Source organism: Ranitomeya imitator, chromosome 5 (genome assembly GCF_032444005.1).
Source record: "Ranitomeya imitator isolate aRanImi1 chromosome 5, aRanImi1.pri, whole genome shotgun sequence".
In the NCBI taxonomy this organism is placed as follows: domain Eukaryota; kingdom Metazoa; phylum Chordata; class Amphibia; order Anura; family Dendrobatidae; genus Ranitomeya; species Ranitomeya imitator.
This window is the reverse complement of record NC_091286.1, coordinates 69,328,784-69,400,872: the sequence shown is the minus strand read 5'-3', so window position 1 is coordinate 69,400,872 and position 72,089 is coordinate 69,328,784.

The window sequence follows — 72,089 nt, the reverse complement described above, 5'->3', positions numbered from 1 at the left end:
GAATAATTCATTTGCTAGAACATTTTATTGACCCCACATATATTTATAGATGTTAATGAGATCTCATGTAAGAAGCCCAATTCCTCCAACCTCTCGTCATATGAGAGGCCTTCCACCCCGTGTAATAATCTAGTTTCCCACCTTTGAACTGATTCTAATTTCTGAATATCCTTTTTTAAATGCAGACTAAAACTGGATCCTATATTCTAGATGTGGCCAGCGTCATAGAGGGAAAAGAAGTACACCCCCAGTGAAAACTCTCTGGCAATTCCCACTCTGATTTCACAAAACTTTCCTCAGTAATGACAAATATCTTGATTACTAATATCTACTTAACTGAGAGGCAGATATAAAAAAAAGCTTTATTCCACTTTACAGCCAATATTACATCATGTGTCCAGTTCAACATGAAAAATTTGTGGTGAATAGTCTATTTTAAAGAGAACCTGTCACCAAGAAAATACAGCAGAAGCGGAGTAGATTGATATATAGTTTTGTGAGGAAAGATTCAGTAAAAACCCCATTTTTAATCTGTTTAAGATATTGAGGTTTTCTGTTTTTTCTCCCCTTCTACCCAGAGCTGTAATTTTTTTATTTTTTAGTCAATGTGGTCATCTGAGGGCTTTTTTTGTGTGGGACGAATTGTCCTTTTGATCAACAACAAAAGGGCACCATATTGTATACTGTAAAACAGGACAAAAATTAAAAGTGTGGTGAAATTGCAAAAATAGTGCAATTGCACAAAATGTGGTTTGTTTGTTTTTAAACAACTAAATGTTCACTAAATGCTAAAACTGACCTGCCATTATGGCTCTCCAGCTCATTATGAGTTGTCTTACACAAATATGTCTAGGTTTTTTTATTTACGGTAAGTGGTGAAAAAAAAATCTACAGTTTGTAAAAAAAAAAAAAATGGAAAAACCAATGGCACCATTTTCCTAGACCCGTAACGTCTCCAATTTTTAGGATCTTGGGTCGTGTGAGGGCTTATTTTTTGCACACCGAGCTTGACGTTTTTATTGATACCATATTGGTGCAGATACGATCTTTTAATCGCCTGTTATTGCAATGTTGCGGCAACCAAAGAAACTTAATTCTGAAGTTTTGATTTTTTTTCTTGTTACGCCATTTACTGATCAGATTAATTATTTTTATATTTTAATAGATCGGGCGTTTCTGAAAGCGTCAATACCAAATATATGCATATTTTATTTTGTTTTATTACTTTATTTTGAATGGGGCAAAAGAGAGTGATTGGAAGTTTGATTTTTTTAATTCTCTTCATTTTTTTTTTTTAAATTCAACTTTTTACTTGCTTCAATAGTCTATATAGTAGACTTGAAGCTGCAGTCATCTGTTCGCTTCAGCCCTGCTACCTGTAGCAGAATTGATCATTTGCTATGAGCGCTGCCCTTAGGGAGGCACTCATAGCAGATCAGCAATGACAACCACGGGGGTCTCTTGCAGACTACGGGTTGTCATGCTATCCCATTGGCACCTCGTATTGAGGAGACGGGCGCGACGATGGGCGAGATTAGTGACGCGCTTTGCCGTGACCATGATAAATGCCACCGTTGGAGATTGACAGCAGCATTTAACAGGTTAACAGACATGGGTGGATCATGATTACACTCATGGCTGTTAGGGGAACATGACAGCTGATCAGATCAGCTCTCATGTGCCTAAAAACATGAGGGCTAAAAATAGAAGCCTGCATGTAATGCAGGGACACGAACTATGCCTCTCTTTGCTGGTCGTCTCCAGCTGGATCCCATGTTCGTTGTGGGTTCACAGCGAGACGCCGCCCTGCCTCACCTGCAAAATAAATGTCACATGATTACATGTACGTCAAAGGTCATGAAGGATCTAATGCTAAATACATGGCCAGGACTGATACAAGCGTTTAGTCACATAATACAGTTAGGTCCATACATATTTGGACAGAGACAACATTTTTCTAATTTTGGTTATAGACATTACCACACTGAGTTTTAAACAAAACAATTCAGATGCAGTTGAAGTTCAGACTTTCAGCTTTCATTTGAGGGTATCCACATTAACATTGGATGAAGGGTTTAGGAGTTTCAGCTCCTTGTTTTTAAAGGGACAAAAAGTTATTGGAGAAGATTCAATAATTTTAAATAAAATGTTCATTTTTAGTACTTGGGTTGAAAACCCTTTGTTGGCAATGACTGCCTGAAGTGTTGAACTCATGGACATCACCAGACGCTGTGTTTCCTCCTTTTTGATGCTCTGCCAGGCCTTCACTGCGGTGGTTTTCAGTTGCTGTTTGATTGTGGGCCTTTCTGTCTGAAGTTTAGTCTTTAGCAAGTGAAATGCATGCTCAATTGGGTTGAGATCAGGTGACTGACTTGGCCATTCAAGAATATTCTACTTCTTGGCTTTAATAAACTCCTGGGTTGCTGTGGCTTTATGTTTTGGGTCATTGTCCATCTGTAGTATGAAATGACGACCAATCAGTTTGGCTGCATTTGGCTGGATCTGAGCACACAGTATGGCGGCTCTGAATACCTCAGAATTCATTCGGCTGCTTCTGTCCTGTGTCACATCATCAATAAACACTAGAGACCCAGTGCCACTGGCAGCCATGCATGCCCAAGCCATCACACTGCCTCCGCCGTGTTTTAACCCCTTAGTGACAGAGCCAATTTGGTACTTAATGACCAGGCCAATTTTTGCAATTCTGACCACTGTCACTTTATGAGGTTATAACTCTGGAACGCTTCAACGGATCCCGCTGATTCTGAGAATGTTTTTTCGTGACATATTGTACTTCATGTTAGTGGTAACATTTCTTCGATATTACTTGCGATTATTTATGAAAAAAACGGAAATATGGCGAAAATTTTTAACATTTTGCAATTTTCAAACTTTGTATTTTTATGCCCTTAAATCAGAGAGATATGTAATGAAAAATAGTTAATAAATAACATTTCCCACATGTCTACTTTACATCAGCACAATTTTGGAAACAACATTTTTTTTTGTTAGGGAGTTATAAGGGTTAAAAGTTGACCAGCAATTTCTCATTTTTACAACACCATTTTTTTTTAGGGACCACATCACATTTGAAGTCATTTTGAGGGGTATATATGATAGAAAATAATGAAGTGTGACACCATTCTAAAAACTACACCCCTCAAGGTTCTCAAAACCACATTCAAGAAGTTTATTAACCCTTTACGTGCTTCACAGGAACTGAAACAATGTGGAAGGAAAAAATGAACATTTAACTTTTTTTGCAAACCTCTTAATTCAGAACCATTTTTTTTATTTTCACAAGTGTAAAAACAGAAATGTAACCATAAATTTTGTTATGCAATTTCTCCTGAATACGCCAATACCCCATATGTGGGGGTAAACCACTGTTAGGGCGCACCGCAGAACTTAGAAGTGAAGGAGCGCCGTTTGACTTTTTCAATGCAGAATTGGCTGGAATTGAGATCGGACACCATGTCACATTTAGAGAGCCCCTGATGTACCTAAACAGTGGAAACTCCCCACAAGTGACACCATTTTGGAAACTAGACTTCTTAAGGAACTTATCTAGATGTGTGGTGAGCACTTTGAACCCCCAAGTGCTTCACAGAAGTTTATAACGTAGAGCCGTGAAAATAAAAAATCGCTTTTGTTTACACAAAAATGATCTTTTCGCCCACAAATTCTTATTTTCACAAGGGTAACAGGAGAAATTAGACCACAAAAGTTGTTGTGCGATTTCTCCTGAATACGTCGATACCCCATATGTGGGGGTAAACCACTGTTTGGGCGCACCGCAGAGCTTGGAAGAGAAGGAGTGCCGTTTTACTTTTTCAATGTAGAATTGGCTGGAATTGAGATTGGACGCCATGTCGCGTTTGGAGAGCCCCTGATGTGCCTAAACAGTAGAAATCCCCCACAAGTGACCCCATTTTGGAAACTAGACCCCCCATGGAACTTATCTAGATGTGTGGTGAGAACCTTGAATGCCCAAGTGCTTCACAGAAGTTTATAATGCAGAGCCGTGAAAATAAAAAATATTTTTTTTTCCACAAAAAAAATTTTTTAGCCACCAAATTTTTATTTTCACAAGGGTAACAAGAGAAATTGGACCCCAAAAGTTGTTGTCCAATTTGTCCTGAGTATGCTGGTACCCCATATGTGGGGGTAAACCACTGTTTGGGCGCACGGCAGAGCTCGGAAGGAAGGAGCGCCGTTTTGGAATGCAGACTTTGATAGAATGGTCTGCGGGTATTATGTTGCGTTTGCAGAGCCCCTGATGTACCTAACCAGTAGAAACCCTCCACAAGTGACCCCATTTTGGAAACTAGACCCCCCATGAAACTTATCTAGATGTGTGGTGAGAACTTTGAATGCCCAAGTGCTTCACAGAAGTTTAGAATGCAGAATCGTGAAAATAAAAAATATTTTTTTTTCCACAAAAAAGATATTGTAGCCCCCAAGTTTTTATTTTCACAAGGGTAACAGGAGAAATTGGACTGCAATAGTTGTTGTCCAATTTATCCCGCGTACGCTGATGCGCCATATGTGGGGGTAAACCACTGTTTGGGCGCACGGCAGAGCTCGGAAGGGAAGGAGCGCCGTTTTGGAATGCAGACTTTGATAGAATGGTCTGTGGGCATTATGTTGCGATTGCAGAGCCCCTGATGTACCTAAACTGTAGTAACCCCCCACAAGTGACCCCATTTTCAAAACTAGACCCCCCCCAAGGAACTTATCTAGATGTGTGGTGAGAACTTTGAATGCCCAAGTGCTTCACAGAAGTTTAGAATGCAGAGTCGTGAAAATAAAAAATATTTTTTTTTTTCACAAAAAAAGATTTTGTAGCCCCCAAGTTTTTATTTTCACAAGGGTAACAAGAGAAATTGGACCCCAGAAGTTGTTGTCCAATTTATCCCGAGTACGCTGATGCCCCATATGTGGGGGTAACCCACTGTTTGGGCGCACGGCAGAGCTCAGAAGGGAGGGAGCACCATTTGACTTTTTGAGCGCAAAATTGGCTGTCGTGTTTGGAGACCCCCTGATGTACCTAAACAGTGGAAACCCCCCAATTCTAGCTCCAACCCTAACCCCAACACACCCCTAACCCTAATCCCAACCTCATCCATAATCCTAATCACTAACCCTAACCATAATCACAACCCTTACCCCAAAACAACCCTAATGTCAACCCTAACCATAACCCTAATCAAAACCCTAAATCCAACACACCCCTAATCCTAATCTCAACCCTAACCTCAAACCTAACCCTAATCCCAATACACCCCTAATCACACCCATAACCTTAACCCTAATCCCAAACCTAACCCTAATCCCAAGCGTAACCCTAATACCAACCCTAATCCAAACCCTAACCCTAATCCCAGCTCTAACCCTAACTTTAGCCCCAACCCTAACCCTAAGGCTACTTTCACACTTGCGTCGTTTGGCATTCCGTCGCAATCCGTCGTTTTGGACAAGAAACGGATCCTGCAAATGTGCCCGCAGGATGCGTTTTTTGCCCATAGACTTGTATTGCCGACGGATCGTGATGGATGGCCACACGTCGCGTCCGTCGTGCACTGGATCAGTCGTGTTTTGGCGGAGCGTCGGCACAAAAAAACGTTCAATGAAACGTTTTTTTGTACGTCGCATCCGCCATTTCTGACCGCGCATGCGTGGCCGTAACTCCGTCCCCTCTTCCCCAGGACATAGATTGGGCAGCGGATGAGTTGAAAAACTACAGCTGCTGCCCACGTTGTGCACAATTTTCACAACGTGCGTCGGTATGTCGGGCCGACGCATTGCGACGGCCCCGTACCGACGTAAGTGTGAAAGAAGCCTAACCCTAAGTTTAGCCCCAACCCTAACCCTAAATTTAGCCCCAACCCTAGCCCTAACCCTACCCCTAACCCTACTCCTAACCCTTCCCCTAACCCTACCCCTAACCCTAACCCTACCCCTAACCCTAATTTTAGCCCCAACTGCTGTTCTCCTGCCGGCCGGCAGATGGAGACAGATGGCGGGCGCACTGGGCATGCGTCCGCCATGTTCTGCTGCCGGCGGCCAGGAGGAGCAGCAAGAGGATCCAGGGACCTAGGTGAGTATGCTAGGGTCCCCGAATCCCCCTATTTCTCTGTCCTCTGATGTGCGATCACATCAGAGGACAGAGAATTACACTTTACTTTTTTTTTTTTTTTTTTTGCGGTCGCCGGTAAACAGTTAATTACCGGCGATCGCAAAACAGGGGTCGGTAATACCGACCCCGATCGTGCTCTTTGGGGTCTCGGCTACCCCCGGCAGCCGAGACCCCAAAGATTCTCCCGGTGCTGGCCGGCGGGCGCACTGCGCATGCGCCCGCCATTTTGAAGATGGCGGCGCCCACCGGTGAGACACGAGGAGCATCGGGGGAGCTAGGTGAGTATTGGGGGGCCACCTGGGACCCCTTTTCTCTGTCCTCCGATGTGCGATCACATCGGAGGACAGAGAAATTAAAGAGATCGCTTTTTTTTTTGTTTTTTTGTTTTTTTCGATCGCCGGTAAACGGTTAATTACCGGCGATCGCAAATGCGGGGTGGGTTAAAAAACCCCCGAATCATGTTCTCTGGGGTCTCGGCTACCCTCGGCAGCCGAGAACCCGGAGAAAATCGGCCTCTGGGGGGCGCTATGGACTTTTTCCACAGCGCCGTTAATTAACGGCGCTGTGGTTTAAGTACCGGCGGTCGCTAAGGGGTTAAAGATGATGTGGTATGCTTTGGATTATGGGGTGTACCACGCCTTCGCCATATTTTTATCTTTCCATCATTCTGGTAGAGGTTGATCTTGGTTTTGTCTATCCAAAGAATGTTCTTCCAGAACTGTGCTGGCTTTTTTAGATGTTTTTTAGCAAATTGCAGTCTAGCCTTTTTATTCTTGATGCTCTTGAGTGGCTTGCACCGTGCAGTGAACCCTCTGTATTTACTTTCATGCAGTCATCTCTTTATGGTAGATTTGGATATTGATACGCCGACCTCCTGGAGAGTGTTGTTCACTTGGTTGGCTGTTGTGAAGGGGTTTCTCTTCACCATAGAGATTATTCTGCGATCATCCACCATTGTTGTCTTACATGGGCGCCAAGGTCTTTTTGCATTGATGAGTTCACCAGAGCTTTCTTTCCTTCTCAGGATGTACCAAACTGTAGATTATGCCACTCCTAATATTGTAGCAATTTCTCGGATGTTTTTTTTTCGGTTTTCGCAGCTTAAGGAAGGCTTGTTTCACCTGCATGGAGAGCTCCTTTGACCACATGTTTACTTCACAGCAAAACCTTCCAAATGCAAGCACCACACCTCAAATCAACTCCAGGCCTTTTATCTGTTTAATTGAGAATGGCATAACGAAGGGATTGCCCAAACCTGTCCATGAAATAGCCTTGGAGTCAATTGTCCAATAACTTTTGGTCCCTTTAAAAACAGGGTGGCACATGTTAAGGAGCTGAAACTCCTAAACCCTTCATCCAATTTTAATGTGGATACCCTCAAATGAAAGCTGAAAGTCTGAACTTCAACTGCATCTGAATTGTTTTGTTTAAAACAAATTGTGGTAATGTCTATAACCAAAATTAGAAAAATGTTGTCTCTGTCCAAATATATATGGACCTAACTGTATATAGATAAGACATAGAGGTGTAATACTGCAGGCTGGATACAATAACTTCTACATATAACAGAAGGGAGGTATAGGAAATACATGTCACTTCTGATTTTGTCAGCAGATATCTTCGTTAATGTCTACTTTTAAATTCTAGGCAAAGGAGAACAAGTGATCTATTATGGTCCGTGCTCAACAACATGCGGTAAGTAACTCACAATTAAGATATAACCTTCACATACAACATTTCACATCTGGCATCAGAACCTTCTGACAATCACTAATAGGACCCAGTGTAATATGATGGGTGTCAGACTCCACTTCATTAGAGATACCGAATATTTGCTCTTATATAACTTTTATTGAGTGGCTGAAATTGTTAATAAGTCACAAGATACATTTCATGGAGGAGTCTTCATGTGTTACCCCCTCCCATCCTGTATTCCCTATTCTAGGCTCTCGAAATAATTGTAAGAGTAAATGTAGATCTTCCTGTAAGGAATAATGGAGCCACGTGTATCTGTGATCATCAGTCGTGTCATTTCATCATTACCACAGGGGAAAAAATACAGTTTTACGACTAACGGGGACTAATTTGTCCAACATGTTGGGATTTCCTATAATTGTGATCTGTGCAGTCCTAAAGTTACTGATAAGAAATGGTCCTAGGTCTGGATAAGTAAATTAGGTGCAGTGAATAATATATATATTAGTAGCTGTAGACATCTGATGTTCTCCTCCACTAGAAGACTACCGAGAATTACACTGATACATTGAGAAAAGTTCCTACAGTGTTTTCCTAAAAGGAAAAGGACAGGACAAGTGTATTCTACGCATAGAACAGTGCAATCTTGAGGATTGTGGATGTAAGTCACATAGTTACATGAATAGGTTATCTATTATCTGTCAGTGCTAATTTGAAGTAAACCCGATGTTCTTTAGCCAATGTTCCTTCCTAATAAATACTGCAATTAGACTCCACTCCTGGATCAATCCTTTTTCTCCAGTAATCTAGAGCAGATATCTAGTAATATTACCGATTTAGGGAAAAGCCTCCAGATGTCTTTTAACCTTTTTTCCTCTAGACACACAGGCCCTATTGAGATGTTTACATACCTGGATATAGAAAGATAGATCAGGGGCCTAACGATCGAGGTCACAGTGAGTGCGACCAGGCCTGGGTAGGTGGGCCCTGCAGACATACATTGAGCTGAAATTAACTGCGGCACAAATATTCACCGAGTGGCGCATGCTAGCGATGTCATGTGCTTCCCGTCACTTGCGCGCTAAAGTCAGCTGCCGGCTTCAGCTCCGGCTATGGAAGAAGATGTCACAAGCAATAGGAGTGGGGGAATTTGAATAGAATCATTTAATTTTTTTTACTTTTGTTAGTGAAGAGCTGTAGGACAGGGACATTATTACTGGAAAAATATACCAGGATGGGGATAAATATAACTGGAAGGAGCCCAGAATGGGGAATATTATATCAGGAAAGGGTCCAGAATAGAGAATATTATACCAGGAAGAGGCAAAGGATTGAGGACATTATACCAGGAAAGAAACACATCATACCAGGAAAGGGACACATCATACCAGGAAAGGGACACATCATACAGGAAAGGGTCCAGGATAGAGAATATTATACCAGGAAGAGACAAAGGATTGAGGACATTATATCAGGAAAGGGAGACATTATACCAGGAAAGAGCCCAGGATGGAGGACATTACACCAGGAAGAGGCAAAGGATTGAGGACATTATACTGGGAAAGGGAGACATTATACCAGGAGAAGGCCCAGGATGGAGGACATTATACCAGGAGAAGGTCCAGGATGGAGGACATTACACCTGGAAGAGGCCCAGAATGGAGGACATTATACCAGGAAGGGGCCAAGGATAAAGACTTTATATCAAGATGGTGGATATTATTACTGAATGAGGTCCAAGATGGGGAACATTATTACATGAATGGGTTGGGATGGGGACATTATTACAGGAAGGTGCCAGGAAGGGTGATATTATATGAAGGGCCAGAATTGGGGACTTTTTTACAGGATGGGGACATTGTACATGAGGGGGCAAAGACGTATGTCTTCACAGGATCTGGAATGCTACAAGAGACCATACATCTAACAAATATGCAGGTGGGGGCCCAGGTCAAAATTTTTCACCGGGACACATCAGCCTCTACCTAAGCAACTGGATAGATCTCTATATTGTCCATTATATCTATTATACTGTATATTTATATGGCATCATCCCTGCTACATAATTTTGCAAAACTAAAGTCCTATATTTTTAATCGTCTCGCCGGGTCCTACAGTCCAATAGAATACATAATAGAGTCACAGATTTCTCTGCTGCAGATTGAGCAGAGCTCAGTTTTTGAGCTGTGTATAACCCCGCCACAGCTTTGTGTTTACATTGTATATTGACAGGAAGCGGCTAATCAGTGCTGAAGGCCTGGCTGGACTAGGAGACGCAAGACCAGTTGTCCTGTGGTTGATAACCAATTGCTGGTAAAACAGTGATTCTATTGAAACAGTCTAGTAATTTAAACATCGCTATAATAAAGGTCTATGCTTCTACATTATGGATCTCTCAGATAACATGGCAAAAGCCTGGTGACAGATTCCCTTGATAGGACTGCTTCGATAATAATGGCATAGTGTATTACAGACACGTTATTGAATATATATAATTTATATTATTTCTTCTTTTTCAGTGGATGGTATTGTTCCTACAAAGATCCCTTGGAATAAATACATTTATATCGCAGTTTGCATCAGCATACTCCTCTTTGGAACATTCATTGGTGTCTTCTATAACATCATATGTAGGCGAGTATTGTAAAGGATGATTTATATTGTACATGGGAGTCTGTAAAAAAAATTACATCTTTATTACAGATGAGAGGCTCTAAATAAAACCTGCACGATTTGGCAGAATTTTGTCAGGGAACAATCAATTTGTGAAGAATAATTTTGCTGTGAATCGAATCTCTATTATGCTCTGGGGTCTCCCCAGTCCCAGATAATAGCAAATGGAGGATGTAAGAAGAAAATAAAGTTCATACATCACCAAGCTCCTCTCCGGGAGCCCCTACTGCTCTCTGCCCACAACTCCAGCCCAGTGTTGACTCTTGGTTGGGGCTTACATGAGCAAAGACCTTTCGGTGCCCGCTTGTAGCCAAAGTTCTAATCCAAAGGGAACACTTGGCCAGAGGCGCGGTACAATGGTAGTGTGGAAAACTGGCAATCGAGAATAAAGCAGCAGAAGTCGGTCAGAGAGGAGAGCTAAACTTTTTGCCAGCGCTCAACTGTTCCGCAAGCTGGAGTCTGCAGCTAGCTTTCACTTTGCTTATAAGATTCAGAGTTTTGTAAATATGAGCAGAATTCAATTCCACTGAAATAAATCCACTCGTGTCTAATCTTCATATTACCTTACAATCCAGTATAACCCACACATATTGAACTTTCATGTACATGAAAAATGGTTGTTAAATACCAAAATTGTACTTATTGCCAATGTTTCTACAGAATGTAAGAGACAAAATGATGAATGAAGAAACATGAGTCTATATTTCATTCTGCAGAATAAAGAAATGTTACTTTGTAATTCACAATATACCTTATATTTTACTATTTTAAAGATTTATGAAAAAGGATGAATCCAGGAGAAATGATAAACCTCAGCGTTCTACTGATGGAGACAGAGTGGCTACTGCTAAACCTCTCGGTAAGTACAGCCTAACCAATCTGACACTAAAGCAGTTCTCCAGGATAAGAAAAACAGGGCTGCCATAAAAAAAAAAAAAACTCCTGTGCTTTCAAAATCTTCAGCTTGTTCATGGTATTGCAGCTCTGTAGCATTCTCTTCACTGGAGCTGAGCTACAATACCAGGCACAACCTGTAGACAGGGGTGGTCTTATTTTTCAAACAAACCAATTATATTTTTCTAACCCTGGACAAGACTATAAAATCTATATGCAAATAGTTATTGTTTTGCTTTTTTATAACTTGGTAACAGTCCGCTTTATGACGTCGATGACTTACACTGGGGACATTTGTTATGTAATTAATAGAACATCTTTTTAAGAATGGTCTCTTAACCATTTCGCGCCAGAGCCTTTTTTTGCCTTCATGACAAGGCCAATTTTTTTTTCATTTTGACCAGTGTCACTTTATGTGGCAATAACTCTTAAACACTTCAACAAATCCCACCGATTCTGAGACAGTTTTTTCATAACATATTGTTCTCCATTACAGTGGTAAAATTTGCTCAATTTAAACTGCATTCATGGCCCTGGACTAGACCGCGACGCCCATCGGAACGGACTGCAGCGGTACCGCCCCTGGGTGAATATAATCTAACCTCTTTTTCTTATCTTTCAGGATACATCGGGGGCTTATCTACAGCATTCTAGAATGCTGTAGATAAGCCCCTGATGCCGGTGAGCTTAGCTCACCTTTGATTTTGGGGGTGACAGGTTCCCTTCAATGCTTTATTTACATTGCCATCACTGTCCCCATTGTGGCTTACAATCAAGATTCCCCATCAGAATGTCTTTGGAGTGTGGGAAGAAACAAGAGGAAACCCACACAAACTCTTTGCATAAAATAAACATTTTGCTTGTATAGCAATATGTTATTGAGTTGCAGTTTAAAAAGGACTTTTCACCAAAGTTGTCTGGTTGAACTGGTCACATGATGTAATAGTGACTGCAGAGTGAAATAAAATGATTCTGTTATTTTTTTTATTTTTGCATTAGACATCAGAGTGATGACTGGTGCATCTCTGGTCAGACAGTGTGGGGAAGAGGCAGGACAGCAGAGATGGTGACTGTGCTATCAAAGAAGGATGAAAGCTGATAGAAGAGTTTGTAATGTGACACAGATCAACTCAGTTGTGCTGCCTCTGCCTCCACACTGACTCCTGCAGAAGGTTAGACCAGGAAATTAGGGCTGTATCCTCACATCTCACACATTGAAAAACCTGCTCTAAGCTATAATGGGGCTGTGTTCTTTTTCTGATGTGTTGCTTGTTGCTTATGCTTTTATCATAGGTTAAAAACGACTTAGGTCCATCAAGTTCAACTTTTCTCCACCAATTGTTCATTTTGTCACTTTATTAACTATAACCCACAATGTTATGTGTATTGAGGAAATCATCCAGATCTTTTATAAAAGCTGTTATAGTGTCTGCCATTACTAGCTCTTGTGGTCAACATTCCAAAGTCTGACTGCTCTAACTGTAAAGAACCCTTTCCTATTTAGCTGTCAGAATCGCCTTTGTTCCACCTCTAATGAGGGCCCACTGGCCCTAAGTATGGTCCTTGCAAGGAATAATTCATTTGCTAGAACATTTTATTGACCCCACATATATTTATAGATGTTAATGAGATCTCATGTAAGAAGCCCAATTCCTCCAACCTCTCGTCATATGAGAGGCCTTCCACCCCGTGTAATAATCTAGTTTCCCACCTTTGAACTGATTCTAATTTCTGAATATCCTTTTTTAAATGCACAGACTAAAACTGGATCCTATATTCTAGATGTGGCCAGTGTCATAGAGGGAAAAGAAGTACATCCCCTGTGAAAACTCTCTGGCAATTCCCACTCTGATTTCACAAAAGTTTCCTCAGTAATGACAAGTATCTTGATTACTAATATCTACTTAACTAAGAAGCAGATATAAAAAAAAGTTTTATTCCACTTTTCAGCCAATATTACATCATGTGTCCAGTTCAACATGAAAAATTTGTGGTGAATAGTCTTCTTTAAAGAGAACCTGTCACCAAGAAAATACAGCAGAAGCGGAGTAGATTGATATATAGTTTTGTGAGGAAAGATTCAGTAAAAAAACCCATTTTTAATCTGTTTAAGATATTGGGGTTTTCTGTTTTTGCGTTTCTGTTTTTTCTCCCCTTCTACCCAGAGCTGTAATTTTTTTATTTTTTAGTCAATGTGGTCATGATTCATGGTAGCCTCTATTGGTTTTAATGGAGATGTGGGATTCCTTGTGCAGGGCTTTCTCTATTGATGTCTATTGGATTTACGAAAAGAGACAAGCAAATGTATTCCACATCTGTAATAAATTCTATAGGGACAACAATGGCCATAAGTCAACATGGCGATGAATTGTCTGAAACATAGGACCCACACCAATCAAGCATGTGTAAAATAGGATTACCTCTGTAAGGTATCTTTAATTTAACCCCTTAACAGCCATGTACAGCACTCATTAATAGAGAATGAATGGAGAGGGCTCAGGATTTTAGCCCGCCTCTTTCATAGCAGATGATGGCTGTGTCATTCAGCCATCATCTACTATAAAGCCAATAAAAGAAAAGCGGCTAACAAAAGCCGCAGCCAGCTCACCAACCAGACCATCAGATGTGAAGCACGAAAGTAAGTCCTGACCCGGGACTCCAAGCAGCAGCAGATCTAACCATGTATATACTCCAGCCCCAGATAAATGGTAAAAAACTTTTTCTTTATTGATCCAACGTAATAAAAACAGGATAATCCTTACAGATGGCAGACAGAATTAGTGATTGCGCAGAGAACGGCTACGCGTTTCGACCACAGCGGGTCTTACTCATGCCTAGATAATCTCAGAAATGGTAGCTATATATATAGCACCCTAGAACCTATCACAAGCATTTCATCCGTCACATGACTAAATACACAGGTCCTGGAAGTGCATAAAAGACAAATACAGATAGTATGGTAGCTATATATATAGCACCCCAGAACCTATCACAAGCATTTCATCCGCCACATGACTAAATACACAGGTCCTGGAAGTGCATAAAAGACAAATACAGATAGTGCATATAAAAGTAAAATAACGCATACATAAATTTCCCACCTCCTCCTCAAAAATACAACACATAAGATCTTCTGGAGTACAGGGTTCATATATAAGTTTTTTAATAAAGACAGTGAGTTCAAGCAAAACCTGTACATACAAAAATGGGAGAGGGACTTGCAATTTAGGGCCTCTAGGAAAAAGTGGGAGAATGCCATCAACTATACCTATGCATCAACAATCTCAATTCCTCTGCATGAGTCCTATTTCAAGATTCTAACTAAGTGGTATCTTACCCCTTCCAGAGTTGCACATTTCAAGGTGGACGTGTCCCCATTGTGTTGGAGAGGTTGTGGAAGCAAAGGTGACATGATGCATGTCTTTTGGTCGTGCCCGAAACTTGGGGATTTGTGGAGAGAAATTTTGGAATACATCAGCAACCTTATCGGCAGAGACTTTGTTCTCTCACCGCTGAATCTACTGTTCTCATTGAACTTGGAGGACATCCACCCCTCCACAAGACATGTCATTATCCACCTCCTGTTAATAGCAAAAACTCTGATTGCTACATTCTGGAAGAGACTTGAACCCCCAAGGCTCCCTGACGTTGTGGACAGGTTACAAACACATAATGCGCTTGATCTTAAATTTGCCATAATGAATGATTGTATACATAAATATGAAAAGAAGTGGAATACTTGGAACACCATTCACCAAAGTTAGGCTACGTTCACATTTGCGGCTTTGGACGCAGCGGCTTTGGACGCAGCGGCTTTGGACGCAGCGGCGTCGCCGCAAAACAACGCACGCGTCATGCTTCCCTATCTTTAACATTGGGGACGCATGTGCGTTCGTTATCATGCGTTTCGGTGCGCTTCGGTGCGTTTCGCAACGCATGCGTCGTTTCGACGCACCTGGCAGTGCGTTGAAAACGCAACATGTTGCATTTTTTCTGCGTCCAAAATTTTTAAAAAACGCTTGCGTCGCACTTGCGTTGTATTTGCGTCGTCGAAACTTCAAAACATCCATTGAAGTGTATTGGCAACGCAGAAGACGCAAGTACTTGCGTTGTTGTGCGTTGTAGGACGCATGCGTTCTGTACTTTAAAAATAGAGATACTGAAAAGACCCTATATATTAAAAAAGGGTTGAACGCATGGGTCAAAAATGCCTGCGTTCTACTTGCGTCTTTCATGCGTTCCGTCCACGACGCTGCGTCCAAAGCCGCAAATGTGAACGTAGCCTTAGGGACCACTTCACATTTGAAGTTACTTTGAGGAGCATTTAATACAGAAAATACCCAAAACTGGCACGATTCTAAAAACTGCACCCCTCAAAGTGCTCAAAACCAAAGTTTTTGGTATTCCAAAGTCTGACTGCTCTAACTGTAAAGAACCCTTTCCTAATTAGCTGCAGTTATCGTCTTTCTTCCATCGGTAATGTGTTCCCCCTAGTCCTAAGTATGGTCCGTGTAAGGAATTAGTCATGTGCTAAACCTTTGTATTGACCACTCATATATTTATATATGTTAATGAGATCTCATGTAAGAAGCCCAACTTTTCCACCTCTCATCATATGAGAGGCCTTCCATCCCAAGTAATAGTTAATTTTCCACCTTCGAACTGACTCTAATTTCTGAATATCCTTTTTTTAAATGTGCAGCCTAAAACTAGATCCCATATTCTAGATGTGGCCAGTTTCATAGAGGGAAAAGAAGTACACCCCCAGTGAAAACTCTCTGGCAATTCCCACTCTGATTTCACAAAAGTTCCCTTGTAACGACAAGTATTTTAATTATTAAATTCTACTTAACTGAGGCAAATTTTTAAAAATATTTTATTCCAATTTACTGCCAATATTCCATCATGTGTCCAGTTCAACAAGAGACATTTGTGGTGAATAGACTTCTTTACAGAGAACCTGTCATCAAGAAAATACAGAGAACCTGTCATCAAGAAAATAGAGTTTAAAATGCAGGTTCCATATTATAGAGCAGAGGAAGCGGAGTACATTGAGATATAGTTTTGTGAGGAAAGATTCAGTAAAACCCATTTTTTTATCCCATCACGACATTGAGGTTTTCCCTTTTTGCATTTCTGTTTTTTTCTCCCCTTCTGAAAATATATTAGAAACGCAATGAAAAGAAAAACAACCTTGTAAAAATTGTCTCTTAAAGAATCTTGTTGGTAAAAGATCCGTAGACGTAGAGTTAATAATCTATGGGAAACATAGAGAAGTGTTTATTATCAAAATACTGATTTCTGTGATTTTTTTTTTTACAGGAAAACCTGATAATAATCAATATTAGAAAGCATGAAGTTCGACGCGGAACCTTGGCTGAAAAAAAGGGACAAGCTCAAAAACTTCAAAATCCCTCCCGGTCGGGTTAGGAATATGGTCGCCAAATTCAAGGCACATCAGAACGCGATCGTCAACGCTGACTGTAATTGCAAATAAAGGTTTCTGAACCAAATATTAAGTTCTGTTTTTCTATTTTCAATTACCGTATATACTCGAGTATAAGCCGAGACTTTCAGCCCAAATTTTTGGGCTGAAAGTGCCCCTCTCGGCTTATACTCGAGTCACGGTAGCGGTGGGGTCGGCGGGTGAGGGGGAGAGGGCGCTGAGGCATACTTACCTAGTCCCAGCGATCATGGCGCTCCCCCTGCCGTCCCACGGTCTTCTGTACTGCAGCTTCTTCCCCTCTTCAGCGGTCACATGGGACCGCTCATTAGAGAAATGAATAGGCGGCTCCACCTCCCATAGGGGTGGAGCCGCCTATTCATTTCTCTAATCAGCGGTGCCGGTGACCGCTGATAGAGGAAGAGGCTGCGGCACCGAAGACAGCTGTCCGGGAGAAGGAGCCGGACGCCAGGACCAGGTAAGTATGTAATATTCACCTGTCCGCGTTAAAGCCGCCAGGCGCCGCTCCATCTTCCCGGCGTCGCTCCGCTCTGACTGTGCAGGTCAGAGGGCGCGATGACGCATATAGTGTGCGCGGTGCCCTCTGCCTGATCAGTCAGTGCGCCGAGACGCCGGGACCGGACGCTGGGAGCTGCAAGCAAGAGAGGTGAGTATGGCTTTTTTTTTTTTATTGCAGCAGCAGCAGCAGCGGCACAGATTTATGTGAAGCATCTATGGGGAAATATGAACGGTGCAGAGCACTTTATGGGGCACAGCTATGGGACAAAAATGAACGGTGCAGAGCACTGTATGGGGCAGCTATGGGACAAAAATGAACGGTGCAGAGCACTGTATGGGGCACAACTATGGGACAATATGAACGGTGCAGAGCACTATATGGGGCACAACTATGGGACAATATGAACGGTGCAGAGCACTATATGGGGCACAACTATGGGACAATATGAACGGTGCAGAGCACTATATGGGGCACAACTATGGGACAATATGAACGGTGCAGAGCATATATGGGGCACAACTATGGGACAATATGAACGGTGTAGAGCACTATATGGGGCACAGATATGGGGAAATACGAACGGTGCAGAGCACTATATGGCACAGATATAGAGCAATATGAACAGTGCAGAGCACTATATGGCACAGATATGGGGCAATATGAACGGTGCAGAGCACTATATGGCACAGCTATGGGGAAATAATGAACGGTGCAGAGCACTATATGGCACAGCTATGGGGAAATAATGAACGGTGCAGAGTACTATATGGCACAGCTATGGGGAAATAATGAACGGTGCAGAGCACTATATGGCACAGCTATGGGGAAATAATTATCTATTTTTATTTTTGAAATTCACCGGTAGATGCTGCATTTCCACCCTAGGCTTATACTCGAGTCAATAAGTTTTCCCAGTTTTTTGTGGCAAAATTAGGGGGGTCGGCTTATACTCGAGTATATAAGGTACTTATTTCATACAATAAAATGCTAATTAATTATGCAAAAATCATTCAATGTGATTTTCCGATTTTTTTATTTTTTTTTAACCTTCGTCCGGCTGAGTAGGTACAAATTAACTATTCCATTTTAAAATTGCAATAACTTTTTTTTTTTCGAAAAGCCGTAGAGGGCTGAAATTTCGTGACATCTCTGCAGTTTTGGTCCAGAATATATTGGCCAAATTTCAATAAAATATATATGAAGGAACAATTGTACCTCTGCAGCCTGTTAACGTTGTAAAATTATGCAGCCTGACGAAGGTTAAGATTCTATCTCTCACGGTTGAAGTGTACTTACATTAAAAATTACAGACCACTCCATTCTTTGTAGGTGGGTGAACTTGCAAAATTGGCAGTGTGTCAAATATTTATTTTCCCCACTGTATGTAGCGCCATTATTTCCACAACGTTTTACATACATTGTCATCACTGTCCCCATTGGGGCTTACAATCATATTGTACTCCAGTAAAATTTGTTTAGTATAAATTGCGTTTGTCTGAAAATATCGGAAAATTTTGCAATTTTTTAATTTTAAGTCCTTAAACCAGAGTGTTGTCACACAAAATAGTTAATAAATAACATTTCTCACATGTCTAGCTATCATCAGCACAATTTTTGAAACATAATTTTTTTTCTTAAGAAGTTAAAGGGGTTAAAAGTTGATCAGCAATAGCATTTTTCAAATTTTTCCAACTAAACTTGCAAAAACAATTTTGTTAGGGACCACTTCACATTTGAAGTTACTTTGAGGAGCATTTAATACAGAAAATACCCAAAACTGGCACGATTCTAAAAACTGCACCCCTCAAAGTGCTCAAAACCAAAGTTTGACTGCTCTAACTGTAAAGAACCCTTTCCTAATTAGCTGCAGTTATCGTCTTTCTTCCATCGGTAATGTGTTCCCCCTAGTCCTAAGTATGGTCCTTGTAAGGAATTAGTCATGTGCTAAACCTTTGTATTGACCACTCATGTTAATGAGATCTCATGTAAGAAGCCCAACTTTTCCACCTCTCATCATTTGAGAGGCCTTCCATCCCATGTAATAGTCTAATTTCCCACCTTCGAACTGACTCTAATTTCTGAATATCCTTTTTTAAATGTGCAGCCAAAAACTAGATCCCATATTCTAGATGGGGCCAGTTTCATAGAGGGAAAAGAAGTACACCCCCAGTGAAAACTCTCTGACAATTCCCACTCTGATTTCACAAAAGTTCATTCGTAACGACAAGTATTTTAATTATTAAATTCTACTTAACTGAGGCAAATTTTTAAAAATATTTTATTTTAATTTACTGCCAATATTCCATCATGTGTCCAGTTCAACAAGAATCATTTGTGGTGAATAGTCTTCTTTACAGAGAACCTGTCATCAAGAAAATACAGCATAAAATGCAGGTTCCATATTATAGAGCAGAGGAAGCGGAGTACATTGAGATATAGATTTTTGAGGAAAGATTCAGTAAAACCCATTTTTTAATCCCATCACGACATTGAGGTTTTCCCTTTTTGCATTTGTTTTTTTCTCCCCTTCTGAAAATATATTAGAAACGCAATGATAAGAAAAACAACCATGTAAAAATCGTCTCTTAAAGAATCTTGTTCGTAAAAGATCCGTAGACGTAGAGTTAATAATCTATGGGAAACATAGAGAAGTGTTTATTATCAAAATACTGATTTCTGTGATTTTTTTTTTTTTACAGGAAGACCTGATAATAATCAATATTAGCATGAAGTTCAACGCGGAACCTTGGCTGAAAAAAAAGGGACAAGCTCAAAAACTTCAAAATCCCTCCCGGTCGGGTTAGGGATATGGTCGCCAAATTCAAGGCACATCAGAACGCGATCGTCAACTCTGACTGTAATTGCAAATAAAGGTTTCTGTACCAAATATTAAGTTCTGTTTTTCTATTTTCAAATACTTATTTCATACAATAAAATGCTAATTAATTATGCAAAAATCATTCAATGTGATTTTCCGATTTTTTTTTTTTATCCTTCGTCCGGCTAAGTAGGTACAATTGTAACTATTCCATTTTAAAATTGCAATAACTTTTTTTTTTCGAAAAGCCGTAGAGGACTGAAATTTCGTGACATCTCTGCAGTTTTGATCCAGAATATATTGGCCAAATTTCAATAAAATATATATGAAGGAACAATTGTACCTCTGCAGCCTGTTAACGTTGTAAAATTATGCAGCCTGACGAAGGTTAAGATTCTATCTCTCACGGTTTAAGTGTACTTACATTAAAAATTACAGACCACTCCATTCTTTGTAGGTGGGTGAACTTGCAAAATTGGCAGTGTGTCAAATATTTATTTTCCCCACTGTATGTAGCGCCATTATTTCCACAACGTTTTACATACATTGTCATCACTGTCCCCATTGGGGCTTACAATGAAATTGTACTCCAGTAAAATTAGTTTAGTATAAATTGCGTTGTCTGAAAATATCGGAAAATTTTGCAATTTTTTAATTTTAAGTCCTTAAACCAGAGTGTTGTCACACAAAATAGTTAATAAATAACATTTCTCACGTGTCTAGCTATCATCAGCACAATTTTTGAAACATAATTTTTTTTCTTAAGAAGTTAAAGGGGTTAAAAGTTGATCAGCAATAGCATTTTTCAAATTTTTCCATCTAAACTTGCAAAAACAATTTTGTTAGGGACCACTTCACATTTGAAGTTACTTTGAGGAGCATTTAATACAGAAAATACCCAAAACTGGCACGATTCTAAAAACTGCACCCCTCAAAGTGCTCAAAACCAAAGTTTTTGGTATTCCAAAGTCTGACTGCTCTAACTGTAAAGAACCCTTTCCTAATTAGCTGCAGGCGTGTACTATGGAGGACAGAGAATGAACTTCAATTCAATATTGCAGCCAGCATGCAGCCAGCGGGTAAGGAAAGGGTGAATCAAAAACTCCAAAACCCCGCCTCCATGGCTGAAGATTGTTCCCTCCAAATTCAGGTGACAGTGTCCCTTTAAACATATATTTAAGTCTTAAGAACTTACTGTCGGTTTTGGCGGAGACGCTTCATCTTCCGAGAAGCCATTAGGACGTTCAGATACTTTAAGAAAAATAAGCAGAGGAGGTGGAAGATGTTTTTTGTCCTCTTGATGTTCTGTAAAATACACGGTTAGTGAGACTAGTTGATCATGAAAAGAACATTGATTCTACTCTACAGCCATCCTGGGATTGGAGACCCCAAGCATACTAGGAAATGACTTAAGGGGAAACTGTCACCATGAAAACACAGTTCTATCTGCAGACATCATATAATAGATCTGGGGGATGAGTAGATTGATATGTAATGTAGTTGTGTGAGAAAACATTCACTATTACCTGTGTTTTAATCATAGATTTCTTTGCTTTTTCTTGGATTTTCGGACCTGTTGGCGGTACTATCACTAACTGACACATTTCTTTCTACAAGTATGTATACAGAGGTGCTGTCAACCACGGAAAGGACTGCCCACTGGACCACAAATCCAAGAAAGAGCAGAAGTTTAAATAATTAACTCCTACATGACCTATGACATATATACGTCATAGTTTGTACTCTGTATTACATGCAGGCTACTATTCTGAGCCCTCATGTTTTTAGGCACATGAGAGCTGATCTGATCAGCTGTCCTGTGCCCCTAACAGCCGTGACGTGAGTGTAATCACTATCCACCCATAGCTGTTAACCTATTAAATGCTGCTGTCAATCTACAAAACGGTGGCATTTATCATGGTCACGGCAGAAGTGCGTCACTAATCTCGCCCATCGTCGTTCCCGTCACATAAGTGCGAGGTGCCAATGGCATAGCATGACAATCCGGGGTCTGCAAGAGACCCCAGTGGTTGTCATTGCTGATCTGCTATGAGCGCCACCCTAAGGCCAGCGCTTATAACAAATGATCAATTCTGCTACAGGCAGCAGGGCTGAAGCGAACAGATGATAGTCTCCTAAATAGAGTATTGAAACAAGTAAAAATTGGGAAAAAAAGGTTATTACAAATATGAAGAGAATTTAAAAAAAAATTCAAATCACTCGCTTTTGCCCCATTCAAAATAAAGCGATAAAAAAAAAAATAAAATACATATTTGGTATCAACGCATTCAGAAACGCCCGAGCTATCAAAATATAAAAATAATTAATCTGATCAGTAAACGGTGTAACGAGAAAAAAAAATCTAAATTTCAGAATTAAGTTTCTTTGGTCTCCGCAACATTGCAATAACAGGCGATCAAAATATCATATCTGCACCAATATGGCATCAATAAAAACGTCAGCTCAGTGCGCAAAAATTAAGCCTTCACCCGGCCCAAGATCCTAAAAATTGGAGACATTATGTGTTAGGAGTCGAGTTTCCTCTGTTGCACAGGGGGAATCTCGATCCGTGCCTGCTGCGGTCTCCCATTCGGTATCGGCTGCAGTGGGCTCTGCTCAGCGGAGACGTCGCTCCCAGCGTCTCGCTGGGGCTGATTCGGTGCATAGGGTCACTACTGCCTTTTCTGGCTTTCCTATGGTACCCTGCACTGATCTGCGGCGAGCGAGCCTCTCTGGGACTAAGTGCTTGTTTACTCACACTGAGCATGCCCAGGGCAGGGTCTCCCATTGGAGGTCGAGGGCCACATGTTCGGTCACATGCTCAGGTGCTGCAGTACATTCCATTGGTCCTTCTGGAAGGTCCTGAAAGGGCAAAAACTTCAGTAGCAGCTTCCTGTGCTGCAACTATATAAACTGCGCATGACCGCACGGCCATGCACTAGTATTGTCTTATGTTATGTGCTTTGCGCCAGTGTAGTCACATGTAGGTGTGTTCAAGGACCCGGCTGAAATAAGCCCCTAGATTGAGTCTGAGTGTATTCAGGGACCCGGCTGAAATAAGCCCCTAGAATGCTGGCTCCTCCGGCGAGGAGTTTTGTGTGTTTGTGTGACCACTGACTGCTCTCTGTTTGGGCAGTTAGACTGTGCCTCTGTGGAGTCTAACAGGGCACAGTGCTTTCCTTTCACGGCTACTCAGTGAATTAACTGAGTTAGTCTACACCGTCATATAGCTCCGCCGTTTGCTAGCAGCAGGTACTCCTGCACGGTGGACCCCGGGCTGCGAACGCACCAATATCAATAAACATCTCTATTTACTCGGTGCGTTCCGCTAGCCCTAACATTATGTGTCTACGAAAATGGTGCCATTGGTTTCTTTTTTCTTTTTTTTTCTTTACAAACTTTCGATTTTTTTCTCACCACTTACCGTAAATAAGAAGAACCTAGACATATTTGGTGTAAGAGAACTCATAAAGGCAGGTCAGTTTTAGCATTTAGTGAACATGGTAAAAAAAAAATTCAAAAAAGAAAATGCAAAATTGGACCCCAACAGATGTTGTGCAATTTGTCCTGAATAAGCTGATACCCCATATGTGGGGGTAAAGCACAGTTTGGGCAACTGGCAGAGCTCGGAAGGGAAGGCGCGCCGTTTGGAATGCAGACTTAGATGGATTGGTCTGCAGGCGTCACATTTTATTTGCAGAGCCCCTGATGTACCTAAACAGTAGAAACCCCCCACAAGTGACCCCATATTGGAAACTAGACCCTCCAAGGAACTTATCTAGATGTGCTGTGAGAACTTTGAATGCCCAAGTGCTTCACAGAAGTTTAGAATGCAGAGTCGTGAAAATAAAAAAATATTTTTTTTTCCGCAAAAAAGATTTTTTTAGCCCACAAGGGTAACAGGAGAAATTGGACCCCAAAAGTTGTCCAATTTATCCCGAGTACGCTGATGCCCCATATGTGGGGGAAACCCCAAGTGTTTCACTAGTTTATAATGCAGAGCCGTGAAAATAAAAAAAAAATGTTTCCACAAAAATTATATTTTAGCCCCCAGTTTTGTATTTTCCCAAGGGTAACAGGAGAATTTGGACACCAAAAGTTGTTATCCAATTTGTCCTGAGTACACTGATACCCCATATGTTAGGGTAATCCCGTTTGTGCGCACGGGTGAGCTCAGAAGGGAAGGAGCACTGTTTTACTTTTTCAAGGCAGAATTGGCTGGAATTGAGATCGGACGCCATGTTGCGTTTGGAGAGCCCCTGATGTGCCTAAACAGTGGAAACCCCCCCAATTCTAACTGAAACCCTAATTCAAACACACCCCTAACTCTAATCCCAACCATAACCCTAACCACACGTAAATGTAATCCAAACCCTAACTTTAGCCCCAACCCTAACTTTAGCCCCAACCCTAATTTGAACCCTAACTTTAGCCCCAACCCTAACTTTAGCCCTAACCCTAATCCTAACCCCAACCCTAACTTTAGCCCCAACCCTAACTTTAGCCCCAACCCTAACCCTAACGGTAAAATGGAAATAAATACATTTTTTAAAACTTTATTATTTTTCCCTAAGGCGGTGATGAAGGGGGGTTTGATTTACTATTATAGTGGGTTTTTTAGCGGATTTTTATGATTGGCAGCCGTCACACACTAAAAGACGCTTTTTATTGAAAAAATAGTTTTTGCGTCTCCACATTTTGAAAACTATAATTTTTTCATATTTTGGTCCACAGAGTCATGTGAGGTCTTGTTTTTTGTGGGACGAGTTGACGTTTTTATTGGTAACATTTTCGGGCACGTGACATTTTTTGATCGCTTTTTTTTCCGATTTTTGTGAGGTAGAATGAACAAAAACGAGCTATTCATGAATTTCTTTTGGGGGCACTTACACTGTTCCACGTTTGCTAAAATTGATAAAGCAGTTTTATTCTTCAGGTCAGAACGATTACAGCGATACCTCATTTATAGGGTTGAGTGACTTTTACTTTTTTAGGATCGAGTCGGGTTTCGCGAAACCCGACTATTTCAAAAGTGGAGTCGAGTAAAATCGGCAGATTATCGCGAAAAGTCGGGGATCGACCGAAACACAAAATCCAATGCAAGTCAATGGGGAAGCATAGTCGGCAGTGAGAAAACACCTACAGTGCCCATTTTAATGTCAAAAACATCAATTCTTGTTACTTAAGCTTGTCAATCTTAATTTACCTTATAATAATAGTTAGGCATTGAAAATTGGGGGTCATTTGGCTAAAGTTGTGAGAGGGTAGGGCTGGTTCAATTTTTTCGTGGGCCCAGGAAACGCGGACTACATCAAGGCGGTGGAACAGGGAGAGTTAAGTATTAAAACTTTGCAAGTGCTGTGATCCCAAGCAAGCAGGGGGGGGCCACTTGTTCGCATTGCCACTGGCACAGGGCCCCTCAAAGTACGGAGGTGTGTTTGACGGCGGGGGCACCTCCCACCGACAGAGACACTTTTGCATACTATTCGGGTCCCTGTGCCAGTGACGTCGCCAACGAGTATGCGCCCCCCCCCCACATGATGAAGGAACCAGCATTTTCATCTGCACATTTCTCTTCGTCCCCGTGTTAGGTGGTATAGTATGCGGGAAGGGGAACCTGACTTTCAGCAGGGTCAGATTCTGGCTGTGTAGAGTGAAAGGGGAATGTAGTGGTCTGGGTCAATGTACCAGCAGACTCAGTGGCTGGCCAATGGGCAGGATGAGGAGGAAACACAGATATAGTCCCAAAGAATAAAGTAGGCTAAACGCAGTTCAAAATTGGTAACAGGACTAAACGGGCGGCATAGCTTTGTTCAGTGGAGGGAAACTGTAATGAGTGGCAGACACAGTTAGTAGGCCCAAGTAATAAAGTGGGCCAAATGAAGTTCAAAATTGGTAACAGGAGTAAACATGCGGCACTGCTTTGTTCAGTGGACAACACCAAGCTGCGGTAGACACCGTTAGTAGGCCCAACCAAACCAGTAGCCCAAATGCAGTTTAATATCTGATATAGGCCGAAAGTCACAAGATTGAAGCTCAGCTTTGTTCAGTTGAGAAAAGCAAGCAGCCGAAAACATCGTTAGTAGGCCCAACCAAACAAGTAGCCCAAATGCAGTTTAACATCTGATATAGCCCGAAAGCCTGAAGATTGAAGCTCAGATTTTTACTGTGAAGGCAAACAACAAGCAGCGGCAGACACCGTTACTACGCCAAACCAAACCAGTAGCCCAAATGCAGTTTAATATCTGATATAGGCAGAAAGCCTGAAGATTGAAGCTCAGATTTTTTCTGTGAAGGCAAACAACAAGCGGCGGCAGACACCGTTAGTAGGCCCAACCAAACAAGTAGCCCAAATGCAGTTTAATATCTGATATAGCCAGAAAGCCTGAAGATTGAAGCTCGTCTTTGCTCAGTGAACGCAAACAACAAGCAGCGGCAGACACAATTAGTACGCCCAACCAAACCAGTAGCCCAAATGCAGTTTAATATCTGATATAGGCCGAAAGCCAGAAGATTAAAGCTCAGCTTTGTTCAGTTGAGAAAAGCAAGCAGCCGAAGACACCGTTAGTAGACCCAACCAAACAAGTAGCCCAAATGCAGTGTAATATCTGATATAGGCCGAAAGCCTGAAGATTGAAGCTCAGCTTTGTAAAGTGGAGAACACCAAGCAGCAGCAGACACCGTTAGGCTACGTTCACATTAGCGTTTTGCGTGTTTGCGTCGGGCGCCGCAGTGGTGCCCCTATATTTAACATGGGGGGGCGCATGGACATGCGTTGGGGGGCGCATGGACATGCGTTGGGGGGCGCATGGACATGCGTTGGGGGGCGCATGGACATGCGTTGGGGGGCGCATGGACATGCGTTGGGGGGCGCATGGACATGCGTTGGGGGGCGCATGGACATGCGTTGGGGGGCGCATGGACATGCGTTGTGCGACGCATGCGTTTTTTTGGCCGCAAGTGTTGGGCGCAGAAACGCAACAAGTTGCATTTTTTTTTGCATCCAAATTTCGGCGAAAAACGACGCATGCGTCGCAAAACGCAGCGTTTTAGCGTGCGTTTTGGTGCGTTTTTATTTGCGTTGTGCATTGCGTCACCGACGCAGCGGCGCACAACGCAAATGTGAACGTAGCCTTAGTAGGCCCAACCAAACAATTAGCCCAAATGCAGTTTAATATCTGATATAGGCCGAAAGCCTGAAACCTGAAGACTGAAGCTCTTCTTTGATCAGTGAAGGCAAACAACAAGCAGCGGCAGACACCGATAGTAGGCCCAACCAAACCAGTAGGCCAAATGCAGTGTAATATCTGATATAGGCCGAAAGCCTGAAGATAGAAGCTCAGCTTTGTAAAGTGGAGGAGAACACCAAGCAGCAGCAGACACCGTTAGTAGGCCCAACCAAACAAGTAGCCCAAATGCAGTTTAATATCTCATATAGGCCGAAAGCCTGAAGATTGAAGCTCGTCTTTGCTCAGTGAAAGCAAATAAGGCTACGTTCACATTAGCGTCATGCGACGCAGCGTCGCCGACGCACGACAACGCATGCGTCATGCGCCCCTATTTTTATCATTGGGGACGCATGCGTTGTGTTGTCGTGCGTTTTCGGTAAAACGCACAACGCATGCGTCGTTTCACCGCACCTGGGTGGCGTCGGAGACGCTACAAGTAGCATTTTTGTAGCGTCCAAAAAACGTGCGCGTCGCACTTGCGTCGTCAATGCGTTACAATTTCCCATTGAAACCTATTGACAACGCACTTGCGTCGCGGGTGTGCGTCGCGGGTGTGCGTCGCGGGTGTGCGTCGCGGGTGTGCGTCGCGGGTGTGCGTCGTGCGTGCGTTGTGCGACGCATGCGTTGTTAGATAAAATGAAACAAAAAAGTGTCTAGACAGTGTCTAGACAGTGCAAACAGTGAGAAAAACATCCCCCATATATAAAGAAAATGTTGGATTGTTTGTCACTTCTGCTGCAGCATCTTGAGGCAAGACACCAGAGGCACATCTCCAGAACATCTAGAGGCATCACACCAGAACACCAGACGACTTCTACTATTCATCCGCTGTCCAGAGATGTAAGTATAGAATGATTTTGTGCATTTACTCCGTGTTTTTTAAAATTATTTTTGCAAGTTGTGTTTTATATTCTGCACTGTGGTTAAAGATGTTGTGGTATTTTTAGTCTGGTTGTGATGTATGGCGTTGTATAGGATGGCGTTTCATTGTCTGCGGCCTTGATTATTGTTCTTTCCAGGATAGATTTTTCTTTTCCATTTATTGGTTTGGTGGTGTTTTTTGTATTCAGTTGTGATGTTTTATTCTTGCGTTATATGATGGCGTTTAATAGTCTCCGGCCCTGTCGGTTTTATTGTAAATTATGGTAGTATAGAATGATTCTGCGCCCTTTTATTACATTTATTAATTTTTTATTGCAAGTTGTGTATTATGTTCAGCACTGTGGTTGTGTAAAGACATCGTTGTATGTTTATGGTTGTGATGTATGGCGTTGTATGGCCCTTTTATTGTCTCCGTCCCTGTCGGTTTTATTGTAAAGTATGGTGTGTTATTAATGTTTCTGCCCTTAATTTTTGGGGGTTGTTAATTTTTTACTTTCAAAAAACTATTGTGTTTTTTGTGTTGCTCCGTGCATACTGTACTTTTTAAAAAAAAAAAAAAACTTTGGGGATTACTACATTGGGTCTGTTGTAGATTAGTTTTCTTATCTTTAGGCTTTTGTACTCTGGCATTGGGTTGTCTCTGCCATTGTTTCTTTAAATCAATGTGGCAGTGTTGTTTGCTCAGCGTTAGTTCAGTTGGAGTGCAATGTTCATTGTGGTTTAAATGACTTTTTTTTTTTTATTTATTGCTGGATTGTGCATAGGAGCATAGTATCAATGTTATTTTGTTCTTTATTTCAGAATTGCATTAGTCATGGCCAGCGGCAGCGACTCGAGCAACACCCCACCGCTGAGGAGTCCGGTGAGTACATGATCTACTATTGCTTACTATATTCGCTGTCATTTGTAGATGGGTCACTCAACTTTTTGGTAAACTATTTTGCAGGCTTCTTCAAGTGAGGAGGAGAACCAGGAGGAAGAGAGGGAGCAGCAGCAGGGACGACGGGGCCAAGCTGTGGTTGCAGGACGGAGAGTAAGTATTTATTTCAAACCTATTCATTTTTTTTGTTTAATTTTTTTGTTTTTGCGGGTATGGGGGGTGGTGGGAGGTTGTGGTGTTGTGTGTAGTAGGTGGCGGTGGAGGAGGTAGGGACAATTTTTTTTTAATCTTTCAAACATTAATATTTTCCATTTTTTCTAGGTTTCACAACGGGCCCTGGATGAACCACTGGACATTGACATGATGGTGGCATCCATTGAAGCACGGGGCCCGTTGTGGGACAGCCGTGACCCCCAGCACGCGAACCAGGGCATATTGCGGCGTCTGTGGATAGAGGTGGCACAATCGCTGTGGGATGGCTTCGACAGCGCTTCACCCAAGGCCAAAGCTAGTTTCCGTAAGTATTTACAAAATGCTGCTGTGACCCATCATGCCAGGATTACACAACCGTCTGTGATGTCTTCTATTGGGATTGCACACGGTTGCGTAATCGTTTTCAATATATTATCTAAAACCTTTTTTATTTTTTCAATTTATACACAGTTAAACAATTGAAGACCAGATGGCGCTCCATGAAGGACCGCTTCAGGAGGGGCCTGAAAAAGGAGGGACAGACTCGTAGTGGTGCTGCCGCTTCAAGGACCTCGGTGTACAAGTACAACCGTATACTGCAGTTCTTGCGACCAGTCCTTGAAAGCAGAGAGTAAGTATAGTACCTATGCACACACCTAGTTTTTACAACATGCATATTCACATACTACATTCCAGCCACGTAGCTTATTGCCCAGCCATTTATTTTGGCAAGTACCAAGTATAGAAAGGAAGAAAAAAAGGCAAGTTCACCGAGGTGTGAAAAGTAAAAAATACATACTTTTATCCTCTTCAATCATAAGCAGAGGATGAAACATCAGCACAATACAATAGACACTATCTACGCGTTTCAGGTGACAGGGAACATCAGACCTGAAACGCGTAGATAGTGTTTTTATTGTATTGTGCAGATGTTTCATCCTCTGCTTATGATTGAAGTGAATAAAGTATTTTGTTTTTACTTTTCACGCCTCGTTGACCTCGAATTTTTTATTCATTTCTGGTCTTCTCACACTTGACACAGCGGCTCCGTGCTCCGAGCCTTCTGGGATTACTACAATGTTGAGCTTGACTTACTAGCAATTTCACTGAAATCTGAAGTATACAGAACACAGAAAAATAGTAGATTGGCCATGCCCAGCCAATATTTAATAGTGTAGTAGTATAGTGGCTATCCAGGTGTATCCCCGATTTTTTATACACAAAAAAGTAAAATATAATAGATACGGCATACATTCCACTGCAAAGCAGGTTATGTTCCCATGGTTGCTCAGCTTGCAGGACCTGTGATGACGTCTCGGTCACATGACCGTGACGTCAGGGCAGTTCCAACGTAAGCATAATTGTCTGGCGTTGCAAACCACAACCATGGGTGACTATTGTGAATTAAATAAATACCTTTTCTTTTAATATTGATGGTGCATATGCAGTGTCAATATTAAAAATAGGTTAATATTAATGGCGGCAATGGATACCTGGCGGTAAAGTTAATTAATGACACATGTGAAATGTGATATTTAGTATACTAATGGTTTCCTTATGTTTTCACAGAACACACAGCAGCACCCGCGAGACTGTCCGACCCTCTGGAGCGGTCCTTTGTGAAGCGCCATCTGAACAGTCGCAGCCATCCCACAGCGAGAGCAGGTCTGCACCACCACAATCTGGCGAACCGGCAGCCGGTCCATCAGATGTTCCCCTGGCCGAGGCCTCTGTCGCTCCTTCCTTTGGGTCTTCCCGACAGCGTCAGCGGGCCTCGGACAGGGCGCCAATGCCCGAATTTTTACATCTGAGCACCGTATTTCAGAATGGTTTCAAGGCGCTGTGCGATAAAATGTGCAATATCGAACGGCGTCTTGAAAACATCGAAACGGATCTCTCGAGGCCGGCCAAACATTTTTTTACTGCCATTCACAACGGCATGGTTGAACATCTTACGCCGGAACTCCAGATTTCGGTCATGCAGGGCTGCAACAATGTATATGTCAGTGCTCTGCAGCAGGCTCGGGTCATGCAGTCAGCGACAAATATGCCCGCAGTACCATCGCTGGCTGCCATGACTCCGACTCCTGCTGCAGAGCACCACCACAGAGCTCCGCGTGCCGAGGGCCACCGCCACCGCCACCGCCACCACAGAACAGAGCCCCAAAGTTCAGAGCCTGACAGGCCTTCAAGGGGACACAGACGGGAAGCCGACCCACACCCAGAGGGAGAGAGGAGGAAAAAGAAGAAGACGACGACAAGTACTACGACCTTGGCTATGGCTGCTCCCAAAAATACCACCAGAAAACACCACGGGTCGACCCGGAGCACACCAAGTACCCAGGCTGGGTCGACCCGGAGCACACCAAGTACCCAGGCTGGGTCTACACGGAGTACACCCAGTACCCAGCCTGGGTCTACAAGGAGTACACCTACACAGCCTGGGTCTACCCGGAGCCGGAGTAGCCAGCCAAGGACACTGGTCGTCCCTCCTCCTCCCTCACCTCCTGCTTTGCTAGTCTCGCCACCATCCACTGGCTGGATTGATGTCGGCATCCCGTCTAGTGTCATAGAGTATGCTGCTTCCTCCCCCTCGTCCTCCTCCTCGGTCTCAACACCCCCAAAAAGTGTGGGATATCAATCCCCTTTAATTGCGGATGTTGGTACCCCCTAATAACATTTCCCAATTTTTTTTTTTTGTACCCTAAATAAATGTTATTTAAAAAAAAAAAAAAAGTTTTATTGTCTCAAATAAAGTTTGCACCAAATCACACCTTGCGCCGTATACACAAATCTTGTCTTTGTAACACCTGATGTGCAATGTCTGACAATATTTATCAATTTGTTTTTTTCATTGTTTTATAGGGCTGTCGCTCATTGTACTCAGATGTTACAAACACAAACAGCATTGCTCAATATGTCAAGTTTACAATGTACCATCACACAACGATTTCAGTATAGATAAAGTTGGTTTTTGTGTGTAACCAACGTTATCTTTTCTGAAATCGTAAAACGATTGAGCCCCTGCTGTGAGTTTTTTGGTGTCAGCGAATGATTTGGAATTTTTTTGGGGTAACTGATCACACGCTGTCATTGTTGGATCGGCGAGTTTAGACCGATCCAGCGATGTCTTTGTTTTAAACAAGGGAATATTGGGTTACTAGCGCACTGTTTTAAACAAAATAAAAAGTGAACAATACCCCACAAATATAAAAAGGTGTCTACCACGTCCCTCGCCGTCATCTTTCCGCACTGACACTGTGATTCCCGCCCGTAACGCTGAGCACACCGTTGACTTAATAATAAACGCTGTGCTGTGCTTTAGGGCTGGCACAGTACGGGAAGTTGACGGCGATGGACGTTTCACACACCGGAGTGTAAGGGTTTTTTTTATTTTTTAAAATTATATTTACAATGGTAAACATCGTGAGTGTGGCAAAGCGCTTCATAACATTACCAAGATTACACGGGACTTGCTCTTTTTTGGTCGCTGGAGAGCTGTCTGTGTGACAGCTCTCCAGCAACCACGCGACAACTAAACAACGATCTCGGTCCAGTCGTATCACTGGTCGGTATCGTTGGATAATAGTTTTATTAATGTACCTTAAGATTATTGGTCAGGTGAGGTGGAAGCAATGTTCACAGTGTCGCCACTATTTGACTCTGGACGTATTCTAGCATCCTGAGTACAATAGTGTTCACTCTGTAGAGTTTTGCAAACATGATCGTCTCCCTCCTTGTCAAGCCTGGTTCCATATGCAAATAGTCTGCAGGATTAAAAATGGTTGACAAGGTGGGAGCCGATTATGTTATACGTCAAAACTATGGAACACACAAATTTTGTGGGACACACATTACTTTCAATAAAATTGGATTTTACAATTCTATTACTATGGAAAAACGTATGGGAGATTTGTTTTTTGAAAACGGAAAGGCACAAGAACTTTATTTCAAAACACAACGCATTATACAATCAGGGGACATTTTAACAATAACCATACATAGTATGGTTAAATGACATGGACTCCACAGTGTTTACATGACATCATAATAACACGAAGAATTAAACCATTTGATCTTGCCATGAAACACGGCCAACATCAGAAACAAAGTATGCAGCAAATTGGTCCCTCATATGAGCAATCTCCACAGTTGTCCGCAGAGGATGAGCTTGATAATCGGGCAATGGATTTGGTATGGGTTCATCGAGTTCCACGTTGACTCTCTCTTTATCAATAATAAAATTGTGGAGAACCACGCACGCCTTCACCACCTCATCCACTGTCTCAATTTTCAAATTTATAGCGGATCCTAAGATACGCCATTTGGAGACCAGGATGCCAAAGGCGCACTCCACAGTTCTTCTGGCCCTGGACAGTCTATAATTAAATATAGTTTTGGTGCGGTCCAACCCACGACTTGAGTACGGTTTAAGTAGGTTGCCACTCATTTGAAAAGCCTCATCACCAACAACAACAAATGGCAGGGCCGGGCCGTCGGTGTTGGGAAGAGGTCGTGGATGGGGGAAATTAAAATTGTTATTGTACAATCTTCGGCCCATATCAGACTCCTTAAATGTCCGTGAATCATTTGCACGACCAAACGCTCCAAGAAACCTGCAGTCCGCACCTGCAATTGCCATCAGCACGGTGGAAAAGTATTTTTTATAATTAAAAAAAAGAGATCCACTTCTTGAAGGCTTGGTAATCCTAATGTGCTTCCCATCCACGGCTCCAATACAGTTAGGGAAAGAACACACTTGTTCGAATTTTTGGGCGTTGGCATGCCATATTTCTCTTGTAGGGATGGGTAAAAATTCCTCCCGGAGGTTGTCCCACAATGCGCGGCATGTGTCGGCAATAATACCCGACAGTGTTGAGACTCCAATCCGAAACTGGAAATGCAGTGATCTCAATGTCTCTCCGGTAGCCAGGAAACTGACAAGAAGAAAAATAAATAAATATAATTAATAAAATTGTTATGAAAGAATTTTTCATTTTTAATAACAATCCCCCACCCCACAAAACAAAAACACGTTACTTTAAAAAATGGCAAGAACATATAAATCCTTCACATTCCATTACGTACCGTAGAGTCACCAGCAGACGTTCCTCAGGGGAAATCGATTTACGGAGCTGCGTGTCCTGCCTGGAAATGGTTCCTTCCACCAGACGCAGCAGATATCGGAAGCTGTCTTTTGACATCCTGGTGTATTCAAAGTATTTGTCCTGGTTCTCATTTAATTCGCCAAACAGACAATGGTAGGCTCCACGACTCTCTCGGACTTCCACTATAGGGTGTAGCCAAAAACGCCGACGACTCCTTCTCCGTAGTTTGTCTCTTTTCCTCTGTTCATGACAGGCAATAGCATAAGCAATAGCAAGGGCTAATTCCAGCTCAAAATTGAGGTAGATACTCTCCATGGGACGATCCATCTTGATGCTCTATGGTTGGAAATAATCTATGCCGGGGTATTACATTAATACCCACCCCCATCTACCCATTGGTGGCATTATCGATTGTCTAGACACTAGACCCACCCTCTTCTATTCATTGGTGGTGTTATCTAGTGTCTAGACACTAAATTGTGTGTAAAGATCTAATCAGTGTTTGACAACGCATGCGTCGTAAAACGCTGCGTTTTTTGTAAAGACGCAACAAAAACGCACCAAACGCTGCGTTTTATGACGCATCCGTCCGACGCTTGCGTCAAAAAAGGTGCGTTTTTGCGTGCGTTTCCGATGCGTTTCCGATGCGTTTCCGATGCGTCGTGCGTTGCGTCGGCGACGCTGCGTCGCATGACGCTAATGTGAACGTAGCCTAACAAGCAGCGGCAGACACCATTAGTACGCCCAACCAAACCAGTAGCCCAAATGCAGTTTAATATCTGATATAGGCCAAAAGCCGGAAGATTGAAGCTCAGCTTTGTTCAGTTGAGAAAAGCAAGCAGCCGAAGACACTGTTAGTAGCCCCAACCAAACAAGTAGCCCAAATGCAGTGTAATATCTGATATAGGCCGAAAGCCTGAAGATTGAAGCTCAGCTTTGTAAAGTGGAGAACACCAAGCAGCGGCAGACACCGTTAGTAGGCCCAACCAAACAAGTAGCCCAAATGCAGTTTAATATCTGATATAGGCCGAAAGCCTGAAGATTGAAGCTCGTCTTTGCTCAGTGAAGGCAAACAGCAAGCAGCGGCAGACACCGTTAGTAGGCCCAACCAAACCAGTAGCCCAAATGCAGTTTAATATCTGATATAGGCTGAAAGCCTGAAGATTGAAGTTCAGCTTTGTTCAGTTGAGCAAAGCACGCAGCCACAGACACAGTTAGTAGGCCCAAGTAGCCCAAATGCAGTGTAATATCTGATATAGGCCAAAAGCATGAAGATTGAAGCTCAGCTTTGTAAAGTGGAGGAGAACACCAAGCAGCGGCAGACACCGTTAGTAGGCCCAACCAAACCAGTAGCCCAAATGCAGTTTAATATCTGATATAGGCCGAAAGCCTGAAGATTGAAGCTCAGCTTTGTTCAGTTGAAAAAAGAAAGCAGCCGCAGACACCGTTAGTAGCCCCAACCAAACCAGTAGGCCAAATGCAGTTTAATATCTGATATAGGCTGAAAGCCTGAAGATTGAAGCTCAGCTTTGTTCAGTTGAGAAAAGCAAGCAGCCGCAGACAGTTAGTAGGCCCAACCAAACAAGTAGCCCAAATGCAGTGTAATATCTGATATAGGCCGAAAGCCTGAAGATTGAAGCTCAGCTTTGTTCAGTTGAGAAAAGCAAGCAGCCGCAGACACAGTTAGTAGGCCCAACCAAACAAGTAGCCCAAATGCAGTGTAATATCTGATATAGGCCGAAAGCCTGAAGATTGAAACTCAGCTTTGTAAAGTGGAGGAGAACACCAAGCAGCGGCAGACACCGTTAGTAGGCCCAACCAAACCCTTAGCCCAAATGCAGTTTAATATCTGATATAGGCCGAAAGCCTGAAGACTGAAGCTCAGCTTTGTTCAGTTGAGAAAAGAAAGTAGCCACAGACACCGTTAGTAGCCCCAACCAAACAAGTAGCCCAAATGCAGTGTAATATCTGATATAGGCCGAAAGCCTGAAGATTGAAACTCAGCTTTGTAAAGTGGAGAACACCAAGCAGCGGCAGACACCGTTAGTAGGCCCAACCAAACCATTAGCCCAAATGCAGTTTAATATCTGATATAGGCCGAAAGCCTGAAGATTGAAGCTCAGCTTTGTAAAGTGGAGAACACCAAGCAGCGGCAGACACCGTTAGTAGGCCCAACCAAACCAGTAACCCAAATGCAGTTTAATATCTGATATAGGCCAAAAGCCTGAAGATTGAAGCTCAGCTTTGTTCAGTTGAGCAAAGCACGCATTATTACAGGAATGGGTTAGGATGGGGACATTATTACAGGAAGGGGCCAGGATGGGTGATATTATATGAAGGGTCAGAATTGGGGACTTTCTTACAGGATGTGGACATTGTACATGAGGGGGCAAAGCCGTATGTCTTCACAGGATCTGGAATGCTACAAGAGACCATACATCTGAGAAATATGCAGGTGGGGACTCAGGTCAAAAATTTTTACCGGGACACATCAGCCTCTACCTAAGCAACTGGATAGATCTCTATATTGTCCATTATATCTACTATACTGTATATTAATATGGCATCATCCCTGCTACATAATTTTGCCAAAATAAAAGTCCTATATTTTTAATCGTCTTGCCAAGTCCTACAGTCCAATAGAATACATAATACAGTCAGAGATTTCTCTGCTGCAGATTGAGCAGAGCTCAGTTTTTGAGCTGTGTATAACCCCGCCACAGCTTTGTGTTTACATTGTATATTGACAGATAGCTGCTAATCAGTGCTGGAGGCCTGGCTGGACTAGGAGGCGCAAGACCAGTTTTCCTGTAGTGATAATCAATTGCTGGTAAAACAGTGATTCTATTGAAACAGTCCAATAATTAACACATCCGTATTATAAAGGTCAATGCTTCCACATTATGGTTGTCTCAGATAACATGGCAAAAGCCCGGTGACAGATTCCCTTTATAGGACTGCTTCGATAATAATGGCATAGTGTATTACAGACAAGTTACTGAATATATATAATATACATATTCTTTCTTCTTTTTCAGTGGATGGTATTGTTCCTACAAGCATCTCTTGGAATAAATACATAATTTATGGTGTAGGTCCCATCACCAGTTACCTCCTTGGAATATTCATTGGTGTCATCTATAACATCATATGTAGGTGAGTATTGTAAAGGATGGTTTATATTGTACATGGGAGTCTGTAAAAAAAAATTACATCTTTATTACAGATTAGAGGCTCTGACAAAACTCTGCCAAATCATGCAGGTTTTATTTAGAGATTCGATTCACAGCAAAATTATTCTTCACAAACTTATTGTTCCCTATTATGCTCTGGGGTCTCCCCAGTCCCAGATCATAATAAATGGAGGAAAGAAGAAAATAAAGTTCATACATCACCAAGCCCCTCTCCGGTAGCCCCCACTGCTCTCTGCCCGCAACTCCGGCCCATTGTTGGCTCTTGGTTGGGGCTTACATGAGCAAAGACCTTTCAGGGCCCACTTGCAGCAAAAGTTCTAATCCAAAGGGAACACTTGGCCAGAGGCGCGGTACAATGGTAGTGTGGAAAACTGGCCATCGAAAATAAAGCAACAGAAGTCGGTCAGAGAGGAGAGCTAAACTTTTTGCCAGCGCTCTACTGTTCCGCAAGCTGGAGGATGCAGCTAGCTTCCACTTTGTCTTATTTACGTGGAGTGAATTACAAAAAATCTGTGTTCTTTAAAATTCTGAGTTTTGTAAATATGAGCAAAATTCAATTCCACTCAAATAAATCCACTCATGGATAATCTTCACATTACCTTACAATCCAGTATAATCCACACATATTGAACTTTCATGTACATGAAATATGGTTGATAAATACCAAAATGTTACTTATTGCCAATGTCTCTGCAGAATGTAAGAGACAAAATGAATGAAGAAACATAAGAGTCTATATTTCATTCTGCAGAATACAGATATGTTACTCTGTAATTCACAATATACTTTATATTTTACTGTTTTAGACATCTGAAAAAGGATAAATCCAGGAGAGATGATGAATCTCGATGTTCTACTGATGGAGACAGAGTGACTACGGCTAAACCTCTTGGTAAGTACAGCCTAACCAATCTGACACTAAAGCAGTTCTCCAGGATAAGAAAAACAGGGCTGCCATAAAAAGAACAAAAAAAACCCTGTGCTTTCACAATCTTCAGCTTGTTCATGGTATTGCAGCTCTGTAGCATTCCCTTCACTGGAGCTCAGCTACAATACCAGGCACAACTTGTAGACATTACAGGTCTCTTAAAGAATCTTGTCGGTAAAAGATCCGTAGACGTAGAGGTAAAAATCTATAGGAAACACAGAGAAGTGTTTATTATCAAAATACTGATTTCTGTGGTTTCTGTTACAGGAAAACATGAGAATAATCTAAATATTGGAAAGCGTAAAGCTCCTCGCGGACCCTTGGCTGAAAAAAGGGACAAGTTCAAAAACATCAAAATCCGTCCCGGTCGGGTTAGGGATATGGTCGCCAAATTCAAGGCACATCAGAACGCGATCGTAGGCACATCAGAACGCGATCGTCAACTCTGACAGTAAGTACTCAGGGCTTTCATGACAAATTTAATGGAAAAACACCCTTATAAAAAAAGTCTCTTAAAGGAAAATGTCAGTGAATAAACCGTAGACACAGAGGTAGCTCTAGTAGTTTGGTCCATCTTTTTTATACATCACTGTACCAATTAGAGGTTATAACATTTATATGTTTATTTTATACTAGATAGTAGCGCGATTCTAACGCATCGGATATTCTAGAATATGTATGTAGTTTATTTATGAAGCTTTTAGAATAATACATTGAATACACAGGATTCGGACAACCGCGACCAATTAGCGAGGCGTGGTTCAAATCCCGCGCCAATTCGCGGCCGGACTGCGCCTGTCACTGATTGTTCGCGGCCGGCCACATAGTTTATAGCACTGCCACGAAGTATATAACAGTCCACGCAGTAAATAGCACAGCCACATAGTACAGCCACGTAGTATATTGCACAGCCATGTAGTATAAAGCACAGCCACGTAGTATAAAGCACAGCCACGTAGTATATAGCACAGCCCACGGAGTATAAAGCACAGCCACGTAGCATATAACACAGCTCACGTAGTATATAACAACCCACGCACGCAGTATATAACACAGCCTATTAAGGTTTTCTCTTTTTGTGTTTCTGTTTTTCTCCCCTTCTGAAAATATATTATAAACGCAATGAAAAGAAAAACAACCTTGTAAAAATTGTTTCTTAAAGAATCTTGGTCTCTGTTCTTCACCACTGGATATGACATTACTGGACATTCAGCAGCTAGACGCACTCACTGAATAAGTGAGTTTTCTACTGCACAATAAGGCAGATTCCGGGCTCGGTCTCTGTTGTCATCAATGAACACCCAAAGCCTAAGTGAAAGGCAGTCCTTCAGCCATGGTTTGCTAGAGAGATTTCCTCCACTGGGGGTTTTCCTTTCCTGACTGCTGAAGGTTGACTCTTCGTGAGTCAAGGGCCCCTTGTCATCATCATCAGGGCCACATTTTAAACGTTTATTGCCTTGGCTTCTATGAGAACTTTTACATTAAACATCTTGAATAAAGTTAATAAAGAAGTCAGTCAATAATATGTACCAGTGTATCTGAGCCTCTATGGATCTTTATAACACAGATTATAAATTGCATTGTGAAGAGGGATTATTTCATATAGTCAATGAACATCTGGCTGCTTATAAGCATATTTCCTTACAAAGATGTAAATTGGGGTACATTTGTGTTGTTTTAAAAAATGAATTTGATAAAGAAGATTTAAAAGTGACACACAAAATGTGGAATTGTTTTTTTTATCTGTCTAGGTAGCATTATATACTTCAATGTTGCTAGAACATAAATTGCACAGTATTCAAAGAGTAACTGTCATTTTAATTTAAGTTTGTTAATCACTAATACTAATGAAAATGCAATATATAATCAGAGAAATGTGCTTCTTCCCATGGACTGACCTTTCAATCTCAATTCAATCAAAATTCTATCAAATCTGTATTCAGTTGTAAAGGGGTGGCAAATGGAAGATGCATTCAGTCAACATTGCACAGCACCTGCAAGTAAATGCCACCATATGCTGATTGCACTGGATAGGCAGGAACTGAAGGACGGAGAGTGTGTTCCCTAGATGAAATAATTTGAGGGGGACACCGGGTCAAGTGACATCTGTGGCACAGTTGCTAAATATAAAACGCCAGGACCGCGAAGCACAAGTCAGGGCAAAAGGACGGGCTCGTGGAAAATATTGTGCTCATTGTACCTTAGAGCGGTCTGATCCTGGGGACGTCTCGACTATGTAGTTCAAGCACCGAAGATTAACTTTTTAGGTAAAGCATTGAAGACCGACTTCGAGATCAAGCGATAAAAGTCAGATGTTGATCGGCAGCCAAAGAAAAACACCTGTCATTCCTAAAAGAAGACCCTGAGTGAACTGAGATGTTACTTCCAGTTTAGACATATGGTGCAGGTGGTGAGCAGGGGGTTATAACTCGGGAATGCTTCAATGGATCCTGATGATTCTGACATTGTTTTCTCATGACATATTGTACGTCATGATAGTGGTAAAATTTCTTTGTTATTACCTGCGTTTATTTGTGAAAAAAACGGAAATTTGGCGAAAATTTTGCAATTTTCCAAGTTTGAATTTTTATGTCCTTAAATCACAGAGATATGTCACACAAAATACTTAATAAGTAACATTTGCCACATGTCTACTTTACATCAGCACAATTTTGGAACCAAATCTTTTTTTTTTTGTTAGGGAGTTATAAGGGTTAAAAGGTGACCAGCAAATCAAGACCAGGTCGGTTTCATCCCGGGAAGGGAGGCGAGAGACAATACCATAAAAACTATTTCCCTGATTGATAGGGCAAATACAGGTGGGGACCCCATGTGCATACTATCAGTCGATGCCGAGAAGGCATTTGATAGGGTGGGATGGGAATTCATGCAGGGAGCCCTGGAGGGCATTGGGTTAAAAAAGAGGATGCTGAGGAGTATCATGGCGCTCTATGAGGCTTCTTCGGCACAGATCAAAGTGAACGGGTCTCTGTCAAACTCCATACAAATTCGTAATGGCACTACGCAGGGGTGCCCCCTCTCACCCTTATTATATGTTTTAACCATGGAGCATTTAGCCACCGCGATCCGCAATAATCCATCCATAAAAGGTATAGAGATACAGTCAGAAGAACACAAACTAGCCCTGTTTGCTGACGATGTGCTCATGTATATCACCTCTCCTGTAACTACCATTCCCAACATCATCTCAGAGCTCCAAAAACGTGGTCACCTGAGCAATTTCAAAATAAACTCACATAAATCAGAAATTCTAAATGTCTCACTCCTGCCCTCCCTGGTCTCCCAGTTACGCTCTTCTTTCCCGTTCAGATGGCAAACTGATTCCCTTAGATACGTGGGCATTACACTAACCTCAAAAACAACACAGTTATATGAAGCTAATTACAGGCCGGCCCTTCGTAGAGTGGAGATAGATCTGGAAAAGTGGAATAAACTTCATCTATCCTGGTTAGGTAGAATTAATTCCATCAAGATGGATTTGTTGCCACGTCTCCTCTACTTTTTCCAGACTATTCCTATGGCCCTTCCGCCCTCTTTTTTCTCCAGGCTCAAGGCTATGATCATACGGTACGTCTGGTCTGGCAAACGCTCACGGTTATCATACCAGCTTCTAAACAGATCCAAACAAACAGGAGGACTAGGCCTTCCAAACTTCCAATTCTATAATTATGCATCCCTGGGAACATGCGTTATGGATCTTTTCCATCATGCATGTAACAAAAAATGGGTGAACTTGGAATTTAATCTCTCGGCGTCCAATCCTATCGCCAACATTTGGCAAAAGAAAAAAGGACAGGATCTGAGAGAGGATCTTCCCTTCCTCACAAGAAATCTAGTGCTCTTCATCAAAAATGGTAGCCAAAAACTCAGTATTTCCTCGATACCTGGTCACATGACCCCAGTTATCGATAATCTGGACTTCCTGGCGGGACGGGATATAACCTTCTTCTTACACAAACATAAGGATAGTCATCCGGTAATTTATGACTATATAACCCAGTCCACTATACGATACGATACGATACACTTTATTGATCCCGTGGGAAATTATGGTATCACAGCAGCACAACTTAAATCATAAAAATCATAAAGGAATTACATAGTTGACATGAGTTTGTTGACAGAAGAACATTATGCATTAGAATAGGACATACACAACAAGTGAACTGAAATGTAGAGAAATAAGTAGACTATCACCTTGGTGGTTTAACCCTAATGTTATTATTGTACATTCCCATGGCAGTTGGCCCAAACGATTTCCTATATTTTTCCTTCTTACACCTCAGAAGTATTAGCCGGTTACTGAAGGTGCTCTTCTGTCTCATGAATAGCTCATATAATGGATGTGCATTATTGTTCATAATTGGCATACACTTTTTCAGAGTTCTTCTCTCCACTACCTCCCCAAAAGAGTCCAGATTGCAGCCCACAGCAGAACTTGCCTTCTTAATAATCTTATTCAGCTTATTAGCATCAGAGGCCCGCACACTACTACCCCAGCACGTGATTGCAAAAAAGATGGCACTTGCCACTACAGATTGGTAGAACATTTCTAACATTTTGCTGCACACATTAAAAGACCTCAGTTTCCTTAGGAAATAGTCTGCTCATCCCCTTCTTGTCGACAGTCTCTGAGTGGCATCTCCAATCCAGTTTGCTATCCAAATGGACCCCCAAATATTTGTAACTCTCCACCTGCTCGACCTCCTGACCTGCAATAGTTATCGGTAAGCATTCCAACTTAATCCTGCTATAGTTGGCCACCAACTCCTTAGTTTTCTTAACATTTAGTTGTAGATAGTTACCATTGCACCAATCCACGAAATTCGACACCACACTTCTGTATTCCTCATCCCCCTGATCCCCCCTAATGCATCCCACAACCACGGAGTCATCCGAAAATTTTTGAAGGTGGCAAAGTTCAGATTTATACTGAAAGTCTGAAGTATACAGTGTGAATAGAAAGGGTGCAAGCACCGTTCCCTGGGGGGCACCTACACTGCTCAATAATCTGCTTGACACCACTGCTCCCATCTGTACAAACTGTGGCCGATCTGATAGGTAGTCAGTTATCCAATTTCTCATCCCCACCTCAACCTTCATATCAGTCATCTTTTTGTGTAGTAAAAGTGGCTGCAGGGAGTTAAATGCACTCGAGAAATCGAAGAACATCGCTCGCACCGTGGTTCCGTCAATCTCCAGAAATGAATGCACCCTATGTAACAGGGAAAGGATAGCATCATCCACCCCCAATCTATGTCGGTAGGCAAACTGAAGGGGATCGATAAAAGCATTGACCCTTGGTCTTAAGTGAGCAAGCACTAATCTTTCCAAGGCCTTCATAGCGTGAGATGTTAAGGCTACAGGACGATAGTCATTTAGGGTTGCAGGAGAAGAAGTCTTGGGTACCGGCACCAGACAGGAAGTTTTCCATAACACTGGTACCCTCTGTGTTTGTATACTTCCATTAAATAGGCGTGTAAAGACAGTACACAGCTGGTCTGCACAAACTTTAAGGACACGTGAGCTGAGTCCATCTGGTCCTGCAGCTTTACCAATGTTAAGTGACTTAAACTGCCTCCTCACATCATTTTCGGATACTCTAAAATTAGTCTGCTCATCCTCCAATATCGATGTTGCAGAATTTGCACCCAGTTCCCATCCACTATCAGTTGGCACATGTACACATGTACTGCTGAACCTGTTGAAATACTCATTCATCTCATTAGCCTTGTCCATTGTTCCTGGATCATTTTCAGGCCTCAGCTTAAGCCCAGTCAGTAATTTCATTCCTGCCCAAACCTCTCTGGTATTATTGTGGGACAGTTTATTTTCAAGTTTAATTCTGAAGGCTTCCTGGGCCTCCTTTATTTTATGCTTCAATTCATGTACGGTCCCTCTTTACAGATTCAGACCCACCCCCTGGATCATGGTTCCCATATGAACAGATTAAAAGTTTCATTAGTGTGATTTCTAAACAGACCAACATATTTAGACCCCTCACTCCCTTCGAGTCGGCATGCCTGGGTGCGGGCCCTCCCACGCGTTCGGTATCATTCTTATATAGGATGTCCAAAGACCATCAGGTAACTGTATTTGGCTCTCCTGCATTTTTTGCGAAATGGGAGAATGCTCTAAACAAAACCTTTTCACCAGAGGATAGATCCAGGTGTCTCCTTCAGACCTTCGTTGTGCGCCGACCACCAGGAGAGAAGTTATAAGCTATTGTCTCGATGGTACAGATGCCCGGACAATATCCACAATATGTTCCCATCCACTCCAGATGTTTGCTGGAGGTGTTGGACAGATCATACTCACATATTTGGTGGTCGTGTCCTCCCATTCATAAATTCTGGATGGATGTATTTGATCTGCATAATAAATTATCCTTCTATAGGATGCAGCCGACTATGGAGCTGGCCTTGTTATCGATGTGTGACCTCTCCATTGCCAGGTTTAAGAGAGGTCTTCTTAGACATTTCCTCACAGCCGCACGCAATCTAATACCTCGGTATTGGAAACAATCCAAATCACCATCGCGCTCTGATCTTGTTATAGAACTGAATCACATATACAGAATGGAGCAGTTGATCGGGCAGGACACAGGGACCTTAGACAGAGTGCTGAACATTTGGTCTCCATGAATCATGTTCAGAGAGACTCAGGATTTGACATCTTGGATAGGCCATGGTTGATTGCAGACGGGAGACCAGGACCCATTCCCCACCCTCCCTTGTTCCTCCTCTCTCTTCCCCCTCTTCTCTCTTCTCCATCTTCTCTCAAACATAAATAAAGTTTAAGCTATTGTGAAATTATTACATAATGTGATCAGATAGTTGTTCCAACTCTTACAGCTTAACCGACTCCTTATGCTCGCACTAAGGAGGGCAGAAAGAATTTTAATAACTCAAGTTACTTCAATCATAACGCATTTTATTATTTAAAAGTGCTTGTATCGAAACTGTTTAATTCCATTTTTGTCTGATGATTTGATTTGTATTGAAAATTTCCATGCAATTTGTTTCAATAAAAAAGATTTACACAAAAAAGGTGACCAGCAATTTCTCATTTTTCCAACACCATTTTTTTTTTAGGGACCACATCAGATTTGAAGTCACTTTGAGGGGTCTATATCATAGAAAATACCCAAGTGTGACACCATTCTAAAAACTGCACATCTCAAGCTACTCAAAACCACATTCAAGAAATGTATTAACCCTTCAAGTGTTTCACAGGAATTTTTGGAATATTTAAAAAAAATGAACTTTTAACTTTTTTTCACAAAAAACTTACTTCAGCTCCAATTTGTTTTATTTTACCAAGGGTAACAGGAGAAATTGGACCCCAACAGTTGTTGTGCAATTTGTCCTGAATACACTGATGCCCTATATGTGGGGGTAAACCACAGTTCGGGCGAATGGCAGATCTCGGAAGGGAAGGAGCGCCATTTGACTTTTCAATGCAAAATTGACTGGAATTGAGATGGGACGCCATGTCGCGTTTGGAGAGCCCCTGATGTGCCTAAACATTGAAACCCCCTACAAGTGACACCATTTTGGAAAGTAGACCCCCTAAGGAACTTATCTAGATATGTGGTGAGCACTTTGACCCACCAAGTGCTTCACAGAAGTTTATAACGTAGAGCCGTAAAAATAAAAAATCATATTTTTTCACAAAAATCTTTTTGCCCCCAATTTTTTATTTTCCCAAGGGCAACAAAAGAAACAGGACCCTAAACGTTGTTGTGCAATTTGTCCTGAGTACGCTGATAACCCATGTGTGGGGGTAAACTTATCTAGATGTGTCGTTAAAACTTTGAACCTCCAAGTGTTTCACTATAGTTTATAACACAGAACCGTGAAAATAAAAAATCTTTTTTTTCCCACAAAAATTATTTTTTAGCCCCCAGTTTTGTATTTTCCCAAGGGTAACAGGAGAAACTGGACCCCAAAAGTTGTTGTCCAATTTGTCCTGAGTACGTTGATACCCCAATGTGGGGGAAACCACCGTTTGGGCGCATGTCAGAGCTCGGAAGGTAAGGAGCGCCGTTTGGAATGCAGACTTAGATGGATTGGTCTGTAGGCATCACATTGTATTTGCAGAGCCCCTGATGTACCTGAACAGTAGAAACACCCCACAAGTGACCCCATATTGGAAACTAGACCCCTCAAGGAACTTATCTAGATGTGTTGTGAGAACTTTGAACCCCCAAGTGTTTCACTACAGTTTATAATGCAGAGCCGTGAAAATAAAAAAAAAAAATTTTTCCACAAAAAATATTTTTTAGCCCCAGGTTTGTATTTTCCCAAGGGTAACAAGAGAAATTGGACCCCAAAAGTTGTTGTTCAATTTGTCCTGAGTACACTGATACCCCATATGTTGGGTAAAACCCGTTTGGGCACATGGGTGAGCTCGAAAGGGAAGGAGCACTGTTTTACTTTTTCAATGCAGAATTGGCTGAAATTGAGATCGGACGCCAAGTAGCGTTTGGAGAGCCCCTGATGTGCCTAAACAGTGTAAACCCCCAATTCTAACTGAAACCCCAACTCAAACACACTCCTAACCCTAACCACACCCCTAACCCTAATCCCAACCGTAAATGTAATCCAAACCCTAACTTTAGCCCCAACCCTAACCCTAACTTTAGCCCCAACCCTAACTCGAACCCTAACTTTAGCCCCAACCCTAACTTTAACTACAACCCTAACTTTAGCCCCAACCCTAACCACATACCTAACATTAGCCCCAACCCTAACTTTAGCCCCAACCCTAACGGTAAAATGGAAATAAATACATTTTTTAAAATTATTATTTTTCCCTAACTATGGCGGTGATAAAGGGGGTTTTGATTTACTTTTATAGCGGGTTTTTTAGCGGATTTTTATGATTGGCAGCCGTCACACACTAAAAGACGCTTTTTATTGCAAAAAATAGTTTTTGCGTCTCCACATTTTAAGAACTATAATTTTTCCATATTTTGGTCTACAGAGTCATGTGAGGTCTTGTTTTTAGTGGGACGAGTTGACGTTTTTATTGGTAACATTTTCGGGCACGTGACATTTTTTGATCGCTTTTTTTTCCGATTTTTGTGAGGTAGAATGAACAAAAACGAGCTATTCATGAATTTCTTTTGGGGGCGCTTATACTGTTCCACGTTTGCTAAAATTGATAAAGCAGTTTTATTCTTCAGGTCAGAACGATTACAGCGATACCTCATTTATTGGGTTGAGCGACTTTTACTTTTTTAGGATCGAGTCGGATTTCGCGAAACCCGACTATCTCAAAAGTCGAGTCGAGTAAAATCGGCCGATTATCGCGAAAAGTCGGGGCTCGACCGAAACACGAAACCCAATGCAAGTCAATGGGGAAGCATAGTCGGCAGTGAGTGGAGGCCAGGAAAACACCTACAGTGCCCATTTTAATGTCAAAAACATCAATTCTTGTTACTTAAGCTTGTCAATCTTAATTTACCTTATAATAATAGTTAGGCATTGAAAATTGGGGGCTTTTGGCTAAAGTTGTGGGGGGGTAGGGCTGGTTCAATTTTTTCGTGGGCCCAGGAAACGCGGACTACATCAAGGCGGTGGAGCAGGGAGAGGTAAGTATTAAAACTTTGCAAGTGCTGTGATCCCAAGCAAGCAGGGGGGGCCCACTTGTTCGCATTGCCACTGGCACAGGGCCCCTCAAAGTACGGAGGTGTGTTTGACGGCGGGGGCGCCTCCCACCGACAGAGACACTTTTGCGTACTATTCGGGTCCCTGTGCCAGTGACGTCGCCAACGAGTATGCCCCCCCACACACATGATGAAGGAACCAGCATTTTCATCTGCACATTCCTCTTTGTCCCCGTGTTAGGTGGTATAGTATGCGGGAAAGGGGAACCTGACTTTCAGCAGGGTCAGATTCTGGCTGTGTAGAGTGAAAGGGGAATGTAGTGGTCTGGGTCAATGTACCAGCAGACTCAGTGGCTGGCCAATGGGCAGGATGAGGAGGAAACACAGATATAGTCCCAAAGAATAAAGTAGGCTAAACGCAGGTCAAAATTGGTACCAGGACTAAACGGGCGGCATAGCTTTGTTCAGTGGAGGAAAACTGTAAAGAGTGGCAGACACCGTTAGTAGGCCCAAGTAATAAAGTGGGCCAAATGAAGTTCAAAATTGGTAACAGGAGTAAACAGGCGGCATTGCTTTGTTCAGTGGAGAACACCAAGCAGCGGTAGACACCGTTAGTAGGCCCAAACAAACCAGTAGCCCAAATGCAGTTTAATATCTGATATAGGCCGAAAGCCGAAAGATTGAAGCTCAGCTTTGTTCAGTTGAGAAAAGCAAGCTGCCGAAGACATCGTAAGTAGGCCCAACCAAACAAGTAGCCCAAATGCAGTTTAATATCTGATATAGCCTGAAAGCCTGAAGATTGAAGCTCGTCTTTGCTCAGTGAAGGCAAACAACAAGCAGCGGCAGACACCGTTAGTACGCCCAACCAAACCAGTAGCCCAAATGCAGTTTAATATCTGATATAGGCCGAAAGCCTGAAGATTGAAGCTCAGATTTTTTCTGTGAAGGCAAACAACAAGCAGCGGCAGACACCGTTAGTGGGCCCAACCAAACAAGTAGCCCAAATGCAGTTTAATATCTGATATAGCCCGAAAGCATGAAGATTGAAGCTCGTCTTTGCTCAGTGAAGGCAAACAACAAGCAGTGGCAGACACCATTAGTACGCCCAACCAAACCAGTAGCCCAAATGCAGTTTAATATCTGATATAGGCCGAAAGCCGGAAGATTGAAGCTCAGCTTTGTTCAGTTGAGAAAAGCAAGCAGCCGAAGACACCGTTAGTAGACCCAACCAAACAAGTAGCCCAAATGCAGTGTAATATCTGATATAGGCCGAAAGCCTGAAGATTGAAGCTCAGCTTTGTAAAGTGGAGGAGAACACCAAGCAGCAGCAAACACTGTTAGTAGGCCCAACCAAACAATTAGCCCAAATGCAGTTTAATATCTGATATAAGCCGAAAGCCTGAAGATAGCTCAGCTTTGTAAAGTGGAGAACACCAAGCAGCGGCAGACACCGTTAGTAAGCCCAACCAAACCAGTAGCCCAAATGCAGTTTAATATCTGATATAGGCCGAAAGCCTAAAGATTGAAGCTCAGCTTTGTTCAGTTGAGAAAAGCAAGCAGCCGCAGACACAGTTAGTAGGCCCAACCAAACAAGTAGCCCAAATGCAGTGTAATATCTGATATAGGCCGAAAGCCTGAAGATTGAAGCTCAGATTTGTAAAGTGGAGAACACCAAGCAGTGGCAGACACCGTTAGTAGGCCCAACCAAACCAGTAGCCCAAATGCAGTTTAATATCTGATATAGGCCGAAAGCCTGAAGATTGAAGCTCAGCTTTGTAAAGTGGAGAACACCAAGCAGCGGCAGACACCGTTAGTAGGCCCAACCAAACCAGTAACCCAAATGCAGTTTAATATCTGATATAGGCCAAAAGCCTGAAGATTGAAGCTCAGCTTTGTTCAGTTTGAGCAAAGCACGCAGCATTATTACAGGAATGGGTTAGGATGGGGACATTATTACAGGAAGGGGCCAGGATGGGTGATATTATATGAAGGGCCAGAATTGGGGACATTGTTACAGGATGGGGACATTGTACATGAGGGGGCAAAGCCGTATGTCTCCACAGGATCTGGAATGCTACAAGAGAACATACATCTGAGAAATATGCAGGTGGGGACCCAGGTCAAAAATTTTTACCGGGACACATCAGCCTCTACCTAAGCAACTGGATAGATCTCTATATTGTCCATTATATCTACTATACTGTATATTAATATGGCATCATCCCTGCTACATAATTTTGCCAAAATAAAAGTCCTATATTTTTGACCCCTTCACGACATGCGCCGTACATCTACTGCGCATGCCGTGAATCCCCCTTTGATGTGGGCTCCGGCGGTGAGCCCACATCAAAGTCGCGACATGTCAGCTGTTTTGGACAGCTGACATGTGCGCGCAATAGCGGCGGGTGAAATCGCTATTCACCCGCCGCTATTAACCTGTTAAATGCCGCTGTTAAATGCCGCTGTCAAACGCAGACAGCGGCATTTAACCGGCGCTTCCGGCCGGAAATGATGTCATCGCCGACCCCCGTCACATGATCGGGGGTCGGCGATGCATCAGGAAGGTAACCATAGAGGTCCTTGAGACCTCTATGGTTACTGATGCAGGCCTGCTGTGAGCGCCCCCCTGTGGTCGGCGCTCACAGCACACCTGCATTTCTGCTACATAGCAGCGATCTGATGATCGCTGCTATGTAGCAGAGCCGATCAGGCTATGCCAGCTTCTAGCCTCCCATGGAGGCTATTGAAGCATGGCACAAGTAAAAAAAAAATGCTTTTAAAAATATGAAAAAAATATAAAAAATATAAAAGTTTAAATCACCCCCCTTTCGCCCCATCCTAAATAAAACAATTAAAAAAAAAACAAACCTACACGTATTTGGTATCGCCGCGTTCAGAATCGCCCGATCTATCAATAAAAAAAAGCATTAACCTGATAGCTAAACAGCGTAGCAAGAAAAAAATCCGAAACGCCAGAATTACGTTTTTTTGGTCGCCGTGACATTGCATTAAAATGCAATAACGGGCGATCAAAAGAACGTATCTGCACCGAAATGGTATCATTAAAAACGTCAGCTCGGCACGCAAAAAATAAGCCATCACCTGACCCCAGATCACGAAAAATGGAGACGCTTCGGGTATCGGAAAATTGCACTTTTTTTATTTATTTTTTTTTTAAGCAAAGTTTGGAATTTTTTTTCACCACTTGGATAAAAAATAACATAGACATGTTAGGTGTCTATGAACTCGTAATGACCTAGAGAATCACAATGTCAGGTTAGTTTTAGCATTTAGTGAACCTAGCAAAAAAGCCAAACAAAAAAACAAGTGTGGGATTGCACTTTTTTTGCAATATTACCGCACTTGGAATTTTTTTCCCGTTTTCTAGTAAAAGACATGGTAAAACCAATGGTGTCGTTGACGGAAAAATAAAAAAGTTATGGCTCTGGGAAGGAGGGAAGTGAAGGAGGGAAGTGAAAAATGAAAACGCAAAAACGAAAAAGGGCCGCGACTTGAAGGGGTTAATAGTCTTGCCAAGTCCTACAGTCCAATAGAATACATAATACAGTCAGAGATTTCTCTGCTGCAGATTGAGCAGAGCTCAGTTTTTGAGCTGTGTATAACCCCGCCACAGCTTTGTGTTTAGATTGTATATTGAAAGAAAGCTGCTAATCAGTGCGGGAGGCCTGGCTGGACTAGGAGGTGCAAGACCAGTTGTCCTGTAGTGATAATCAATTGCTGGTAAAACAGTGATTCTATTGAAACAGTCCAATAATTAACACATCCGTATAATAAAGGTCAATGCTTCCACATTATGGTTGTCTCAGATAACATGGCAAAAGCCCGGTGACAGATTCCCTTTATAGGACTGCTTCGATAATAATGGCATAGTGTATTACAGACAAGTTACTGAATATATATAATATACATATTCTTTCTTCTTTTTCAGTGGATGGTATTGTTCCTCCAAGCATCTCTTGGAATAAATACATAATTTATGGTGTAGGTCCCATCACCAGTTACCTCCTTGGAATATTCATTGGTGTCATCTATAACATCATATGTAGGTGAGTAAGTATTGTAAAAGGATGATTTATATTGTACATGGGAGTCTGTAAAAGAAAATTACATCTTTATTACAGATTCGATTCACAGCAAAATTATTCTTCACAAACTTATTGTTCCCTATTATGCTCTGGGGTCTCCCCAGTCCCAGATCATAATAAATGGAGGAAAGAAGAAAATAAAGTTCATACATCACCAAGCCCCTCTCCGGTAGCCCCCACTGCTCTCTGCCCGCAACTCCAGCCCATTGTTGGCTCTTGGTTGGGGCTTACATGAGCAAAGACCTTTCAGGGCCCACTTGCAGCAAAAGTTCCAATCCAAAGGGAACACTTGGCCAGAGGCGCGGTACAATGGTAGTGTGAAAAACTGGCCATCGAAAATAAAGCAACAGAAGTCGGTCAGAGAGGAGAGCTAAACTTTTTGCCAGCGCTCTACTGTTCCGCAAGCTGGAGGATGCAGCTAGCTTCCACTTTGTCTTATTTACGTGGAGTGAATTACAAAAAATCTGTGTTCTCCAAAATTCTGAGTTTTGCAAATATGAGCAAAATTCAATTCCACTCAAATTAATCCACTCATGGATAATCTTCACATTACCTTACAATCCAGTATAACCCACACATATTTAACTTTCATGTACATGAAATATGGTTGATAAATACCAAAATGTTACTTATTGCCAATGTTTCAAAGTAAGAGACAAAATTAATGAAGAAACGTAAGAGTCTATATTTCATTCTGCAGAATACAGATATGTTACTCTGTAATTCACAATATACTTTATATTTTACTGTTTTAAAGACATCTGAAAAAGGATAAATCCAGGAGAGATGATGAATCTCGATGTTCTACTGCTGGAGACAGAGTGACTATGGCTAAACCTCTTGGTAAGTACAGCCTAACCAATCTGACACTAAAGCAGTTCTCAAGGAAAAGAAAAACAGGGCTGCCATGAAAAGAATAAAAACTCCTGTGCTTTCAAAATCTTCAGCTTGTTCATGGTATGGCAGCTCTGTAGCATTCCCTTCACTGGAGCTGAGCTACAATACCAGGCACAACCTGTAGACATTACAGGTCTCTTAATTGTCTCTTAAAGAATCTTGTCGGTAAAAGATCTGTAGACGTAGAGGTAAAAATCTATGGGAAACACAGAGAAGTGTTTATTATCAAAATACTAATTTCTGTGGTTTCTGTTACAGGAAAACATGAGAATAATCTAAATATTGGAAAGCATGAAGCTCCTCGCGGACCCTTGGCTGAAAAAAGGGATAAGCTCAAAAACATCAAAATCCGTCCCGGTCGGGTTAGGGATATGGTCGCCAAATTCAAGGCACATCAGAATGCGATCGTCAACTCTGACAGTAAGTACTCAGGGCTTTTATGACAAATTTAATGGAAAAACGCCCTTATAAAAAAAGTCTCTTAAAGGAAAATGTCAGTGAATAAACCCTAGACACAGAGGTAGCTCTAGTGGTTTGGTCCATCTATTTTATACATCACTGTACCAATTAGAGGGTTATAACATTTATATGAGGTTTATGTTATACTAGATAATAGCCCGATTATAACGCATCGGATATTCTAGAATATGTATGTAGTTTATTTATGAAGCTTTTAGAATAATACATTGAATACACAGGATTCGGACAACCGCGACCAATTAGCGAGGCGTGGTTCAAATCCCGCGCCAATTCGCGGCCGGACTGCGCCTGTCACTGGTTGTTCGCGGCCGGCCACATAGTTTATAGCACTGCCACGAAGTATATAACAGCCCACACAGTAAATAGCACAGCCACATAGTACATAAGCACAGCCACGTACTATATAGCACAGCCCACGGAGTATATAGCACAGCCCACGGAGTATATAGCACAGCCCACGGAGTATATAGCACAGCCCACGGAGTATATAGCACAGCCCACGGAGTATATAGCACAGCCCACGGAGTATATAGCACAGCCCACGGAGTATATAGCACAGCCCACGGAGTATATAGCACAGCCCACAGAGTATATAACACAGCCACGTAGCATATAACACAGCTCACGTAGTATATAACAGCCCACGCACGCAGTATATAACACCCCACGCACGCAGTATATAACACAGCCCATTGAGGTTTTCTCTTTTTGCGTTTCTGTTTTTCTCCCCTTCTGAAAATATGTTATAAACGCAATGAAAAGAAAAACAACCTTGTAAAAATTGTTTCTTAAAGAATCTTGTCGGTAAAAGATCCGTAGACGTAGAGGTAATAATATATGGGAAATATAGAGAAGTGTTTATTATCAAAATACTGATTTCTGTGGTTTCTGTTACAGGAAATCATAAAGCTCCTCACGGACCCTTGGCTGAAAAAAGGGACAAGCTCAAAAACATCAAAATCCCTCCCGGTCGGGTTAGTGATATGGTGGCCAAATTCAAGGCACATCAGAACACGATCACCAACTCTGACAGTAAGTACTCAGGACTTTTATGACATAAATTTAATGTAAAAACACCCTTATAAAAAAAAGCCTCTTAAAGGAAAATGTCAGTGAATAAACCATGATAAATGCCGCCGTTTTGTAGATTGACAGAAGCATTTAATAGGTTAACAGCTATGGGTGGATCGTGATTACACTCACGGCTGTTAGGGGCACAGGACAGCTGATTAGATCAGCTCTCATTTGCCTAAAAACATGAGGGCTCAGAATAGTAGCCTGCATGCAATGCAGAGCACAAACTATGACGTATATATGTCATAGGTCATGTAGGAGTTAATCATTTAAACTTCTGCTCTTTCTGGGATTTGTGGTCCAGTGGGCAGTCCTAGCCGTGGTTGACAGCTACCTCTGTATACATACTTGTACAAAGAAATGTGTCAGTTAGTGATAGTACCGCCACCTGGTCCAAAAATCCAAGAAAAAGCAAAAGAAACAGTGATTAAAACACAGGTAATACTGAATGTTTTCTCACACAACTACATTATATATCAATCTACTCATCCCCCAGATCTATTATATGATGTCTGCAGATAGAACTGTGTTTTCATGGTGACAGTTTCCCCTTAAGTCATTTCCTAGTATGCTGGGGGTCTCCAATCCCAGGATGGCTGTAGAATAGAATCAATGTTCTTTTCATGATCAACTAGTCTCACAGTGTATTTTACAGAACATCAAGAGGACAAAAAACATTTTCCACCTCCTCTGCTTGTTTTTCTTAAAGCATCTGAACGCCCTAATGGCTTTTCGGAAGATGAAGCCCGTCTCAGCCAAAACCGACAGTAAGTTCTTAAGACTTAAATATATGTTTAATGATATACAGTATGTTATGTTCTAGCATTAACATGCAGTGGGATAACTAATTAGAAATTGATCACTCGAGACCTAAATGTTGATAGCGATATTTTTATTTGTACACGCTAAAGCTTCACACTGGGAGCCAAAACCAGTCTTTGTAAGGAGTCTAGCTGGTACCAGCAACATATTATTATTATTATTTATTTATATAGCACCATTGATTCCATAGTGCTGTACATGAGAAGGGGTTATATACAAATTACAGCTATCACTCACAGTAAGCAAACTAACAATGACAGTGATACAGAGGGGAGTTTCCATACTTTTTCTGTTAATGTTTCTAAAATCCATTTCCTTTCAATAAGAGACTAATCAATAATCTAGTAGTCAATCTGTCAGAGGATGGCCTGTAAGGCTTGGATCAGTTCATTGCGTGTAAAGACTAGTGCTGTAATATAATGTAAGAAGCCGCTTCAGAGAGGCAGAGGACATGAACAGTAGTGACACCTATTCCAAGTAGCAATCTTAAAAGTCAATATCGACTCTTTAAAAACCTTGCCACATAACTTAGGAAAAGAAGCCAAAGCAGAAATTCCCATTGCAGATATGTGTTTCGGGGTGTTTGCTTCTCATCAGTGTAAGGCTAGGTTCACATTGCGTTAGTGGCAGTCCGCTAACGGAATCCGTTACACAGCGCCACTAACGCAATGTAACGGGTCCGTTATTGCTGCCATTGACGGCAATGTAACTAACGCATCGCTAACGTATGCCATTTTTGGCATGCGCTAGCGATGTCTCGTTAGTTTAGGATGGACCTCGAACGCTGCTTGCAGCGGTTTTCAGTCCGTTTTCACTAGCGCAGATCGGGCATCTGTTCTAGCGGGAGCGCTAAACGCAATCGCTTTTATAACATTGCGTTAGCGCAGTCTGTTAGCGTATGCGCTAAACGGATTGCACTAACGCAATGTGAACCTAGCCTTAAAGGGACACTGTCACCTGAATTTGGAGGGAACAATCTTCAGCCATGGAGGCGGGGTTTTTGATTCACCCTTTCCTTACCCGCTGGCTGCAATATTGGATTGAAGTTCATTCTCTGTCCTCCATAGTACACGCCTGCGCAAGGTAAGATTGCACCTTGTGCAGGCATGTACTACGGAGGACAGAGAATGAACTTCAATCCAATATTGCAGCCAGCATGCAGCCAGCAATTTTGCAATTTTCCAACTTTGAATTTTTATGTCCTTAACCCCTTTCTGACATCAGACGTACTATCCCGTCCAGGTGGGGTGGGCCCCCATGACCAGGGACGGGATAGTACGTCATGCCCTTTAATGCGACACTGCGACTTAAGTCGCGGTGATCACATTAAAATTCCGACGCCATCTTACCTCAGGGAAGATGGCCTCGGCATCCTGGGGTATGGCGTCCCCTCCCCCGCCTCCCGATCGCTGTGATTGGCTGTTCAATTCTGAACAGCCAATCACAGCCTTTCTCATTGTTTCAGCCAATCAGCTTGGCTGAAACAGTGAGGTTCCAGGATAGGATCGAGTACCGATGTACTCGATCCTGGGGCCGGTGCCTGGCAACCCAGGCACCGGCCAAAACCCCCGGATTGGCGCGATCGACGATCACATCGATCGCGCCAATCGCAGGGCATAGCGGCGGTGTTACCGCGCTGTGCCCTGCCTGAAAGTGCCTGATCCGGAGCCGCAGGGCAGCTGAGGAAGGCTCCGGATCCTGCAGCTGTGATTGGCACGATCGTTGTGATCGTCGATCGCGCCAATCAGGAACAGTCCCGCCGGATCGGCGCGATCGCAGGGCACAGCGGCGGTGTTACCGCGCTGTGCCCTGCTTGGAAATCCAGCCTCATCCGCCTGCCACCTCCCCCACCACCTCCTGCAGCTCTGCCAATCAGGGCACAGCAGCGGTGTGCCCGCGCTGTGCCCTGATGGTGACCTGCCGGTGACCTGCCAGTCACTTGCTGGTGACCTGCCGGTGACCTGCCTATGATCGGAGCTGTGAGCTCCGATCATAGGCTGGTGCCTAGCGACACCGGCGTCACCAGGGCCACCTCTGATTGGTGGGATCGATGTGATCATTCGATCCCACTAATGACAGGTCACAGCAGCGGTGTGACCGCTCTGTGACCTGTCTCACCTGTCCCTGACCTGTCTGACTGCTCTTCAGGAATCCTCACACTTGGTGAGGATTCCTGAAGAGCGGTCACGCTGACAGATCCCCTCCTGTGCTGAGACTTGTGGTGCCACAGTAGCCTGTGACACCACAATTCTTGCTAAAGAAAGAAGACAGAAGAAAGAAGACAGAAGAAAGAAGAGAGACTACAACCGTAAGTGACCATCCCCGATCCCGGCCCGATCTTACTTTACCCCCCCCCCCTTACCCCTCCCCCCCTTCCCCCTCCACCCCCACTTTGCACCGCGTCCGTCCGTGCCCAAATATAGCAGCCGCCGAGCGTTGATTGGTGACGCAGTTCACCGCTCAACACTCGTGCTCGCTTTTCTTTCCCACATCCCCGTCCATGCACTCCGCCGCTGCGTCTGAACCCGTGCCTTTCATTTCTTTTTTTTTTCCCACATCCCCATCCACGCACCCCGCCGCTGCGTCTGAACCCGTGCCTTTCATTTCTTTTTTTTTTTCCCACATCACCGTCCACGCACCCCGCCGCTGCGTCTGAACCCGTGCCTTTCATTTCTTTTTTTTTTCCCACATCCCCATCCACGCACCCCGCCGCTGCGTCTGAACCCGTGCCTTTCATTTCTTTTTTTTTTTCCCACATCACCGTCCACGCACCCCGCCGCTGCGTCTGAACCCGTGCCTTTCATTTCTTTTTTTTTTTTCCCACATCCCCGTCCACGCACCCCGCCGCTGCGTCTGAACCCGTGCCTTTCATTTCTTTTTTTTTTTCCCACATCCCCGTCCATGCACCCCGCCGCTGCGTCTGAACCCGTGCCTTTCATTTCTTTTTTTTTTTTTCCCACATCCCCGTCCACGCACTCCGCCGCTGCGTCTGAACCCGTGCCTTTCATTTCTTTTTTTTTTTCCCCACATCCCCGTCCACGCACCCCGCCGCTGCGTCTGAACCCGTCCCTTTCATTTCTTTTTTTTTTTTTCCCACATCCCCGTCCACGCACCCCGCCGCTGCGTCTGAACCCGTGCCTTTCATTTCTTTTTTTTTTTTTCCCACATCCCCGTCCACGCACTCCGCCGCTGCGTCTGAACCCGTGCCTTTCATTTCTTTTTTTTTTTCCCACATCCCCGTCCACGCACCCCGCCGCTGCGTCTGAACCCGTGCCTTTCATTTCTTTTTTTTCCCACATCCCCGTCCACGCACTCCGCCGCTGCGTCTGAACCCGTGCCTTTCATTTCTTTTTTTTTTTCCCACATCCCCGTCCACGCACTCCGCCGCTGCGTCTGAACCCGTGCCTTTCATTTTTTTTTTTCCCACATCCCCGTCCACGCACTCCGCCGCTGCGTCTGAACCCGTGCCTTTCATTTCTTTTTTTTTTCACACATCCCCGTCCACGCACTCCGCCGCTGCGTCTGAACCCGTGCCTTTCATTTCTTTTTTTTTTTCCCACATCCCCGTCCACGCACTCCGCCGCTGCGTCTGAACCCGTGCCTTTCATTTTTTTTTTTCCCACATCCCCATCCACGCACCCCGCCGCTGCGTCTGAACCCGTGCCTTTCATTTCTTTTTTTTTTTTTTTTTACACATCCCCGTTCACACACCCAGCAGCCGCCGAACTTTGATAAGTGACGCAGTTCACTTATCAGAGCTAGGGCCTGCTGTTTTAGACTTTTCCTTTTACAGGTATTTTTTTTCCCTTTAGCTTTTTCCTTTCAGAATAGTTTACACCAAACACTATCCCCCCCCACACGTACACAGTTATCAATAAATATTACACCCAAGCACCATAATCACACAAAAAATGTCCCGTTCGTCCCAGCAGCGCTATTCATTGGAGGAGGCATATGCTTTCCTTGCCTCCGACACTGATAGCGAGGGAGAGGATCCCACATTCCTTTACTCTTCAGATTCTTCATCCTCTTCCTCCTCCTCATCTTCCTCCTTGGGTCCTGCGGAACCGCCACGCAGACGCCCCAGGAGAGAAGATCAGGCAGCGCCCACTCCTGAAAATGAACCAGCGCGACCCTCTTCGGACCCCATATGGACCTCGCCCCCCGAAAATTACGAGCCACCGATTCCTGATTTTGTGGCAGAATCAGGAATCAAGTTTGACACCACCGGCCTCACAGAAATAGACTTTTTCAAAGTCTTTTTCTCTGAGGCTTTCGTTAACCTCATGGTGGAGCAAACTAATTTGTATGCTCGGCAATTTTTGGAGCAAAACACCCGTTCATCATTTTCTAACTGGTCTCCTGTGGACGCAGTTGAAATGATGCAGTTTTGGGGCCTGGTCCTCCATATGGGGATCGTGAAGAAGCCAGAAATTCGGCAATATTGGAGTGTAGATATTTTATATAACACTCCAGTGTTCCGAATGGTCATGGTTCGGACGCGTTTTGAGGCCATCCATAAGTTTTTGCATTACAACGATAATGCACGGTGTCCCGCACGAGATGACCCCAATTTTGACCGTCTGTACAAAGTTCGGCCGGTCATGGAACACTTCAGCAAAAAGTTTGCTGAAGTGTACGTGCCCAAAAGGGACATCTGTGTGGATGAGTCCTTGGTTCATTTTAAGGGGCGGCTCAGATTCCGTCAATACCTGCCCAGCAAAAGGGCCAGGTACGGAATCAAACTCTACAAGCTGTGTGAGAGTACCTTAGGGTACACCTACAGCTTTAGAGTGTACGAGGAACACTTCAGCAAAAAGTTTGCTGAAGTGTACGTGCCCAAAAGGGACATCTGTGTGGATGAGTCCTTGGTTCATTTTAAGGGGCGGCTCAGATTCCGTCAATACCTGCCCAGCAAAAGGGCCAGGTACGGAATCAAACTCTACAAGCTGTGTGAGAGTACCTCAGGGTACACCTACAGCTTTAGAGTGTACGAAGGGAAGGACAGCAGGATTGAACCGCCTGAGTGTCCTTCCATCCTGGGAGTGAGTGGGAAAATTGTGTGGGATTTGGTGCACCCACTGCTGGATAAAGGTTATCACCTCTATACTGATAACTTTTATACCAGCATCCCACTCTACAAATCCCTCTCTGCGCGAGGTACCGCAGCCTGCGGTACTGTCCGCAAAATTCAGAGAGGCCTCCCGAAGACGCTACTTGGGCAGATGCTCAGAAAAGGTGAGAGCAAAGCCCAATGTAGCGACCACCTGCTGGTGGTCAAGTACAAGGACAAGAGGGATGTCCTTCTCTTGACCACCATACACGGTGATGGCAGTGCCCTCAGCAGTGTACGGGGTACCTCAACACAGGTCTGCAAACCGGACTGTGTACTGGGGTACAACAAAAACATGGGGGGCGTTGATCTCTCCGATCAACTCCTCCAACCGTACAGTGCTTTGAGGAAGGCCAAGGTGTGGTACAAAAAGCTGTCCGTGTACATCGTACAAATGGCAATGCTCAACGCTTTCCTGCTGTCACGATGTGCACGACACACTGATACGTCGTACCTTCAGTTCCAGGAGGTAGTGGTTAAGGCCCTGATATTTGGCACGAGGGAAGGAGCGGGCCCCAGTACTTCCGGAACTGAGGGTGCTCGTATCATACCAGGTCAGCATTTTCCGGGGGTGGTCCCGCCAACTGATAGAAAAAGTAAGCCGCAAAAAAGGTGCCGAGTGTGCTACAAAAGAGGAGTACGCAAAGACACCATCTATCAATGCGACACCTGCCCCGACAAACCTGGCCTGTGTATGAAGGACTGCTTCAAATTGTACCACACCTCCATGCACTACTAATTTACTTAACAGGAACCAGTAGATTAGTTCCAAAGAGGGGGCACATCTAAGTAAGTTCCTTGGGGGTCTAGGTTCCAAAATGATGTCACTTGTGGGTTTTTTTTACTGTTTAGGCACATCAGGGGCTCTGCAAACGGAACATGACGCCCTCAGAACTAGTCCATCAAAGTCTGCATTCCAAATCGTCACTGCTTCCCTTCTGAGTCCCGAAGTGCCCAAACAGTTTTTTCCCACATATGGGGTACTAGCGTACTCAGAACAAATTGGACGACAACTTTTGGGGTCCAATTTCTCCTTTTACCCTTGGGAAAATAAAAAATTGGGGGCTGAAAGATAATTTTTGTGGGGGAAAAAATAGAATTTTTTATTTTCACACCGGGCATCATAGACTTTAGTGAAGCACTTGGAGGTTCAAAATTCTCACGACACACCTAGATAAGTTCCTTAGGGGGTCAAGTTTCCAAAATGGGGTCACTTGTGGGGAGATTCTACTGTTTAGGCACATCAGGGGCTCACCAAATGGCACATGATGCCTGCAGACAATTCCATCAAAGTCTGCATTCCAAAACGTCACTACTTCCCTTCCGAGCCCCGAAGTGTGCCCAAACAGTAGTTTTCTCCCACATATGGGGTACCAGCGTACTCAGGACAAATTGGACAACAACTTTTGGGGTCCAATTTCTCATGTTACCCTTGGGAAAATAAAAAATTGGGGGCTGAAAGATCATTTTTGTGGGGGGAAAAATAGAATTTTTTATTTTCACACCGGGCATCATAGACTTTAGTGAAGCACTTGGGGGATAGAAGTGCTCACCACACACCTAGATAAGTTCCTTAGGGGGTCTAGTTTCCAAAATGGGGTCACTTGTGGGGGGTTTCCACTGTTTAGGCACATCAGGGGCTGTCCAAACGCGACATGGCGTCCGATCTCAATTCCAGCCAATTTTAGCTTGAAAATGTCAAACGGTGCTCCTTTCCTTCTGAGCCCTGCCATGCGCCCAAACAGTGGTTCCCCCCCACATATGGGGTATCAGCGTACTCAGGACAAATTGGACAACAACTTTTGGGGTCCAATTTCTCCTTTTACCTTTGAGAAAATAAAAAATTGGGGACTAAACCATCATGTTTGTGGAAAAAATAGGATTTTTTATTTTCACGCCCGGGCGTTATAAACTTTCGTGAAGCACTTGGGGGATAAAAGTGCTCACGACACAACTAGATAAGTTCCTTAGGGGGTCTAGTTTCCAAAATGGGGTCACTTGTGGGGGGTTTCCACTGTTTAGGCACATCAGGGGCTCTCCAAACGCGACATGGCGTCCGATCTCAATTCCAGCCAATTTTAGCTTGAAAATGTCAAACGGCGCTCCTTTCCTTCTGAGCCCTGCCATGCGCCCAAACAGTGGTTCCCCCTTACATATGGGGTATCAGCGTACTCAGGACAAATTGGACAACAACTTTTGGGGTCCAATTTCTCCTTTTACCTTTGAGAAAATAAAAAAATTGGGGACTAAACCATCATGTTTGTGGAAAAAATAGGATTTTTTATTTTCACGCCCGGGCGTTATAAACTTTCGTGAAGCACTTGGGGTATAAAAGTGCTCACGACACAACTAGATAAGTTCCTTAGGGGGTCTAGTTTCCAAAATGGGGTCACTTGTGGGGGGTTTCCACTGTTTAGGCACATCAGGGGCTGTTTAAACGCGACATGGCGTCCGATCTCAATTCCAGCCAATTTTAGCTTGAAAATGTCAAGCGGCGCTCCTTTCCTTCTGAGCCCTGCCATGCGCCCAAACAGTGGTTCCCCCCCACATATGGGGTATCAGCGTACTCAGGACAAATTGGACAACAACTTTTGGGGTCCAATTTCTCCTTTTACCTTTGAGAAAATAAAAAATTGGGGACTAAACCATCATGTTTGTGGAAAAAATAGGATTTTTTATTTTCACGCCCGGGCGTTATAAACTTTCGTGAAGCACTTGGGGGATAAAAGTGCTCACGACACAACTAGATAAGTTCCTTAGGGGGTCTAGTTTCCAAAATGGGGTCACTTGTGGGGGGTTTCCACTGTTTAGGCACATCAGGGGCTCTCCAAACGCGACATGGCGTCCGATCTCAATTCCAGCCAATTTTAGCTTGAAAATGTCAAACGGCACTCCTTTCCTTCTAAGCCCTGCCATGCGCCCAAAAAGTGGTTCCCCCTCACATGTGGGGTATCAGCGTATTCAGGACAAATTGGACAACAACTCTTGAGGTCCATTTTCTCTTTTTACCCTTGGGAAATTAAAAAAATTATTGCTGAAAGAACATTTTTGTGACTAAAAAGTAAAATGTTAATTTTTTCCTTCCATGTTGCTTCTGCTGCTGTGAAACACCTGAAGGGTTAATAAACTTCTTGAATGTGGTTTTGAGCAGCTTGAGGGGTGCAGTTTTTAGAATGGTGTCACTTTTGGGTATTTTCTGCCATACAGACCCCTCAAAATGACTTCAAATGTGAGGTGGTCCCTAAAAAAAATGGTTTTGTAAATTTTGTTGTAAAAATGAGAAATTGCTGGTCAAATTTTAACCCTTGTAACTTCCTAGAAAAAAAAAATTTTGTTTCCAAAATTGTGCTGATGTAAAGTAGACATGTGGGTAATGTTATTTATTAACTATATTGTGTCACTTAACTCTCTGGTTTAACAGAATAAAAATTCAAAGTTGGAAAATTGCGAAATTTTCAAAATTTTCACCAAATTTCCGTTTTTTTCACAAATAAACGCAAGTTATATCGAAGAAATTTTACCACTATCATGAAGTACAATATGTTACAAGAAAACAATCTCAGAATCACTGGGATCCGTTGAAGCGTTCCAGAGTTATAACCTCATAAAGGGACAGTGGTCAGAATTGTAAAAATTGGCCCGGTCATTAACGTGCAAACCACCCTTGGGGGTAAAGGGGTTAAATCACAGAGATATGTCACACAAAATACTTAATAAGTAACATTTGCCACATGTCTACTTTACATCAGCACAATTTTGGAACCAAATTTTTTTTTTTTGTTAGGGAGTTATAAGGGTTAAAAGGTGACCAGCAATTTCTCATTTTTCCAACACCATTTTTTTTTAGGGACCACATCAGATTTGAAGTCACTTTGAGGGGTCTATATCATAGAAAATACCCAAATGTGACACCATTCTAAAAACTGCACATCTCAAGCTACTCAAAACCACATTCAAGAAATTTATTAACCCTTCAAGAGTTTCATAGGAATTTTTGGAATATTTAAAAAAAATGAACTTTTAACTTTTTTTCACAAAAAACTTACTTCAGCTCTAATTTGTTTTATTTTACCAAGGGTAACAGGAGAAATTGGACCCCAACAGTTGTTGTGCAATTTGTCCTGAATACACTGATGCCCTATATGTGGGGGTAAACCACACTTCGGGCGAATGGCAGATCTCGGAAGGGAAGGAGCACCATTTGACTTTTCAATGCAAAATTGACTGGAATTGACATGGGACGCCATGTCGCGTTTGGACAGCCCCTGATGTGCCTAAACATTGAAACCCCCTACAAGTGACACCATTTTGGAAAGTAGACCCCCTAAGGAACTTATCTAGATGTGTGGTGAGCACTTTGACCCACCAAGTGCTTCACAGAAGTTTATAACGTAGAGCCGTAAAAATAAAAAATCATATTTTTTCACAAAAATCTTTTTGCCCCCAATTTTTTATTTTCCCAAGGGCAACAAAAGAAACAGGACCCTAAACGTTGTTGTGCAATTTGTCCTGAGTACGCTGATACCCCATATCTGGGAGTAAACTTATCTAGATGTGTTGTTAAAACTTTGAACCTCCAAGTGCTTCACTACAGTTTATAACACAGAGCCGTGAAAATAAAAATTCTTTTTTTCCCACAAAAATTATTTTTTAGCCCCCTAGCCTACCCTAGGCTTATACTCGAGTCAATAAGTTCTCCCAGTTTTTTGTGGCAAAATTAGAGGGGTCGGTTTATACTCGGGTCGGCTTATACTCGAGTATATACGGTACATTTTTTAAAATTTTATTATTTTTCCCTAACTATGGCAGTGATGAAGGGGGGTTTGATTTACTTTTATAGCGGGTTTTTTAGCGGGTTTTTTAGCGGATTTTTATGATTGGCAGCTGTCACACTAAAAGACGCTTTTTATTGCAAATAGTTTTTGCGTCTCCACATTTTAAGAACTATAATTTTTCCATATTTTGGTCTACAGAGTCATGTGAGGTCTTGTATTTGGGGGACGAGTTGACGCTTTTATTGGTAACATTTTCGGGCACGTGACATTTTTTGATCGCTTTTTTTTCCGATTTTTGTGAGGTAGAATGAACAAAAACGAGCTATTCATGAATTTCTTTTGGGGGCGCTTATACTGTTCCACGTTTGCTAAAATTGATAAAGCAGTTTTATTCTTCAGGTCAGAACGATTACAGCGATACCTCATTTATAGAGTTTAGCGACTTTTACTTTTTTAGGATCGAGTTGGATTTCGCGAAACCCGACTATCTCAAAAGTCGAGTCGAGTAAAATCGGCCGATTATCGCGAAAAGTCGGGGATCGACCGAAACACGAAACCCATTGCAAGTCAATGGGGAAGCATAGTCGGCAGTGAGTGGAGGCCAGGAAAAACACCTACAGTGCCCATTTTAATGTCAAAAACATCAATTCTTGTTACTTAACCCCTTCAAGACCCAGCCTATTTTGACCTTAAAGACCTTGCCGTTTTTTGCAATTCTGACCAGTGTCCCTTTATGAGGTAATAACTCAGGAACGCTTCAACGGATCCTAGCGGTTCTGAGATTGTTTTTTCGTGACATATTGGGCTTCATGTTAGTGGTAAATTTAGGTCAATAAATTCTGCATTTATTTGTGATAAACACGGAAATTTGGCGAAAATTTTGAAAATTTCGCAATTTTCACATTTTGAATTTTTATTCTGTTAAACCAGAGAGATATGTGACACAAAATAGTTAATAAATAACATTTCCCACATGTTTACTTTACATCAGCACAATTTTGGAAACAAAATTTTTTTTTGTTAGGAAGTTATAAGGGTTAAAATTCGACCAGCGATTTGTCATTTTTACAACGAAATTTACAAAACCATTTTTTTTAGGGACCACCTCACATTTGAAGTCAGTTTGAGGGGTCTATATGGCTGAAAATACCCAAAAGTGACACCATTCTAAAAACTGCACCCCTCAAGGTACTCAAAACCACATTCAAGAAGTTTATTAACCCTTCAGGTGCTTCACAGCAGCAGAAGCAACATGGAAGGAAAAAATGAACATTTAACTTTTTAGTCACAAAAATTATCTTTTAGCAACAATTTTTTTATTTTCCCAATGGTAAAAGGAGAAACTGAACCACGAAAGTTGTTGTCCAATTTGTCCTGAGTACGCTGATACCTCATATGTGGGGGTAAACCACTGTTTTGGCGCACGGCAGGGCTTGGAAGGGAAGGAGCGCCATTTGACTTTTTGAATCAAAAATTGGCTCCACTCTTTAGCGGACACCATGTCACGTTTGGAGAGCCCCCGTGTGCCTAAAAATTGGAGCTCCCCCACAAGTGACCCCATTTTGGAAACTAGACGCCCCAAGGAACTTATCTAGATGCATAGTGAGCACTTTGAACCCCCAGGTGCTTCACAAATTGATCCGTAAAAATGAAAAAGTACTTTTTTTTCACAAAAAAATTCTTTTAGCCTCAATTTTTTCATTTTCACATGGGCAACAGGATAAAATGGATCCTAAAATGTGTTGGGCAATTTCTCCTGAGTACACCAATACCTCACATGTGGAGGTAAACCACTGTTTGGGCACATGGTAAGGCTCGGAAGGGAAGGAGCGCCATTTGACTTTTTGAATGAAAAATTATTTCCATCGTTAGCGGACACCATGTCGCGTTTGGATAGCTCCTGTGTGCCTAAACATTGGCGCTCCCCCACAAGTGACCCCATTTTGGAAACTAGACCCCCCAAGGAACTAATTTAGATGCCTAGTGAGCACTTTAAACCCTCAGGTGCTTCACAAATTGATCTGTAAAAATGAAAAAGTAATTTTTTTTCACAAAAAAATTCTTTTCGCCTCAATTTTTTCATTTTCACATGGGCAGTAGGATCAAATGGATCATAAAATTTGTTGGGCAATTTCTCCCGAGTACGCCGATACCTCATATGTGGGGGTAAACCACTGTTTGGGCACTCGGCAGGGCTCGGAAGAGAAGGCGCGCCATTTGACTTTTTGAATGGAAAATTAGCTCCAATTGGTAGCGGACACCATGTCGCGTTTGGAGAGCCCCTGTGTGCCTAAACATTGGAGCTCCCGCACAAGTGACCCCATTTTGGAAACTAGACCCCCCAAGGAACTTATCTAGATGCATATTGAGCACTTTAAACCCCCAGGTGCTTCACAGAAGTTTATAACGCAGAGCCATGAAAATAAAAAATAATTTTTCTTTCCTCAAAAATGATTTTTTAGCCTGGAATTTCCTATTTTGCCAAGGATAATAGGAGAAATTGGACCCCAAATATTGTTGTCCAGTTTGTCCTGAGTACGCTGATACCCCATATGTGGGGGTAAACCACTGTTTGGGCGCACGGCAGGGCTCGGAAGGGATGGCACGCCATTTGGCTTTTTAAATGGAAAATTAGCTCCAATCATTAGCGGACACCATGTCACGTTTGGAGAGCCCCTGTGTGCCTAAACATTGGAGATCCCCCAGAAATGACACCATTTTAGAAACTAGACCCCCAAAGGAACTAATCTAGATGTGTGGTGAGGACTTTGAACCCCCAAGTGCTTCACAGAAGTTTATAACGCAGAGCCATGAAAATAAAAAAAAAAATTATTTTCTCAAAAATGATCTTTTAGCCTGCAATTTTTTATTTTCCCAAGGGTAACAGGAGAAATTTGACCCCAAAAGTTGTTGTCCAGTTTCTCCTGAGTACGCTGATACCCCATATGTGGGGGTAAATCACTGTTTGGGCACATGCCGGGGCTCGGAAGTGAAGTAGTGACGTTTTGAAATGCAGACTTTGATGGAATGCTCTGTGGGCGTCACGTTGCGTTTGCAGAGCCCCTGATGTGGCTTAACAGTAGAAACCCCCCAAAAGTGACCCCATTTTGGAAACTAGACCCCCCAAGGAACTTATCTAGATATGTGGTGAGCACTTTGAACCCCCAAGTGCTTCACAGACGTTTACAACGCAGAGCCGTGAAAATAAAAAATCATTTTTCTTTCCTCAAAAATTATGTTTTAGCAAGCATTTTTTTAGATTCACAAGGGTAACAGGAGAAATTGGACCCCAGTAATTGTTGCGCAGTTTGTCCTGAGTATGCTGGTACCCCATATGTGGGGGTAAACCACTGTTTGGGCACACGTCAGGGCTCGGAAGTGAGGGAGCACCATTTGACTTTTTGAATACGAGATTGGCTGGAATCAATGGTGGCGCCATGTTGCGTTTGGAGACCCCTGATGTGCCTAAACAGTGGTAACCCCTCAATTCTAACTCCAACACTAACCCCAACACACCCCTAACCCTAATCCCAACTGTAGCCATAATCCTAATCACAACCCTAACCCCAACACACCCCTAACCACAACACTAACCCCAACACACCCCTAACCCTCACCACAACCCTAATTCCAACCCTAACCCTAAGGCTATGTGCCCACGTTGCGGATTCGTGTGAGATATTTCCGCACCATTTTTGAAAAATCCGCGGGTAAAAGGCACTGCGGATTTCCAGTGTTTTTTGTGCGGATTTCACCTGCGGATTCCTATTGAGGAACAGGTGTAAAACGCTGCGGAATCCGCACAAAGAATTGACATGCTGCGGAAAATACAACGCAGCGTTCCCGCGCGGTATTTTCCGCACCATGGGCACAGCGGATTTGGTTTTTCATATGTTTACATGGTACTGTAAACCTGATGGAACACTGCTGCGAATCCGCAGCCAAATCAGCACCGTGTGCACATAGCCTAATTCTAAAGGTATGTGCACACGCTGCGGAAAACGCTGCGGATCCGCAGCAGTTTCCCATGAGTTTACAGTTCAATGTAAACCTATGGGAAACAAAAATCGCTGTGCCCATGCTGCGGAAAAACTGAACGGAAACGCAGCGGTTTACATTCCGCAGCATGTCACTTCTTTGTGCGGATTCCGCAGCGGTTTTACAACTGCTCCAATAGAAAATCGCAATTGTAAAACCGCAGTGAAATGCGCAGAAAAAAACGCGGTAAATCCGCCATAAATCCGCAGCGGTTTAGCACTGCGGATTTATCAAATCCGCAGCGGAAAAATCTGCAGAGGACCAGAATACGTGTGCACATTCCTAACCCTAACCCTAACCCTAGCCCTAACCCTAGCCCTAACCCTAGCCCTAACCCTAGCCCTAACCCTACCCCTAACCCTACCCCTAACCCTACCCCTAACCCTAACCCTAACCCTATTCTAACATTAGTGGAAAAAAAAAATTTCTTTATTTTTTTATTGTCCCTACCTATGGGGGTGACAAAGGGGGGGGGGTCATTTATTATTTTTTTTATTTTGATCACTGAGATAGATTATATCTCAGTGATCAAAATGCACTTTGGAACGAATCTGCCGGCCGGCAGATTCGGCGGGCGCACTGCGCATGCGCCCGCCATTTTGGAAGATGGCGGCGCCCGGGAGAAGACGGACGGGACCACGGCTGGATCGGTAAGTATGATAGGGTGGGGGGGGACCACGGGGGGGGGGATCGGAGCACGGGGGGGGAATCGGAGCGCGGGAGGGGTGGAACGGAGCGCGGGGGGCGTGGAACGGAGCACGGGGGGGCTGGAACGGAGCACGGGGGGCTGGAATGGAGCACGGGGGGTGGAACGGAGCACGGGGGGGGTGGATCGGAGTGCAGGGGGGGTGATTGGAGCACGGGGGGGTGATTGGAGCACGGGGGGAGCGGACACGAGCACGGGGGGGAGCGGAGCACTGGACGGAGGGGAGCCGGAGCAGTGTACCGGCCAGATCGGGGGGCTGCGGGGGCGATCGGTGGGGTGGGGTGGGGGCACACTAGTATTTCCAGCCATGGCCGATGATATTTCAGCATCGGCCATGGCTGGATTGTAATATTTCACCCGTTATAATGGGTGAAATATTACAAATCGCTCTGATTGGCAGTTTCACTTTCAACAGCCAATCAGAGCGATCGTAGCCACGAGGGGGTGAAGCCACCCCCCCTGGGCTAAACTACCACTCCCCCTGTCCCTGCAGATCGGGTGAAATGGGAGTTAACCCCTTTCACCCGGTCTGCAGGGACGCGATCTTTCCATAGGCGTCATGGGTCGGAATGGCACCGACTTTCATGACGCCTACGTGGCGTCAAAGGTCGGGAAGGGGTTAAGCTTGTCAATCTAAATTTACCTTGTAATAATAGTTAGGCATTGAAAATTGGGGGTCATTTGGCTAAAGTTGTGGGGGAGTAGGGCTGGTTCAATTTTTTCGTGGGCCCAGGAAACGCGGACTACATCAAGGCGGTGGAGCAGGGAGAGGTAAGTATTAAAACTTTGCAAGTGCTGTGATCCCAAGCAAGCAGGGGGGGCCCACTTGTTCGCATTGCCACTGGCACAGGGCCCCTCAAAGTACGGAGGTGTGTTTGACGGCGGGGGCGCCTCCCACCGAGATACACTTTTGCGTACTATTCGGGTCCCTGTGCCAGTGACGTCACCAACGAGTATGCCCCCCCCCCCACATGATGAAGGAACCAGCATTTTCATCTGCACATTCCTCTTTGTCCCCGTGTTAGGTGGTATAGTATGCGGTAAGGGGAACCTGACTTTCAGCAGGGTCAGATTCTGGCTGTGTAGAGTGAAAGGGGAATGTAGTGGTCTGGGTCAATGTACCAGCAGACTCAGTGGCTGGCCAATGGGAAGGATGAGGAGGAAACACAGATATAGTCCCAAAGAATAAAGTAGGCTAAACGCAGTTCAAAATTGGTAACAGGACTAAACGGGCGGCATAGCTTTGTTCAGTGGAGGAAAACTGTAATGAGTGGCAGACACAGTTAGTAGGCCCAAGTAATAAAGTGGGCCAAATGAAGTTCAAAATTGGTAACAGGAGTAAACAGGCGGCACTGCTTTGTTCAGTGGAGAACACCAAGCAGCGGTTGACACCGTTAGTAGGCCCAAGCAAACCAGTAGCCCAAATGCAGTTTAATATCTGATATAGGCCGAAAGCCGAAAGATTGAAGCTCAGCTTTGTTCAGTTGAGAAAAGCAAGCAGCCGAAGACATCGTTAGTAGGCCCAACCAAACAAGTAGCCCAAATGCAGTTTAATATCTGATATAGCCCGAAAGCCGGAAGATTGAAGCTCGTCTTTGCTCAGTGAAGGCAAACAGCAAGCAGCGGCAGACACCGATAGTAGGCCTAACCAAACCAGTAGGCCAAATGCAGTTTAATATCTGATATAGGCCGAAAGCCTGAAGATAGAAGCTCAGCTTTGTAAAGTGGAGGAGAACACCAAGCAGCGGCAGACACCGTTAGTAGGCCCAAGCAAACCAGTAGCCCAAATGCAGTTTAATATCTGACATAGGCCGAAAGCCTGAAGATTGAAGCTAAGCTTTGTTCGGTT